This window comes from Saccostrea echinata, unplaced genomic scaffold (genome assembly GCF_033153115.1).
Source record: "Saccostrea echinata isolate AGI-Se365-2 ecotype Australia unplaced genomic scaffold, CSIRO_AGI_Sech_v1 ptg000017l, whole genome shotgun sequence".
Lineage (NCBI taxonomy): Eukaryota > Metazoa > Mollusca > Bivalvia > Ostreida > Ostreidae > Saccostrea > Saccostrea echinata.
Window position 1 is genome coordinate 2822419 of NW_026889766.1, and position 55082 is coordinate 2877500.

General features: G+C 34.4%; 3 protein-coding genes across 4 annotated transcripts in view; 2 read left to right on the forward strand and 1 right to left on the reverse strand.

Annotated features, from left to right (window-relative positions):
• Positions 1-642: 642 nt before the first annotated feature.
• On the forward strand, positions 643-30454 carry LOC133189134 (uncharacterized). Of its 2 annotated transcripts, XR_009721413.1 has the most exons (9): positions 643-741; positions 11899-15880; positions 17318-17461; positions 19304-19380; positions 23676-23853; positions 24081-24186; positions 24685-26565; positions 27577-28350; positions 28401-30454. XR_009721413.1 is itself a non-coding variant. In XM_061324547.1 (8 exons), exons 1-8 carry the CDS (start codon positions 691-693, stop codon positions 27782-27784), a joined length of 6627 nt encoding a protein of 2208 aa, XP_061180531.1. In that variant the 5' UTR covers positions 643-690; the 3' UTR covers positions 27785-30454. The 2 variants fall into 2 exon arrangements, 1 of the variants encoding a protein (XP_061180531.1); XM_061324547.1 differs by having other exon boundaries at positions 27577-30454.
• Positions 30455-49002: 18548 nt separating this feature from the next.
• LOC133189324 (RNA guanine-N7 methyltransferase activating subunit-like) lies at positions 49003-52080 on the reverse strand. Its single transcript, XM_061324715.1, has 3 exons — positions 52044-52080; positions 50194-50385; positions 49003-49348 (listed from the first exon to the last, which is right to left on the reverse strand). The coding sequence occupies exons 2-3, from the start codon at positions 50376-50378 to the stop codon at positions 49120-49122; spliced, it is 414 nt and encodes a 137-aa protein (XP_061180699.1). The 5' UTR covers positions 50379-50385; positions 52044-52080; the 3' UTR covers positions 49003-49119.
• A 389-nt stretch (positions 52081-52469) lies between these two features.
• The window catches only part of LOC133189325 (cyclin-H-like), a 13478-nt gene continuing 10865 nt past the window's right edge, over positions 52470-55082 (forward strand). Inside the window, exons 1-2 of the mRNA XM_061324716.1 lie at positions 52470-52574; positions 54980-55082. The exon at positions 54980-55082 is cut by the window's right edge and continues 23 nt beyond it. Coding sequence (XP_061180700.1) covers positions 54989-55082 — 94 coding nt within the window. The 5' untranslated portion in view covers positions 52470-52574; positions 54980-54988. The remainder of the gene's footprint in view (positions 52575-54979) is intronic.

Below are 55082 nucleotides of genomic sequence, written 5' to 3' on the forward strand. Positions count from 1 at the left end.
GCCAGTTGATTTTAAAAAGACTGGCCCAAAAGCATAATTAATAATGATAATATTTTGTTTATATTTTGATACTTTATAGTACTATATAACAAAACAAAAAAATGTCAGAACTTCAACACACAACCCTATCAATTAAGTTAACTATAGCCCTTAGTACATGAATGAGTTTCAACCGCGTTGGTGACAGAAACAAATTGAACTAATTCTCAGTCAAAAGAAACCAGTCTAAATAGATAAGTGAAAGTAAACTGACAGAATTTTTTTTTCCGTTCTGCTAGTCCAACGGACTATCGATACATTTAGATAAGCTAGCCCATTAGCAAGTCTTAAAATGACTAGCCCCCGGGCGTCGGGCTACTGTATTTTCAACCCCTGGGAATGAAGCCATTCAGTAACCCAATGCAATATTATAGACAATCAAGAGCCCTGGAATTATAATAATTTTCAACAGTCATTATTTGCAAGTAATAAAAAATGAAAAATGAAAAATAAACAAAATGGAAAGGGGTGTGTTTGTTTGGAATTAATGAAGGAAGAATCAAATGGAAAGGTTTGTGTTCATTTGGAATTGATATGATTTGTTTCACTCAGTGTTCATGTATGTTTGTAAGTAAATTATATTATATTTATATATTTTCTTTGTAGGTGTCACAATGACACGGTCCAGTTACCCGACGGCTGACCCAGGGAATGGACATTAATGAAAACACAAGACAAAGAAACAGTGTCACGGATAAACAGGTAATTACACTGGGAATATATTCTACAGACTTTGGTAAATTCTAGCCATGTAGACAAAGGGAGAGGGATTTTTCCTTCTCTTGTATAGCTCTAAGACTCCCATTCAATTACCAATATAGCCAATCTGAAGTGGCATTTTGCCAGTGATGTGTTTCTATTTAGGGGCAAAAAATCTTCAAACAAAGACAATAAAATTCCAATATTTGGTTTTGTCCAAAATTCTCGATTAGGAAAAGGCAATGTCATTTATGAAAGCTGGTGTTATGAAATAATTAGGCTTCTCTTTCTATAATATTCTATGTAACCCATTTTACTTGTGGAAGACTGGACAAAAAAATCAATAGCAATTGTGAGAGACTGACAAAACAAAAGAGAAGTATTGAATTTGGAGATTTCAAAGTGGAGATTGTGCTGGCCTATAAAATTATTTCTATTCATTGACTCCAGTGAAAAATTGATTTACTGTGCAATTTTTTTGCTCACTAAATCATCAATTATTTACAATTATCTGAGGGTCATAAGATTTTTGATGGCAGTTTGATATGAAGAATGGCGCTTAGCTCTTTGGTATTGTAGCATGCTAGGAGTTCTGTAATAAATGAAAATTAAAGGACAAAAACTGAAGCATGATGACACTGGTCTAGACTAAAAATATAATATGGAGAAGCCGGATAATCTGTGATATCAAAGTTTAAGACACAAAATCATGATAATATTAATAATGTTTACCTAAATTACATTCAATGTACAGTAATTTTCTTTATGAAATCCATTGGAAATCTACAACATTCAATTAAGCATGTTAAGAAATGAATTTAATTTTTGAAGATTCATGAGGACATGAACTTCTACGCTTCGATCACGATGGCATATTTCATAAATATGCCGGCAAGAAGCATTGTAGTTCATGTACCTCATGAATTTTCAAAAATTAAATTCATTTCTTATATTTACATTATTTTTCTGATGAGTCACCATAAATTACGCTATTCAACTATCATTTTTTTTTAAGCAAAACAGTTTGCACTATAGTTTTGACGTTGAGTGCGGTATTATGACGTAACAATGGAGATATTCATGCTCATCCATGGTAGTTGATGAGAAAATGAACAGTAATCTAATTTGCAAAGAATCTTAAGGAAAAATATTTGGAAATGTAAATATTACCCTATAAACAGACACGGAACCTTGTCACTGTGTGACAGAATTAAGGAACTTTATGCATTTTTAATACCCTAGGAACAACAAAATGTATATTGTTTTGGCTCAATTTAATTAAAAACAATTGCCCTATTATTATAAATTTATTACAATTGTATGTTTAAAATTAAATAATTTGTTATTTTTTTCCATCACAATATTCATTTGCGTTATTTAACTTTTCACGTCGCAATGGCTTTTATGTCTATTAAGCATCCAAGTTCTGATTTAGGCACTAAATTCATGATAAAGATTAACAAAATTAACAATTATGACGAGAGAAAATTACAGGATGTAAATATAACCATTGAATTCTTATTTTTCGATGTCGTTGGTGGAGTATTGTAACAGGACTTGTCCTTGCTGACAAATTATCATACTGCGCTAACACGCAGTATTCAATTTGTAGGCTCAGCCAGGTGCTGTATAGGACCAGTGACATCCAAAAATAAAAATTCAATGCATGAGTGTACATTTCTGTTAGTTCTGTATTTTAGAAGCATCTGCATGCCTTTAGGAACATATTTTTATATATAAAAAATTGTATGTAACTGTAGTCAGTGTAATAAATTGTATGTAACTGTAGTCAGTGTAATAAATCCATGCCTATGAATCTTAATTCCATTAACACCCCAATGGCCTATACCACTCTAATACCCCCACCCCCCTTAAAAAATGATGAGGACTGTTTGTTATACATAATTTTAATATTTATTTGGTATTTTACACATTGCTTTCAGTTGATGTTAAGTTGGTGATATATTAAGGAACTAGTGAGGGAACCTGATGTCAATGTCCTGTACATTGTAGGAAACTCAATCCTTTGTCCATTGGAAAAAAAAAGTTAAGTCAATGGTCATGATGGAATAATTCTGTATTTATTGATTGTTATAGAAGAGAATAATTATTCTCTCCAGTTGTCACCTAGTGAAAGCTCATTAAAGGGTCTTTATGAGAAGCCTATGAGTGTACCATATTACTATATTGACCCGCGGTGGTGCAGCCGAGTTGACATGTGACGTGACCTGATCATGGTCAAATGAAATCGTAATTGGAGACCTCTGAATCAGAAATGAGTCACTATTGGTTGTAGTTGGTGTGAGTTTCATACTTAACATGGATTGTTAAAGAGTGAACTTAGTTAATAGTATGTTTACAGCAAGCAGGGTCCATTCAAAATTTAGTGCACATATATCTGATGGTCAAATCAGTGAACTTGATCATGACTTAGAGTTCTCTATCGTGTCTATGCATGTTTACATAGGGCTGGCAGAAGCAATGCATAGGGTGATGTACATAATTATACAGAATGAATACTAACCTCACATATTTGATTAGTGATTTTTTTTTTTTATTTTCTTAATGATACAAGCAAAGCTTAGCTTTTTGGATGGTATTTACTATTCAATCAATGATGAAGATATAGGTATGATTAATGCATACTCCAGCCTCAAAGTGCTAAAGAATATTTACCTGTTAATTTGCAAATTATAAAGATAACATTTCTGAACAGATATGTCAGCATTCTTTGAGTAATATCAGCTATAGAAGAACCCATTATACTTGATGATTTATATAAAAGATATCTACAAACCCCCTGTTGTGATGGAGGAATGTTACAGAATAATTTTCTGATCACATTCTTCTGAATCACTGAAATTCTTTATTTCGATCCAAGTCAATTTTTTTTCTTTTCTTTTCTTTTCTTTTCTTTTTTTTTTTTTTTTTGATATTTGGGTGTTTGTGTGTGAGTGTGGGTGGGGGGTGGGGTGGGAATTGCCTCTTTCATTACCGTGTCATAATTATTACTCACTGTTTACTATTATGGAAATTTCATATTTATCCTCACCTTGATTTCAAAATACTGATTACGGATTGAAATAATGCTTCTGGGCTATGCTCTTAATTCTAATTTTTCATTTGTCATATTAATACTTAATCAATGGGATCCACTTAATGGCCTTGAAAACACTGATTTATATTCCGACTGTCAGATGATTTTTGTAATGATACATGCTGTCTACAGATAATAACAGTGTCTGAAACTCCCCGTAAAACTAGCTAGACATGCAGTGCTGACTACACAGATAATAACAATGTCTGAAACTCACCCTAAAACTAGCTAGACATGCAGTGCTGACTACACAGATAATAACAGTGTCTGAAACTCACCGTAAAACTAGCTAGACATGCAGTGCTGACTACACAGATAATAACAGTGTCTGAAACTCCCCGTAAAACTAGCTAGACATGCAGTGCTGACTACACAGATAATAACAGTGTCTGAAACTCCCCGTAAAACTAGCTAGACATGCAGTGCTGACTACACAGATAATAACAGTGTCTGAAACTCACCGTAAAACTAGCTAGACATGCAGAGCTGACTACACAGATAATAACAGTGTCTGAAACTCCCCGTAAAACTAGCTAGACATGCAGAGCTGACTGCTAGTGGAAGTTGTCAGTCCTGCCAAAAATCTACTAACCCGAGAAAATAATTGTCTTTTATAACTTTGTTTCTAGTGATATTGATACGAATTGGGCCAGATCACCGTAACTTCGATCCTGTTTCTATAGGATGTCAAATTCTACCCCTTTGCTTCTTACACTTTACAACCCCATACCATTGGTTGACTTGAGAGAGATTCATCAAATATATGAATTTTAATTTATGGGAAATTGGCACGGTTATTTCAAACACAGATAATAATGTAACATTCAAAAATTAGCCAAGGTATTGACCACAGTAGATTACAGATGAAAAGCTAAAATAGCAGAAAACTGCATGATGGGGTAAACACCTCTGTCTTTGGCATGAGTTACTGTTGTATTTACATAACTGCAACCTCTTCAAAATTTATCTTCCAAAATGCTCTCCAAATAACAAGCTTGTATTGATTTTCTCTTTCACGCCAGTAGTGTATCCACTAGGAGACTCTATAGCCATTTTTAAGACAGTTTATGAATATTCATGTTGTCTGTTATTTATACCTTCATAATTGCCACCAGGGAGTGTTGATGGAAGCTTTCTTGTACATGTAATTTACATGTAAATACTTTTGCACAAGGACAAAAGTTGGTCAATTAAAGGCTCTAAAGAGTGGTTTGTGCTAGCATTTTTGTCATTTTGCTATTTATTCATGTATTTTAATTATATCTTCTTCATATGTATATATGTAATTATGGTCTATATTGGGCAAACATCTGAACTTCAGTTTTTCAAATGCTGATATGTTGAATAATTTGGAATTTGTTTCAGCGAGTCTGCCGTCCCATTCATTTCAATTACAGTTGCACTTCAGTATCTCAAACACTGATATCTTGAATACCATGGATATGTCGGAACTGATCTGGAAGTCGCAACCACTTATTCTTAAGCATTTTACCCTTGATACATGTATCTTGAATGCTTGGATACCTTGAAGTTTTTCAATCGGACCAATCAAATTGGAGATAATGAGGATTGACTGTAAATGTTTAGATGACATGTTTTCTCTTTGGTTTTAGTGACTCCGGCCACCATGCATGCACACTTATTGTTTGAGAAACAGAGATTTTTCTGTATATTATTATTTAGGTGTTCATGAAAATTGATATGGTGTTAAAATGTTTAGTTGATCATAATAAATATTAAACATGTTAAATAGCTTCTAATTGGGAAAAAAAATAATTTAAAAAAATTAAAAAAAAAATAAAAGTTTACCATCATACTTAGTCATGACAATGGTCAAAAGAGTGAAATTTGAAGATCAAAGTCATCAAAACTTTATATAGATGTCAAAGATCAAAACATTAATTTTTTTCCCATACATTTTGTGTTACATGTATTAGGACTTTAATAAAACAGAATTTTTGCTTGCCAGGGCTGTTGGAAGAAAAAAAAAATAGTGTTAAAATTAGAATATACCGGTACATACTTTTTTTGACCAAACAGTTGTCTAGAGGAACAAATGTCGCATTATGTCATTATTCTCATAGATATCATTTTCAATTCAAATTCTTGATGTCATAAAGGCTGTGCTGTTGATGATGCCAACTCAAGCTACTCGGCATACATTTTTAGCTCACCTTTCATATGTAGCTGAAAGCTCAAGTGAGCTTTACTGATCACCTGTTGTCCGACTTTCATCCATCCGTTTATCTGTCTGTCTGTTAACATTTCACATTTTTGATGTCTTCTCAAGAACCACCTGACCAATTTTAACCAAAATTGGCACAAAGCATCCTTGGGTGAAGGGGTTTCAGATCTAAGGCCATCATTAAAAATATCTTTGTTTCCCCTAACCCGACCCAAAAATCTCAAGTTGGGTAGGTAGGTAGGCAAATATTTTTTTTTGACAGCAGCTTTGAAAATACATTCTTAATATTAAATGGAATGATACCCTTATAAATAAGTTAAGTACAAAAGAAAGCCATTTGTAAACAGCTAGAATACCATACAAATACCGTTTAGACTAACATTTAAGGTATATTAATTCACAACTATTATTTAATCGAACTTGTGAAATATCTCATACCAGAGTAAATTTGTTGAAATTGAATACATCTGTTTAAAAGATTATTGGGTATGCAAAGGGTATTTTTTCATACTTACTATCAGCTTCCCTTTTTCAAGGGCTTCGAACTGTGCAGTGGTTCTAAAGCATTTTGTTTTGGAGTCTCTGAGTAAGGAGCTATTTTCTAAGTTGCAGGTTCAAATCCCAATGCGGGACGTTGAGACCGATTCTTCGAAAGAGACCACAAAAACTTAGGTCCAGTGTCGCAGTAGATACTAGCACAAAAGAGATCCCTCACTGCTCAATGGCCTAAAATGCCGCATACAAGTCTAAATTTGGAGCCCTTCACCAAACAAATGTTTAAATAAATGTTGTTGTCCCAAAGGAATTTAAATCAAAGAAACAACCAACCTTGAATTCAAGGGCCTTATTAAAGAAAAATACACGGACGTCTCAGGAAGCTTGTTTCATAATTTCAAATCTATTTGGAAAAAGTATGTTGACCATATTTAATTGAGATAACCATATCTAAAAATGATAAAACGTCATACACAATGTCAAAGTCATGAAGTTTAACCCATGAATAAAAGGCATGAAGAAAGGACGTTTGAATTCTATTCATTAGGATGAAATATGCAGACATTTGCAACTCTTATGGTCCCATATACATGTATTAAACATAGAAATATTGATAAACTGTTTATAAGATCAAAACTCAAATTAAATAAAATGCAGTGAAATTGATTGGTTTGTTCACAAGAATGGTCCCTTGTCTGCTCATGAGGGGTATCATGAGGAGGGCCTACGGGCCTAAGCATGCTCTCTACGTACTTAATTTGAAGACAGATGGTAAATACAACCGAAACACGCTTAATAGGTCATTGTATATTGTATTTTATTTACAAAGTGTTTCAAGAGTATAGGATTCTTATATGCTAAAGGCATAAGGTTGATACATCGTCTTACTTTTAAAAATTGAACTAACCCGAGACATGTTGTGGGCGCCATTTTGTTTCCAACAAACGCTTGAAAATCACAGAACAAAACAGTCTTTCTGATAAAAACTTATTTTGATGGAATTCTATTTTATAAAAGTTGATAAACATAAAAAAAAATTATTAGAATAACCTTGTGAGAAAAACTTTCCAGTCGGCGTGTTTTAATTGGGTCGGTCGCGTTAGGGGAAACAAAGGTATTTTTTATTTTGGCCTAATTTGTTCAAATGAAAGACTAAACCCCAAACCAAGGGGAGATAATGAAGAAGTCTTTGCTAGACAATTTATTGTCTTCAGATGCAGTCTGGTACAGTTGCTCTACTTAACCAAGGTTATTACCAGGAACTCAATCAATAAAATGCAAGATGAGGGAGAAAATTATAGATTTTCTCTCTCATTTCCCCCCAGTTTTGGGGTCCTGTAGGACATTTTGTTACTACAATGCATGTTCAGTTACACTGCAGTTATGATTAATCATCAGAAATAATTGTTTGCTTAAGCAAAGGAATATCAATATTTAAAAATGAGCTTTGTTCAGAAATACATCATCAAGATCATAGCTTCCATGCATTATAGGCCTAGAAACAACCCTTTTCCCCCATTATCTTCCTTCAATGTATCACCAAAAAATTTATATAGTCAAAATTCTTAGATTGCTATAAAACTTCTGTTGCTTAACACAATCTGAGGCACAAAAACAATCAAAAGGATAAAAAAAAAATTGTTAGATGCAATTAAATCTGTTTGGCTGATCTGCTGATAGTAATACACAAAAACCAATGATTTTCATGCTTTGCCTATGTATTTGTACAATCAAGATTTGTTTTTATGAATGATTCAGCACAGCTGTGTGTGATATTATTGTCTAATGCACAAGGTACACCATGTACACAGCTTCTATATTGCGGTACCTATTCTGTAAAGGGGTGAGCAATTTAAGCATTTGGCAGAGGAATTGCCCGATCCCTGCAGTGCATTTTTGCTGATCTCCCATTCAATTAAGTCTGATTCTAGATAGTATCTAATGGTGGTATGCAGATGCATATGGTAATTTGGAAAGGGAATTTATCTCTGAAGCGCATCAAAATAACAGCCATTAAAAACTGCTTCCTGAAATTGAATTTTATTTTTTGCAGCTGGCATGGTTTGAAAAATATTTTTTGCATTCATTGATTCTTTTATTACTTAAGGAACATCACAGAAACAATACTGGCAAATTAATGTTTTTTTTTTGTTTTTTTTTTTTTAATTACAGAATTTTACTGATGATCATGTTGATAGGATGTGTAAAAAAAAAAAAGAATGGTCTTATATTAATGCAATAATTAAAACACATCTTTTCTGAAGTTCATTGCCATAAATTCAATTAAACCTGCATTGCATGTTTCTCCAGCAGAATTATTTTTGACTGTATGCGAAGAAACTTTGGAAATCCTGTATAACATGTATAGTACAGTACGTATTACATCAACATGATCATTGTTCAAGGACATCTAACTGCTGTTGTGATCTATCCCCCTCAAACAAATGTTTTTTTGCCGACGACAAAAAATTAGAACTGTTCAGACCTCACTTTTGGAAGTCTTTCGGAGGAGACTACAAGGGATTGGTTTGGTAATAGACCCACACAATGGACTGCTATTGATTGAAGCGTTTCAAGATGCTATGATAATATTACAGTTTATTGATTCCGAGCCTGAGGTACTGGGCTTACAGGACTATAGCTGTCTGTGTGCTACTTCTGTTTGTTCTGGCAGTGCCATGTACATGTTAAAAACAAAAAAAAAAAAAAAGAAATGAAAGTTGGTGAAATGTAATTTTTGTGTTTGTTGAAGTTGTCAATGACATTGGAATTTTACCACCTAACTAAATATTGTGTAACTGGATCATGGTGTTGAAGTTGACAAAACACACCCTCCAAAAATAATTGCTTTATCTGGAATTGTCAGATTTTCAGTTGAACTCATGAAGAGTTATAAAGTTACAGTAGCTTACTGAATTCCTTCACTGGATGCTGGGGAAATGTATTGTACGTGTTCAGTGGAAGTGAAATAAGTTGTGGAATTTTTTAGGAAGATCAGTGCTGCGTTTGTTGGGGTTTTTTGCTATACGTGTTACATAACAGCTGTCTGTTGGAATTATAATGTCTATGAGTCAGAAGGTTCTACATGTAAATGATTGTGTACCTATGAATTTTCATGTTTTAGTGTCAGCTTCTATATCATTCAGTTTAAACTTGGAGTACATAATTGTTAAAAATGTTCGTCTATTAATATCACAATATTATGCAGGCATGGCAAGAAATAGTAAAGGAGTTCATTCTAGCATACGTGTTACAGAATATATCAACTAATTATGAAACCATCTGATACTATCCAGTAAAGGTATATAAACCCTTCACTGTTAATCAAAAGTGATTAAGTCAGATCAATTTGAATTGTTTTAAAAAATGATGATGTGCTTTTTTAGCATACTCTCTTTCAAAGGATTGTATACAATTTAAGTGCCTGTCTATGCTTCTACTTTTACTTTGGTGAAACAAGCACTTTTTGCATTGGCATGCATACACTTACATAGTAGACTTGAGCATTGACTTTTCTCTGTAGAACATTTGTAACAGAATTCTGTTGAAGTCTAGATCAATATAGCCACACAACCCCATCGTCTGATGTCAACTGTTCTTCTAGAATGTTTTAATTGTCTATAACCAATCTATGAACTTGAACAAATAAGGAACTGCTCTACAATTAAAGACTTGTTAAAGGTCAATTCCAGTGTAGCATTTAAAAAAAAATCTTTGGTACACACAGTATAAATATTTATGCACTCATCAGTTATTTTGATGACATTTTAGCCTCATTTGCATCATTACTGTAGTTTGTGCCAATGTAAATGTACTACAGTAGTACGAACACAGATATAGCATATTTACAGATGTAATGAAGTTTTTCGGGATCTCCAGTAAAATTCTTAACAATTCTTGTAAAACGTTAAGGTTATGATTAACTCTGATATAACAAATTTATGGATAAACTGAACTGATTTTGTGTCCCATAGAGGTTAAATATAAGGATATTAAAATTTGAATTTAATATTTCCTTGAACATAATGCATAGTCATACCTAAGGAACACATATATTGCAAATTTGCAAATACGCTATATATATTTTTAGTGAATTTGTTATGTGGATATAACAAATTACAGATATAGTGAAGTAAATTCACAGATCCCCAGGACCTTGCTATAACCAAGGTTTCACTGTAAGAAAAAACTATTTTGAGATTCAGTATTAGTTCTCCATGTTCTCAGAACAGATTATTGTCTAGTACATATAGAACTTTCTCATGAATTCTTGACGTGTTCTAAATTTTTTTAACTTGTGAGTCTTGAATTGTTGTCATTGCTGTTTGACATTTGAATGACCTCATGATCTTCATGGATGAATGATTTGCTAACACTGTTGCTGTGGTTACTGTGTTGTCTTTGGTATTTTACGTTGTCATTGGTTACTTGGTTGATGACCTTTCCTCGTGTCCTTGAAACTCTGGTGCTATACATATTCTATGGATTTATTACCATTGAAATGAAGGTAAGACAAACAAATTGATATTCTTTTCTTTGCATGAGGTCATCAATTTTTTTATCATAATTTTTAGCTCAACCTGAGCCGAAGGCTCGAGCTTTTCTAATCAAAATTTGTCCGTTGTCTGTTGTTATCATTGGGTGAGTGATGTGGCCCATGGGCCGCTTGTGTTTTGTTCATCTTGTGTGAATCATAGCATAAACCAGTGTTAACAATTCACATGATTCAGGGAGAATTGAGATTAGATAGATATTCCAGTGCAGCCAGGTTCATTGTTTCTGTCGGTCCATCCTTATTTATGTCATGCTATACTTACATTATGGAGTACAGTAAATCCTATCTTGAACTTAATGGGACTGAGAAAAAACTTTGAGATATCTGAGGATTTGAGATATCAAGGTTAAAACACGAAGAGAAAGTTAAATTTGGACTTCCAACTCACTTCAGCATATCAATGGTATTTGAGATATCAATGCTCAAGATACTGAAGTTCAACTGTATTTGTAACGCACAGACAATACAATTTATTATATGTAGCTAATAGATACATTTAGCAGTTACATCTGAATTAGTTACATGTGCCAATCAAGATTACTTACTAAAATAAAATACTGAGGAGCTCTGATGTCAATTTTCTAGTCTGTGACTACTTTTATTTATGTCTTGCAAGCAAAACCAGGCAGTCATTGACTTTGTCAGTCATTAAACAAAGTTTGACATTTGAAATGAATAATTGGTTGGAGATAAAAAATATTTTGGAAAAAAAAAGAAACATGCATATGGTTATGTGTTTTATTGCTTACTTTAGTGACAATAATTTCATTTTTCCTAATCTTTAAATCTTGTACATGTATTAAAAAACCTTATTACATTTTGTTTCAGGGTCTAAATGGCAATCAGTTGTATTCCAAGGTGGACAGCATGGATCCATTGATTGGTCATGATTCCATCCAATCAGGAAAAACCTCAGCCACAGACAACCAATCATCACCAAATCATGTTGCTAATTTGAATATTCATCAGGAGGAAAGACCTATTCTCAATGGAGTAGTCAATCGTCTATCACCAGATGAAAATAAAGAAATGAGAATTACTGATGTGAAGTTAGAGACACTTAAAACTAAAACAACATGGCAGGAAATGTCTCCAAAGAGGGAAAGGAAAATCACAAGGCAGAACAGCTCGGGGAGCATTAAAAGCAGTAGTAGTGGAAGTGCCAGTGGCACATCAGGGAGCAGCGATTATTCTGGTTCACCACCATCTAGCCCTACAAAGTCTTGGAAATCCATCCGTGAAAGCAACCGAAATAATGCACTCTCGTGGAAAGATCTATCGAGTAACAAGTCTGGGAAAACTTCAGATGAGCATTTGCCATCTAAAGGAACCAGCACAAATGAGAACCAGATTGGGAAGTGTGTGTGTAGTCCTGAGCATAGAGGAACTGAGGGTCAGAGAACCAAATTATTGCAGAACCATACCACTCAAAACCAGGGTACAGACAATGCTTCCATTACGGCTGCTATAAATAACACTGTAACTGACAATGGTAAGACAGAGCATGGTCATGTGACCACATGTGTTCATACCACTGACAATGGACATGGAGGTAGTGACAAAAACCCAGCCTGTAACTGCAAAGCTAATGTAGGCAAAAAAGCCAATCAGAATGTGAATAACAAAAACCAAGGAAGTCCTGAACATACATGTAAGCCATCATCTCGGCTGGAGAGTGCCCCCTCTGAGGAACAGAATAATGAGTATTTCTATGATGAGGATTTTACTGTGCAGTTTGACACAAACTTAAGGGAGTCCTCCCCAGGACTAAATTGTACATGTATTGATCCCACAATTGTCAGTGATTTTCCAAACATTGCAACAGGAAGTTACTTGTCGTTTAACAATATGAAGGGATCTGGACTTTTTGATCAACAAGTCAATACAGAACTGTTTTGTCCAGATGAATCTGAACTCTCCTCTTGTAGAAATTCAGTGATGGATATGTCATCCAGTGAACGAGAAATGATGTGCTCAAGTGACATGCTGGAATTCAGTGACAACCCACTTTTCACACCTTCACCAACAAAAGAGTTAGAAAAACAGAATGTTTCTACAGATAGCTTAGATAAAAATTTTAGAACTACTGATAGGTGCTGTCAGGAAGGCAGTTTAGAATCCAGTGATGGGAACCTTTGTGTGAACTGTTGTCCAAAGAAAGAGGATTACTTCCTCTCCTTTGATGGATCTCAAGGTCGATCACAGACAAACTCAGAAAATGATGCATCCTTGCTTTCCATTGGATCAGGTCAAGGTCACTGGGGTCAGAGTTCATCTGGGGAGGAAATGGTCTCAGAGGAATGTACAGACAGTTTCCACTTCTGTTACATGAATGGGAATGGTAACGTTCAGCATGGACACAGGAGGATCAAGTTTCAGTCTTTAAAGGCAGTACAGGAGAGTAATGATGATGCAGACATTGATGAGAGTGAGGGAAAATTATCAGCCTCTCTACCCAGAATAACAAGAAGTCCCATCTCAGAGTTCAACCAGAAGTTAAATGGTGGACATAATGGAAAGAAAGCTTGTTGTCAAGGCAAGAGAGCTCAGCTGCACAAATCAAATGGATCTTCTCCTATAAAGTCATCAATGAGGCATACTATACCTAATAGAAAGGTGACATCTTGGAAGCAGGTCAAGTCTCTGAAGTCTTTAGGAAAGCTAGATATGAATATGGATGCTGATCGCAGCAGTAGTATGCCAGAGCTGTACGTTCAGGCATGGCAGTCTTTTTCATCCCAGGAATGTATGGACATTGCAAAAATTGCAGAAAGCTTTCATGGAAAAAGACATTCAGCATATCTTCTGGATCTGTATCAGAGGGTCAGAAATCAGTCTAATCCAGTCTCCCCAGAAACCATGGCCAATATAGAGCAGATTCTGTTTCATCCACTGATCAGCCAGAACCGTTGCCATGGTGAGGCCAATCTTAGTGCTCCCATTGGTCCATGTGGAGTTTGTGGGCGGGAGGGATCACACAGTAGTCACACTCTCACTAACAGTAACATCCACCACCTGGTCAACACTAGCCGCACTGGACAGCAGCTTGACCAGTACACCAGGAAAAGGATTATTGAATGGCTGGAAAAGGACAGGCTTGATGGACACTGTAAGGCTAAGGGCTGCCAGACTGAGAAACAAATGAAGACTACAGAGACCATCATTTCTCCCACAACTGTTACACTGTGGTGTGGTACCAAGAACTTTAGCTCTCAGTTTCCACCTCACACAAGAGACTGTGGGATACAGACTTCAAACAATATTTTGAAAGAGGGGCATATTTCTAATATGGAGCAACAAACATCACCTACATTAGAAATGGAATATAAAAAGCTGTATATGATGGAAGTCGCTCAACAGACATCTCCAAATTCTGAAAAGCATGACATTCTGTCCATGCTGCCAGAGACTTTTACTGACTTGGATGACATTATACCCAGAAGTAATCCCAGGAGTCACAAACATGTGCCAAGATCAAAGAGTGCTGACAGCAATGTTCCCAGAGATACCACCGAAGTTCCTGAAAGAGGATGCATTTCCTATTACACTTTCAAAACTTTGCCAGATTTAAATTTTACATTTTCTTGTTCTGATGTTGAATTGGAGGAAGAAATCTCACTGTTTGACCCTATACCTGTAGCCATGCCAATCCCTATTCTAACACCAACTTTTGCAAAATCTTTCTGTGGGGTACCTGCTAAGAAGGAAACTCAGTCAACTGGAACAACAAGTAAAAGGTCAAGGTCAGTTCCTGCTAAACTGGTAAATCAACATCTGCTGAAGAATGCTGGGGAATCTGGATCGAGTAGTAGTGGTGTCAGCACCTGCTCCACTTCATCTGGAATAGATCCAGGTTACTGTACTGAAGAGAGACCATTCAGTGTTGGCAGTCCTTCAAATGACATTGAGCGACTACTATTCTACCCTCCACACGTAGAGAGTGCTAAGAGAGAGAAAGTAGAAAGTGAAAGTCAGAAAGGGCAGGGACAAGTGGAAAACCAAAGCCGAAATAAACCAAGTCATCCGAAACTTAAGAGAGTGGCTGAAAACAGGGTCAATAAATATGCAAATGAGGTTCACCCTTTTTCCCTAGATGCAATAAATAAACCAAAACCACTTGAAACTGAAACTGAAAATAAAGCTGATGGAAAGATTTTATTGGAAAACAACCCAGCAGTAGAACATCTGTATTCTTTACAGGAAGAGAACACACCAGTTTCTTCCCCTGATGTCAGTAGATGTCACCACAATTGCTGTCATGGAGAAGACTGTTTCTTTGTCAATCACCCAAACCAGTTTTCAAGTGAATCCAACTCCTCAAATGGAAGTGGACAGGTGAAACCCAACCGAAAACCCCTGAAGTCATGTCTCCGAAAGCAGCACTTTTTGAGGTCAAGGTCATTGTCTGACCCCCATAACCTGGGTCAGACAACAGAGAGTCAGAAACAGAGGAGGAAATTGAATCGCCATTCCTACGCCTGTGAGGAGGTGTATCTTCTGACTGACGAGTCTGGGCAGTATTACCTATGTCAGAGTGATAATTCCTCCCAATCCAATGAGAGCACGGGACCTATCATGTTCTGTCTAGATGATGTTGTCCCAGGGGATGGGATGCAGACAGTCAAGTTGAGGAGGAAAAATCCAGCTGAGGCAGGAACCAAGCCAGCGTCTGAGACGAATGATGCATTGAGTGGGAAAAGAAAGAGTGTTAGTTTTGCTTCTGAAGTCTCTTTCCATGATATAAGTCCACATCCCTCACCCAAACATAGGGTGGAGGAGGCTGAAGTTAAAGAAGCGACAGATAAAACAGGTAATAATTATGTTATGTATTGTTTACACACAATTATAAGTTGATGGGGCAGAGTCACCTTTAATTACCATTTAGACAATTCAACCCACTTTCCACTTTTGACAGGTTTTTGAAAAAAAATAGCTTGCCATATGGAGCCCCCCCCCCCCCCCCCCCCAAAAAAAAATCATGTTTTCATACAAATAAAGAAAAAGTAGTTGATTAATGAAAGAGAAAGTTGGTTTCCAGCAAAACCTCATTACATTAGCAAAGTCATAATTTGCAAACATAAATCAATTTTGGACCCCAGGGCTTTGTTTTACAGAAGTAATGAACTAAAGTTTTTTGCTGTTCAACATTTTGCCTATCTTATACCTTAAAAAGGTTGTTCTTTCCAGATTTTTACATGTAAATGTTCATGTGATGTAAAGAAGAAATTTATATGATTGCAAAATATCTTTAGTCTAAATTGGAAGCCTTTTTGTGCGTATAAAACAGATTCCAGGTTTTTTCAGGAAGTTGTTCTACACTGCATAATTTATAAGCCCAGATCTTTTTTTCATTAATTCTTTCATGGCATGCAAAATGTGTTTAAAATAAAACATAACTCATTAATTTTCTTGTTTCACAATCCATTTGACATGAAACAGAATCCTTATCTGTTTTATTTTTTCACTGATGCATCAAATGGATGTGTAAATGCTTCTATTAATATCTTTACTTTGCTGCAGATATCCAGATAAGTGATCAAATTTCACTGATATGAATAATTGATGAAAACTTGGTAAATGTGATTGTCGTAGATTTAATGATGATAGGTTCTAAATGCTGAAAAACAAGCATTACTCTCGGAATCCAATTACATGTAATGAGGGAGGAAACTCAATTCTAAAGATATTAGCATCTTCATCTTTAAAAAAAATTTTAACATTTTAAATCTTTTTTAAACACGCTTTAAAATTTAAATCAATCTTGTTCTGTTCAAGACTAATTAAGAAACAAGTACAACTTGTATATTAAAACTTCATGTTGGCTCAGATGGAAGTAAAGAGAGCTAATCATGGTCATTTTAGCTCTTTAACTCTTTACAACTTACTGAACTGTGACGCAACATACACTTGATGTTCACGTCATAGAAATATGACGTTACCTTTTCCCCGCAAGCACTTTATAGCGAGGAATAAGTTTCTCTAAAGTTTAGCGTAAATAATTATGACGTAATATTTTAATAAGATTATAACTTTTCTTATTTTATGAGATTTTAGCGAGTATAAATTTAAAGGGAATTGACATTAAATTGAAGATTAAATTTACTTTTAAAGTGCGTGAAAAATGCGTGATTGCGGGGAAACGGTATATGCGTGATTTTGCGTTGGAAATAGGAAATGATATATGCGTTAAAATGCGTGACTGCGGGGAAGAGGGTTAAAAACACAATGTGTCATTCTCATTCTACAGGTCCACCAGTCTTAGCTCGAGCCAACTCAACTGAGAGTTGTGAGTCCTCAGACTCGGATGTTCCCCCTGAAAGTTTCCGGTTGTCCCCTTCCTCAGAACAGAATGTGTACTCGGACAGGTTTGATGAACTGGAGAGAAAAAGAGGTAGGGCTGATAACATTATAATATTGTTCTTGTGTATTAATGTATGAAATACGTTTAAAATAATAAAATAGTTAGAAACTTATGAACTTTAGTTTTAGATTGATAAAATAGTTAGAAACTTATGAAGGACTGAATCTGGAATTAGAAAATTTGCTTGAAATTGCCTTTTTAACATTCTTACCTATCATCATCTATGGTAAAAAAATTATCATGTGCTATTTTTCACACTGTGTATCAGAATATATAAATTAATGCTAAATTTAACAGTAATTTAAAAATTATTAATTTGTAGGAAATTAAGTTTAAAAAGTACTTGTAAGTAAGCATATGTCTCTGTATAAAGTATTTTGAATGTACTGGTAATTATTATAATAGGGAAGAAAGAAGAAACTAAAATTTTGTTATTGAAAGATGTGTTAAAAATCTTTGTAGAATAAGTTTCTAGTTGATGAAACAATTGTCGCCGACAGTCAATTGTCGATCGATTGGAGGCTCTTCGATGCTACTAATCGATTATGAAACAAAAGTCGCCGACATCGCAAACAAAAATATTATGAGTTAATTTGGGTTTAAACTTCAAATTTTATTACCAAAAAATCATTTGCATACATTTTAAAAGTTATCCTCAATGTTTAAAACGTAAAAACCTTCTTCACTTCACTTCAGCAGTTGTTGTTGACAATTATTACCGCCATCATTGAATGTAAGGCCAAAAATAAAATTAGCTTTGTTTGGCGTTGCCGGCCGAATCACATAAATTGGTGCCGTCTGAAGAATTTTTTCAACAGATACTGATCATAATTTTTATTTCTTTATTTTCATCCGGATTTAGGTGTTTGTACGTTTGCGTAATATATACAGAATGGGAAAGAATCATGTAAACACTTGATTGATCAAACAGTTTTCATTTATAAGCATCTATGTGATGTTGAATAAATGTGTATCATGAATCCAAGCATATGGCTGTCGAAAGCAGTAAAATGTTAACTCGGTATAACAGAAGTTGATGGCAGGACTCTCTGTGGTAATGTGGTTTTAAATGGGACTGTGGTTGTTGTTAAACTATCGGAAACCCATGATGCCCAGATACTAACAACATGTACCATTTCTGAAATTTTAATTAAAAAAAATATTTTCCCTACCTACCGACCCAAAGGTATAAAGACTAAGTCGGCAATGCCAAACCAACAATATTTTAATTGTGGCCTAAGGTCAGGCTAATAACAGGTAATGGCCAGTGTTATGGGGTTCTACTATAATCAGAAATACACAATCAGTACAGAAGTTCTATAAACTTAATTATTTTAAAAAGAATTTTATAAGTCCAAATTAAATCAGACAAAGTTATTCCAAGAAAACAAATAATAAAAGGTGTGACTAATATAAGTAATGTTCCCATTTGTATACATGTATTTATTTTTTTAATGAAGCATCATACAGAAATTTAACTCTTATTTTCAATTTTACTGAGAGAAAATAAAGAATTAGAATACTTTGTCATTAAACAAATTTACTGAAAAAATTATTTTGTTTATTTATATATATTACTGACTTTATTTACTTATTAAACTTTGAATAGAAGAAGAATATAAACATTGTTTTTGTGATTATGCTTTAACATGTTAAGGAATCTCTTATTAATTTTATTTGAAAGGGTAAAAAACCCGATTATAGCCGATTATCAATTGATTATGTGTTTCCGATTACAACCGATTATCGATTATGATTTTTCTCCGATTATTCAACACTATCCACTTTCCATTGTTAAAAGTAAAAATATTTAATGTATTTGATGTGTGAAAATTAAAATTGCTATTTAAAATACACTTGATGACATTGTAGGTATGTTGATAGAGGTGTGTCAGGTATCAGAGGTCATCTTGAATCATTTCAGCACGGCCAAAAACCCATTTGACAAGGTAATGTGCTTAACTGAAAATAACTCGGAAGATGTTAGTTATCCATGTTCAGTCAAGGGTGTACAGGGATTAACCCAGGGTTGTATTCCACATACCGTCTGTCCTGGGTTTTTTTTTTTTTTTTTTGCGTGTTGCAAATTTTGAGAAAAAAGGGTAGATTAGTTCTGTTTTTATTTTGCGATTTAAAATTTTTTTATTTAAAAAAATGGTAACGTTTTTATGGCACACAGTAACCAATATAATTTCTGTGTGTTTTATTTTTTGCGAATTAAAAATGATCACAAAAAAATCCGAAAAATAGATCATCACCAAAAAAAACGGATATACAGACCCTTAGGATGAAGGCCGAAGGGTGTATGGAAAACAGTCAGAGGTTAATCCCTGTACACCCTTGATTGGACATAGATAACGAATTTATTTCCAATGTACACTGTAAGCAAATAAATTTGTTGTAAACCCATATCTAATCAATGGTGTTTGCAACTATCAATAAGATTTACTACGTCTTCAATATGTGACGTCATGTTACATGTATTTGCTTTTCGTGATAGAGAAACTGTGCATTGTGTATCACATAATTTACCCCCAGCTCAAGCCGGGTGCACAGAAAACCAATCAAACCTTGTGTTACAAGCTAGCAGGAATTAATAATGTGTATATTGATATTTTATAGTAATAATCCTTTTCCATATCAGTGCACTGCATGATGTTGTCAAAGTAGGAATCACAGATACTGTATACAGGGGTTAATTTTGCCCCATCTTATTTTTGCCATTTCACACCTGCAAACAATTTTGCCCCATTTTGAATTTGCCCAGACACAGTTCTGTTTTAGAGATAATGATATTTTCTTTTATTCTTAAATTTGCTCAATTGCGACTAGGGCTAAAGGGGTGAAAATAAAACGGGGCAAACATTTCCCTGTACACAGTAGATACGAGGGTTGTTCGGAAAGTTCGTGGACTTATGTCATATCTTTTTAGCTCACCTGAGCTGAAAGCTCAAGTGAGCTTTTCTGATCACATTTTGTCCGGCGTCCGTCTGTCTGTCCGTCTGTCTGTCTGTCTGTCTGTAAACTTTTCACATTTTCAACTTCTTCTCAAGAACCACTGGGCCAATTTCAACCAAACTTGCCACAAAGTATCCTTGGGTAAAGGGGATTCAAGTTTGTTCAAATGAAGGGCCACGCCCTCTTTCAAGGGGAGATAATTAGGAATTACTGAAAAAATAATGGCATCATTTAGAAATCTTCTTCTCAAGAACCATAGGGCCAGGAAAGATGAAACTCATGTGGAAGCATCCTTAGGTAGTGTACATTCAAATTTGTTCAAATCATGACCCCCGGGGGTAGGGCAGGGCTGCAATGGAGGATCAAAGTTTTACATAGAAATATATAGGAAAAATCTTTAAAAATCTTCTTCTCAAGAACAGCAAAGCCATGATGAGTCATATTTATATGGAAGCATCCTCAGGTAGTGTAGATTCAAGTTTGTTCAAATCATGACCCCCGGGGGTAGGGCGGGGCCACAATGGAGGATCAAAGTTTTACATAGAAATATATAGGAAAATCTTTAAAAATCTTCTTCTCAAGAACAGCAAAGCCATGATGAGTCATATTTATATGGAAGCATCCTCAGGTAGTGTAGATTCAAATTTGTTCAAATCTTGACCCCCGGGGGTAGGGCAGGGCCACAATGGAGGATCAAAATTTTGCATAGAAATATATAGGAAAAATCTTTAAAAATCTTCTTCTCAAGAACAGCAAAGCCATGATGAGTCATATTTATATGGAAGCATCCTCAGGTAGTGTAGATTCAAGTTTGTTCAAACCATGACCCCCGGGGGTAGGGCGGGACCGCAATTGAGGATCAAAGTTTTACATAGAAATATATAGGAAAAATCTTTAAAAATCTTCTTCTCAAGAACAGCAAGCCATGATGAGTCATATTTATATGGAAGCATCCTCAGGTAGTGTAAATTCAAATTTGATCAAACCATGGCCCCCGGGGGTAGGGCGGGGCTGCAATGGAGGATCAAAGTTTTACATAGAAATATATAGGAAAAATCTTTAAAAATCTTCTTCTCAAGAACAGCAAAGTCATGATGAGTCATATTTATATGGAAGCATCCTCAGGTAGTGTAGATTCAAATTTGTTCAAACCATGACCCCCGGGGGTAGGGCGGGGCCACAATGGAGGATCAAAGTTTTACATAGAAATATAAAGGAAAATATCTTCTTCTGAAGAACTGCAAACCATGATTAGTCATTTTGATATGGAAGCATCCTCAGGTAGTGTAGATTCAATTTTGTTCAAATGATGACCCCCAGGGGTAGGGTGGGGCCCAGTGGGGGAAGGAAAGTTTTACATAAGAACATATAGAAAAAATATTTCTTCTGAAGAACAGAAAAGCTATGTTTAGTCATATTGATATGGAAGCATCCTCAGGTAGTGTAGATTCAAGTTTGTTCAAACCATGACCCCCGGGGGTAGGGCAGAGCCACAATGGAGGATCGAAGTTTTACATAGAAATATAAAGGAAAATATCTTCTGAAGAACAGAAAAGCTATGTTTAGTCATATTGATATGGAAGCATCCTCAGGTAGTGTAGATTCAATTTTGTTCAAATGATGACCCCCAGGGGTAGGATGGGGCCCAATGGGGGAAGGAAAGTTTTACATAAGAACATATAGAAAAAATATTTCTTCTCAAGAACAGAAAAGCTATGTTTAGTCATATTGATATGGAAGCATCCTCAGGTAGTGTAGATTCAAGTTTGTTCAAATGATGACCCCTGGGATAGGGAGGAGCCACAATGAGGGATCAAATTTTTACAAAGGAATATATGGGATTTTTTTTTTAAAAAATCTTCTCAAGTACAACAAAGCCATTTGTTATATTGACATGGAAGCATCATCAGGTAGTTTAAAATTCAAGCCCCCCCCTCCCCCAGTCTTTTCAATACTGAACTGATTGTGCTTTTGCCTAGCCAATGTGCTCAGGTGAGCGATGTGGCCCATGGGCCTCTTGTTTATTTAATGTCATAATTTATGTTATCCAAATTTGGTAGAAATATTTTAACAATAAATTTAAATGATTTGTTTTAAATTTTTCAAAAATATCCTGATTTATTTAAAACTTATCCAGAATTAAAAACTGCAAAAATCGGATCGCGGCGCAGGTCAAAATTTAGTAATTTACAAACAATGCACTAAATAATGTCTGTAGTCATCTTCTCTGTAAAATGGAGCAAAAACGAAAAAAATCCTAGACGTTTAAATTAATAACTGTTACATCGATTCGTATTCCAAATTATGGCTTAATATTTTGCTTCGGTAAAAAGAGATCAATTTGAGAAGATAGGTAGTCCTCATTGAAAACGACAAAATCGATGACGTTGTAGAACGTCACGGAGCAGCAGGTAACGATGTAGTTTTGTGTTATACTTGGGGATAATCATCAATAAACGCTAAAAATGTTGGAGGAATCAGAAACTATGCCACAAGCACGTAGTGCATGTGTGTGTAAATGGTAGAGGCGGTATTTGAGTGACTGAGACTCTGTATCGGACAAGGACAATCTGTGAAGAAACGGTTTAACTGTAAAAATCTGAACGAAAACTTTTAAAAGTTAGGACGTCATTGAAAGACGTAGGCGCTTCAAAGTTGCTCATCTTGTGAAAGCACAGTTAAGCGGTAAAAGAAATTAAACATTAACAAAGGAAATTATAAAACGAGAACAATTGTTAGAAAAATAAATGTCAAGTGATTGAAAAAGGTTTTTAATAGGTGGGTATTGGACTATACTGTGTGAATGTATACCGATAAATTTTTTAAGAAACTCTTGACGCTATGTTTTTGACGTTACATTGCTTTTAAGTGTGCGCCATGGTTACAAAACATGTTGGTTTTAAAATGAAATAAATTAATTTCTATCAAATCGAATGGAATGAAATTTCACAGATCAACAAAACAAATATTTTTACACATGATATTGTGCTTATTTTAAATTTCTTGGAAGTAGTATAACAAAGATTGACGTCGTCCACGAACTTTTCGAACAACCCTCGTATTTTTGTTTAACTTTCAAATTTCTGAAAATTATTTTTCAGTTTCATTTCATAAAAAAAAATAATTGAATTGCATGAGAAAGATGGCCATTGTCAGGGGTTTTTTTTCACAGTTTGCAGTATATTGATCATAACAATATGACAGAGCATGGAATTCATAAAGCACAACAAATCATTTACAAATAAAGTATTTTATAAAATTGTACACATAAATTTATTTTTTCTAGTTGCGATTGGGTAGTTCAGCAGACACACCAGAAATTGGTGACCTAATTTTAAACCGACTGTGTCCAGCTCTGAACCAGGTAGTTGGGGACGGACTCAAACCCTTCCTAAATGGCTTCCAGATGTTTGGTCGTGTCAACATCACAGTCTGGAAAGTGGCAGAAATCTCCGCTGAACAAGGTACCACTACTGTAAACTGTTTATGTCAGTGCATGGGATATTGTCAAGAAAAAACTAAATCACTTATTTGCATGGCCAATCATGCTCTTGAACTACCGGTATGATAATTTCAATTTGGAAAATTTTTAAATCATTTAATAATCCAGGTTTACCTTAATATAATTATAATCAGATCATCTCTGTATATTATTCAGTGTTTATTAAATGTACTATAATTTCCAATATAGGTCCATACACCAGAGCTATCCACGACCTCGTCCAGCAGTTGAAGAGTAACCCCGCCCTGACCAGCTGTTCTGCCAAATTTGAAGCTTTTCTGTTTGGTCTTCTCAAGTAAGCTTTTTTAAATATTAAGTTTTATTTATTTAAAGATTAAAAAAAGAAATTTTAATGGCAGACTTAGTCTTATTCAACGTATGAGAGTGAATAACCACGTATAGAAGAATGATCTCAATATGATATGGTCACTGTAATTCCTTGTATATCTCAAACATGTAATTATATCTGTTAAATATTTACTGAACATTTACATAAATTGGCATATTTAAAATTTAGTGCAATCACTGGGTATGGAGTTGTTTGCATAATCATGAATTAGTGCTACACATGTCCATGTTGTGTATTGGATTAAGGAATGAATTCTTAGTATTCATGAATTAGCACATCATTGTCTGTGCCAAAGCTGCTAAAATATGAAGCCCACTAAAATAAGTACACATACAATATATTTTATCAGGAATAAAATATACTTAATTATTTTCATAGCTTGATGAAGTATGAGTCAAGCAGGTTCACTGTACATAAAATAAAACTGATACTGTATTATTTCAGCCTGCGGTTACTGGACTATTGGATGGGTTACCTACGCTATAGCGATAGCTTGACAGACAAGTTCTACAACTCTGATGGAGTCATCGTCCTGAGTCGAACCTGTCACGAGCGAGCTTATGATGAGATGCTCATCTCCTTACAACCTCTATCAGTTCTTCCATTTCAACTCGGACTCGAGTATGTTTTGGAGAACTCTAAATATCTCACTCACTCACCTACCTTGAGCCCAAGTAGGAATAAGTCCCCATTGATAAGCCCTTCCCTAGAGAAGGAAATTGTGGTTCCACCCCCCAAACCAGCCAGGAGTATGAATTTGAATGGAACTGGTCTGATCTCAACTAAAGCTTGGGAGTGGATCAAAGGGAGTGTGTGTGATGATGGGCCAGAGCAAAAGTTGGAATCCAGGATGGATGAGAAGAAAGAAGAGGTTTCAGTCAATTTGTCTGATACTTTTGGTGATAAACCTAGTAAATATGTTGAAGACGTGCAAGTTGAAAAAATCCAAAAACCTAGGGAAAGTAAAGTTACTGCAAGTAAGGAAAGAAGGCCATTAAGCAGTGCTAACCAGGTAGACCTGAAAGGAATGTCTGACTCATTTTCTGGTATTGCCCAAAAATTATTAGGAATGAATACTTCCAGAGACAGATATTCTGAAAATAGTGTTAATAAAAATTCAGCTGTGCCCAACACTGAAAAGAAAATGCCTAAAGAAACAGTTACATCAAAGGAGAATGTAGAGACGGTGTCATCAAAGGCCAAGTCAGGCATCCTTAAATTCTTTGACAAGCTGTTGCTTCCTAAGGACACTGGGTCAGTACCTAAAAGTCAGATACCGAAACGTCACAGCTGGAATGTTCCAAATGAGGGAGGTCAGAGGTCACCTGGATCAGAGGAAAGTAAGAGTCTCTCACCTGTTTCTGGAAACAAGGAATTGAAGAATAGTCTGGAATATCAGAAACAGAAGTTTGCTAATGCTCGAAAAAATCAGAAATCCAAAACAGAGAATGTTGTAGCGAGAAGTATTCAGAGTGAGGCTAAGATGGACAATGGGGGAAAAGATACAAGGCAAATTGAAGAAAAGTGTGCTGGGAAAAATCTTTCACAGAAAGTTGATAATAAATCATCCAGTAAACAGGCAAGAAATCCACCCTCAGATTTAAGTCTGAAACTTAGAAATGTCCCAGAGACTCCTGAAAAAGTACCACTAAAGGCTGCGGATTCTCCCTCGAGAAAATTTGGGTCACCTCAGAGGAGGCTCACAGACAAAGGAAAAGTCAGCAAGATCCCAACACTGCAAAAGAAGTCTGAGAACAAAAAGCCACAGAGGAATAGCCTTGTGTTAGACTCATCAGGTTATAGCTCATCAAGTGTGCTCAGCTCACCTACTCGAGTCAAGCATTCACACTCAGCAGGTCAAATCCCAGTCCCAGTACAGTCACCAAAGAAAACTAAAACAAACTCATCAAAGAATTCAGAAGTGTCTACAAACAAGAGTGGGTCCCTTAAAACAGTACCCAAAGCACCAGTGGATAAGCATGAAGGAATCATTTCCTCTACCGAGTTTCCAAGTAAGGATCCATCTGAATCTGTGGAGTCAAATTCATCAAGTGAATGTGCATCTCTAGAGGTAGGGCCAACACTTGTAGCACCTTGTCAAGAAAAGAAAAAGCACAGGTCTTCTGTTGAGAAATATACTGCTGAGAAAAGCCAAAATAAAAGCACACCTCCAGTTCCTGAGGCCCAGACAGTGGAGCTTGATATTAACTCTAACTCAGCACTTCCTGTTCTGCCAGATCAAGCTGTGGGTGGAGGGGGACAGTGTGCGAGTGAAGGGACGACACAGCCAGGTCCGAGCAAGGACTTCATGAAGCCTGACTTTAGGTTTGTTAAATCAGATTGATATAAAATCATATCCTGCATTTGTTATATCTGTGCACAGGCACAGTAAAATATGCTTATGGTGAACACGCTTTTAATGAATTGTCATTATTGATCCTTACAACTCCGTAATTTTCATTCCCCATGGCTTAAATATATAATTGTAAACTAATATGTTGACGGTGCGACCATTAGGGCGAGCGCAGATACCTTTCAGTTTTAATTTATATCTGGCTCCTCAAACCGCACGTGACATTTGATACTAACATCTAGACTCTGACGTCATATGACGTCGTATGTATGTTGCATTACCAAAACAAAGTCTGAACAGTGCTAATTTTAATCAAAAATGTTTAATCTACTATCTCTCTACTATATATCCATTAAATCAAGGTAATTTTATTTTTTGTTGAATTTTTGTTGCTACCGCGAGAACGTAGTTTGAGGCGAGATGCAATTCGCTAAGCATTATGGGACCACAGGTAACTGTGGAAAAAATTCATTTGGATCAATGTGCATAGTCTGAATTTTGTCTTTGTCCAGGCAATGCTTTAAAAGCTCGCAGTGATGAGCGGCAAATCACCACTCGCTGCACTCGCTATAATAAAATATGTTTATAACGAATCAAAATCATCTGTCCCTGAGATTTCATAACAAGCTCATATTACTGTATTCAGGCTTATATTTGTCTGTCCATCTGGTTCCTGTAATTCAGTTACACACAGATTTATCTAAATGTGTCTGTATCCATTTTGTTTCTTATTGATCATGAAAATTATGTGTCATGAAAGACATACTTGCACATAATTTTCTAAAGCAATTTGAATAAATTTCACATTTGATAAGTAGTAGACCATATTGTCAATAGTTTGTAATATAAATGTGTTCAATAAAGGGAATAAATGTCCAGTTTATGGAAAAGTTTCTTTATATTGTCTTTGCCAAAAATGAAATAATATTTTTTTTTTTAAAATTTAGTTAAGTGTGTTGCATGTGTTTCAATCTGTGTTTCAGGTACATAGAGACAGTCACTGACTTTGAGTCGAGTGAGGTATCTCAGCTGTCGTACAGGAAGGGTGACCACTTTGAGGTGCTCGCCGAGATTGACTCGAGTTGGTTTTACTGTGTGAACGGGCCACAGGAAGGACTAGTTCATGTTGATGCTGTCAAACCTCTGAGTGACAAAGACGAGTTTCATCTGCTTCATAACAAGTTCTCATAATAGTCGTGATCAACTCTATGTTTATTATTTTGTTATGATTTATAATATTTAGTAAATGTCTTGGATTTAAGTGTTCATTCATTAAGTATAATAATTAAATAAGTGGAAGTAAAATTATATAAATGTTTATCTCTATGGTCTATTTTACAAAGAGATGTTAGAAACACAACATGCTTATTCAAGTTAGGAAATCTTTTTTTGGTTTCTGATGTTTCGAAAGGTGAAAGCATGGTTTTAAAACTGAAATCCAGATTTTTATTCTGGACTACCATTAACTTGATAAATTTACAGAATCAGCTGATACATGGGTTTTGATTGCTTGATATATATAATACATGTACTTTGTTTTCTTCCCTTATTTGATAGATAAAATTTCATTTACATTTGTATTTAAAAAAATTTTAATGTACAAAGACAAGGGACTCGAAGAGTGCAATACACATATAATTATACTTTACTATATGACAGTGCATTAGTAAATACACAGTATGTTAAACTTTCATTATAGGTTAACAAATTGTGTTTGTAAGATGTGATTTTATTGGCTTCACGTTATAATTTACAAGGTTGTGTTTGTAAGATGTAATTTTATTGGCTTCACGTTATAATTTACAAGGTTGTGTTTGTAAGATGTGAATTTATTGACTACCCATCATACTAAGTAAGTTACCATGGTTATGTTGTAAGATGTGATTTTATTGGCTTTGTTATGTGCTTAAATCCTAGTACACTTGTTTTATTTCTTTCATTTAATTACTTTGCCATGTACTTGTTGTGATAAAAGTTATTGCAAATATCATGTGATAATGAAAGTTAAAGATTTTGTTTTTGGTCTTGCTAAAATCAAACTATTTTAACACAATACCCTTTTTCACTTGTTTTTTTTTTCTTTTTTTTTTGCACAATTTTTAATAATTATTTTTTTTGGACATCCTATATTGATGTGTATTAACAAAGGAGATTTTTGTTCAAGTTCTTTTGTACTGCACTGTATTGTGGGGGATATGATCTTTCAACTGTCTGGATGAAACTTTTTTTTCTTTCGATCACCCTCCATGCTATAATGAATGTCCTCGAATTGTTATACATGTACAGTAATGCATCATTATACTGATTTTTCTTGAAACCGAACATGATTTTATGTGCATAAAGATATCTATAATGAAAGTAAAATATTTGAGATTTTTTCAGCTCCATATTTATTTTAAATTCTCTAAGATTTTGATTTCATTGAGGACAAGTTTAAATCATGGAGGGAGTTTTGTGAGCCCATCTTGAATGACAATGTTGATACTTTTGTATTTGATTAGACATTGATTTAATATGAAACACTCGTGTTATTTATTATACGTATAAGAATTTCAGTGTCACTTGTTGAGTACTAACTGATGTATGAAAAACTTAAATGTTTTAGTATCTCAAAATTGATAAATGAAATAATCGTTTTTGGTATAAAGTTATGTTATTAGTTTAATTGGGATGATTAGGTGTGTATAGATAAACTCAGTAAGGGAAAGACAGCTACACTAAAGCAAATTTAAGATAGACAAAAAAGAGATATCTCTCTTTGCAAATTAGTTTTCATAATATGTATAGTACTTATTGTTTTCTTCTTTGTCATTCCCCCTATAGCGTCATCATTGTCGATTGAGAGGCTTACAAAAGTAAAAAGTGAACAGAAAGGTCATGGACTCCTCAACGTCTTTTATTGTTGCTCCATCAATTGTTCTTCAGTTTTACAGGATTGATTTTTCATTTCAGTTTTACAGGATTGATTTTTCATTTCGCAATCAAATAATCCTGCATTATTCAGAACAAAAGTATTAACTGAAAATGACAACAGAAAAATTATCTTTGTTGTATTTTTTTTTTTAATTTTGCTTTTTTTTAGATTGTTAACTAGTTAATGCTTTATAGCATAATGTTAATATTCAAATAACATTTAAATTGACTGTGTTTGTAAACATTTGCTTTTTAGAGTTATACATGTGCAATATAAGAAGAAAATACATTTTAAACTTATTGCTAGTCATTTTTTTTTATGTCCATCTACAGTATTTGAGTAATCATGCAATTCAAAGTTATTTATATACAGGTTGTTTTTAGTCACGCTCTTTTTATATTTAATATTGTGATTTTCTGATGATGTAGAATCATTCTAGAAAATTTAATATTAAATTCTATTTTAACTGCATTTTGCACTTTCATATGAATTTGGTGATTGAATGACTGTTACTAAAGTAGATTTTATCAGAATAATGACTGTATAAGGTCAAAATTAGCTGACAGATTTATTTATTTCCAAAAGAGGATTTTCTAGATTTTATCAAATTGGAATTTCTTTGCTCATACAAAGTCCCTTGATTTGATGTTACTTCATTCTACAAAAATTTCTCGAAAATATGTAGTACATTGATTATATGTGTTCAAATACATGTATCATGTTTTTTTGCAATTTATGATTGATATACACATTTCTTTTTAAAGCTGAGTTTGAATCTTGTGAAGTTTCTTCTATTTTTCTTTTTCTTTTGAGTTTGCTTGTAATGGAAGATTAATTTGAAGATAATATGATATACAGTAAATGACAAGATTAGATGTATAGTATAGATGATATACACACAAACTTGGTAATTCATTCTCTGTGGAATAATAAACATTTAAAGTGCATTCACATGCTTTGATATTCATTTAGATGAAAGATCTAAGGCATTTAAATTGGCGGAGGTGGACCTATTCTCACTCTTACAAACACAATTTGTTAGGACGGTGTGTTCCCCGAACGGCTACTCGAGTCAACTAGGTGACTTATTGCCATTGGTCTTTGTCCTCAATTGTTATGTTTCATCTCCTTAGTAAAATTGAATATTTATAACTTCTGCTCAAATATTTCTTGACTAACTGTATTCAGTTTTCATATGAAAACATGCAGGGATAATATACCCGGTAAATATAAACTGCGAGTTCTTAATCATTGTACCTGGGACTCCACGGACGGGACAAAGACTGCGGAAATAGATAAAAAATCTTCTATACTGCAGTACATTTTAAAGCAAATCTGAATGCATGGAAAGGAGCTTGAAACTTTTTCCGAAATTGTGTTTTCCATGACCCCTAGGGCAAGAAACACAAAGGTCATACAGTTAAAATGTGCTCAATCATAGAATCTCTGCTCTTACACGTCTTGAAGATAAACTGAGTGTATTGTATAGCAGAGCACGATGCCCTCTACCATGTTTCTCATGACCTCAATGACAGAAGTTCTTCTGGGGAAGGGTCAAAATAGTCATATTGTAAGAATGTACTTAATCTTAGAAAATCTACTCGTGCACATCCTAACGTTTAACTGAGTGTACAAATGTACGATTAGAAAGAACATAAAAAAACTTTATACCAAAACTTTTCCTGACCCCCAAAGACGGGGTTCTTCCCCCACGGCAGAGTCAAAATGGTCATATATTGTAAATGCACTTTATGCTAGAAAATCTTCTTTACTTCTACATATTTTGAAGATAAACAGTGCATGGTTAAAGAGAGAGCATGAAGTCCTTTACCAAAATCCCATATTTCATTACCCACATAGCGGGGGCCAAAAGTTAATACATTGTATAGTGAAAATGAGCTCAATCTTAGAAAATCTTCTCTATATCTTTGTACCTTTTGAAGATGAACCAAGTGCATGGTCTAGAAGAACAAGGAACCCTCTATCATGAAAATTATGTTCCCATAACCTCCAGGGCTGGATCCGCGGGGTTCTTCCTCAGAGCAGGGTCAGAATAGTCATACAGAAAAAAAGGACAATCTCAGAAAATCTACTTTACTCTGGCGGACGTTTTGTGTGTCATTCCATACAGTTACATATTTTTAGAGTCAAGTACCATATTAGTCGTCCCACTCCGGATTCAACCCAAGCTAATGAAACTTGCAAATTGATTGAAAATTGCAAAAGGTTTTTTTAGGTAAAGGACTGAAGTTTGCTTACTGTTTTAAACTTATATAATGCTTAAAAAATTTTGCTTTTATAACATTTTAAATGGAAAGCATTATAGTACTGTTATATAAATGTGAGAATAGCAGTTGATAGAAGCTGACAAAGACGATTTGGATAATACCAATGCTGATGAAAACTCAGCTGATGAACAACAAATACCAAAGACAGTACCAAGAAGATCTAAAAGAGTAAAGAAAGCAGCATCATGGATCACTAGTGGAGACTATATAGTAAATCAACAAACTGCAAAACAACAACAAGACTTGAAGGCGAGAGCAGATTATTTGCAGACATGATCTTCCAGCAATGTATTTCATTCCAACAACAGTAAAGAACTGGTAGAAAAGGCTCTGATAGATATTAATACAGGTAAGAATTAGTTAGATAAGTAGGTTAAGTCAGTCAGTCAGTTCGGTAAGTGTATATATTTTTCAGTGATATTCTATGTTTTGTATATGATTTCATTTTATTTTACAGTCGTCATTTCATGAAGAGGGTGATTTATTCCATATATTAATTATTATATTTCAGGATTTAATTAATTCAGTTATTTTGTCATACTTTACAGGATTTCCTTTATTGAAATAAATCGACATGGAACTGTTTACATACTCTGTGTTTATCGAGTTATTTATAGATGTATGACATCACAGTGGTCATTTAAATCCCTGTCCCTTTCTATTTATATCTTGTGTAGTGTCAGGGCCAAGATGGATTTCATTGGTTTTAAGTTTTCCACCTCTTTTATGTTTTCGTTAATTACTTTTGATTGAGATCTTGGTCTGAGCAGATATATTGGCTTCTTCTTATTTATTTATCTATGTTGACTTATTTATGACAATGTCCAAGACAGGACAGAATTTTTGCTAATTTCATTAAATTACCTCTATAAAATTGTTTTCTGCTAAATTCCAAGATAACAATATTCTAATATAAAGTATGAAAGTTCAGTTTGTGTGATTATTTTTTTGACTTTGTAAATATTCAGAGTGTTGATTTAATATATCAGTTTGTTATATTTTTAAATTTTGTTCCTATATAAATCAATTCTGAAAAAAGTCTAACATTTCTAATGTTTTACTGAGCGGGCATAAAAAAAATCGATGTTTGACCGCGGAGTGAGATATTGGACCTGTCGATGAGATGTTGGACCGCTTACGTCACATAATGGGCGGTAAAGCTAAATCTCATTTTCATTCGTTGGTGTTCGACATATATATATATGTATGTCAAAAAATAATAATGATAAAATAAAAAAAAAATAAAAGGTATAACAAAACATTTATTGACTGCGTTCTCGGGCAAAATGCGTTATGTCGACCCCTCGAACTAAACTGTTTGCCATCGGCCTAAGGGCCTCAGGCAAACAGTTTGGTTCTTGGGTCCGACAAAACGCATGTTGCCCTCGAACCCAGTCAATAAATGTATACTGGAAGAGTTTGGTATAATTTGATCTCATTAATTGTACAGATTATTGATTAAGAAAGATAACTCTTAATGTTTCATCTATGAGCACAATTCAAGGGAAATAACTCTTGATTTGACCGTGCTATCTGGCAAGTAATCTACATGTATGTATTGTTATAAAATATTTATGATTTTTTACATATATTTCAGAGCTGTGATAATACTGATAATACTGAGATCGAATATATTTATCCACAACAACAGCATTGCGTTTGTCTTTATTTTCCTATAAACGAACCCCATTTCATATAAAAATAGTTCCTGGGGTCATACTGGGAGAATACCGCGGATGCCCCCCCCCCACCAACATATGTATATATATATATATATATATATATATATATATATATATATATATATATATATATATATATATATATATATATATATATATATATATATATACTGTTCCGTCAGCAGTCATTCCTAGGCACCACAAACAATGGTAATTAAAGGTTTCGTTAAAGATCAAAGTGGAATTAAAAAAAAATAGTAATTAGTTTCTGCCAATGGGGTGAATTGGTTTGCCAAACAGTCTATTTATATGAAACTGAATCCACAACATTGGAAAGTCCGAAGGAAGATTTTTAATAGACTTTACATTGACCTATTTATCAGATTTCATTTATCAGATTGTCATTTGTCATTGGTCATTTGCAAAATTATTTTGTTAAAAAACATTCTGATTGTACACACAAGTACTCTGAAGTTGACATTAAAAAGATGCTTGAGTTTGTGATTGACAATATCTATGTGGTTTTCGGAGACCAGGTCTTCCAACAATCTATTGGAATTCCCATGGGTACCAATTGCGCCCCGTTATTAGCAGACCTTTTTTTGTATTCATATGAAGCAGAATTTGTCCAAAATCTTGTACGTGAAAAGAAGAAAACACTTGCTGTGGCCTTCAACTCGACATTTAGATATATCGACGATGTATTGTCAATTAACAATGGCTATTTTCATTCTTATGTCGATACGATATATCCTGGTGAGCTTGAGATAAAAGATACCACAGAGTCTGACACATCTGTTTCATATTTGGATATTTTACTTGAAAAAGACGTTAATGGGAATCTAACAACCAAGCTTTATGATAAACGTGATGACTTTAACTTTTCAATCGTCAACTTCCCTTACTTATGCAGCAATATACCTTCATTACCGGCATACGGGGTATATATCTCTCAGTTGATTCGATACGCAAGAGCATGCTCTACGTATGAACAATTTCTAAAACGAGGTAAATTATTGACAAACAAGTTGATGAAACAAGAAAATCAGCTGTCTCGTTTAAAGTCATCATTTCGTAAGTTCTATGGTCGATACAATGACCTTGTCAGCAAATACAATTTATCATTGAGTCAAATGCTGACTGACGTTTTTCATACTAATTGTTAGGCCATTATTTACACACTGAATTGTCGACGGATTTTTCCGTTATTTCCCGACCATGACAAGGAGCACACGGCGGGTGTGACCGGTCGGCAGGGGATGCTCACTCCTCCATGGCACCTGATCCCACCTCTGGTGTTTAGAGGTCCGTGTTTGCTCTGCTCCTATTTTGTATTGTTTAATGGACCTTTGAGCTTGAATACTGTTCGTTATCTCCATATATTTCATTTCACAAAAATTATCTAATGACTAAGATGTGTCTTAAGCTTAAGATCGCACAGTGATAGCAGTGATGCATGTAGCTGTCAGTATCGAAATGTGCAGCCTTTTGAAAAATGTAAACCATTAGAATAAAAAAAAGACGTTGTTTGTCGAAGGGTAAATATTTTAAGACGTGCCTCTATTTTTTTTTTTACTTCTTATGCTGAAAAATATGATGTAGTGCGCATGCATGGCATTATTTCGTTCGCATGAGATATTTATAGGTGTTTGATTGAATATCTGTCCAATTTGCGCGTTACAGCGGACATAGCCTGCGAGGTCCGCATTCGCACAAAGACCGACATTCAGAAAATAACCTTTTTATTATCCCCTCGCAACGGAGTTGGAGGGGATATAGTAATTAGCTTGTTTGGAGGGGATGGGTTAGTTTGCCCTTTGTGCGAAACGGAAGTGACGTAATTTGCGTCGGGATCAATGTCAATGCTGCCTTGATTTATAGATCAGCTCTTTGCAAGGGGATGCTTTGCAAAGCGGTGCCCCTGTTACATATTTTAATAGTTACCATACATTTTTAAGATTAATATTTAAATGGAATCTCCACTAGAAAATTCTGGTCTAAACATCCTTACAACATATGTGATTGTCAGTCCAGCAGATATTCGTTCACGGTTGGCCAATAGGAACCAGGAGTTGGGTGGATGGGAGGCAATAGTTTTGCCAAAATATATATACAGTGTAAAATACTATAGAAAACAAAGCTAAATTATGGATATTCCCCTCTATATTAACGTTAACGTCTGATGACGTTTTAAAACTGAAAATGTTTCGTTCTGCCCCCTCTCCTCAAACTGAAAATGCTTTCTACTGGTCTGATTTTCGTTTACACTTAACATTTGTTACTACGGTACCTTTCTTAGTAATCATAACATTGAGAGATATTTTTGAAATTAGAAAAAGATGAAACAATTAATAGAAAACATAAATGGAAAATATTTGTCAAAGGATCAGCTAACATATATTTTTAACCCCCCCCCCCCTTTTCAAGGGAAAAAATAAGAAGAAAAAGGCCTATGGGCTAGAACGCTCACCTGAGTCAATATGGCCCTGTTGCTCTTCGTCAGCAGATTTCTTCTCCTATATATTCATATGTAAAGCTTTGATCGCCCCTGTTCCAGGCATACCCTACCCCCTAAGTTCCATCTTTTGAATGAAATTGAATCTAAACTTTTTGAGGATGCTTCTATATTCATAAAACTAATCATGGTTTTGCCGTTCTTGAAAACGGAATTTCAAAGATGTCTGCAACCCTTCCCTAAAAAAAAAAAGGGGGGGGGGGTGTCATGATTTGAACATTCTTGAATCTACACTACCTGAGGATGCTTCCATATCAATTTGACTAATCATGGCTTTGTTGTTCTTGAGGAGATTTTTAAAGATTTTTCCTATATACATATATGTTCTTTTGTAAAACTTTGGTCCCCCATTATGGCCCCACCCTACTACTGGAGGATGCTTTGAACAAACTTGAATCTACAATACTTGGGTATGCTTCAATATTAATATGAATAATCATGGTTTTCCTGTTCTTGAAAAGATTTTTTTCTATGTAATTCTATGTAAAACTTTGATCCCCGACTGTGGCCCCACCGTAAATCCGGGGGTCATGATTTGAACAAATTTGAATCTACACTACCTGAGGATAATTCCATATCAATATGACTAATCCTGGCTTTCTTTTTCATGAGAAGAAGATTTTTAAAGATTTCTTTTCTATATATTCCTATGTAAAACTTTGATCCCCCATTGTGGCCCCACCCTATCCCCGGGGATCATGATTTGAACAAACTTGAATCTACACTACCTGAGGATAATTCCATATCAATATGACTAATCCTGGCTTTGTTTTTCTTGAGAAGAACGCAGGACTGTTAAGGCGTACAACGAATAAAACTACGGAATATAAATTAATGTGCATAAATACATACTTTTTTAAACTTAATTTATTTTTGTAAAGCTACTATATTCCCTTACCAAAAATATTGCCTTCCTGCAAACATTTGCTGCAAGTCTGCAGCAAACATTGCTGCAAACTTGCTGCAGACATCGCTGCAAGCTTGCTGCAATGAAGCTAAGTAAACCATGGCAGCCTATACAAAGCCTTTGGGTTTGCAGCAAGTTTGCGGCAAGTATGCAGCAAGCTTGCAGCAAACATTTTACCATGCAAATCAGGTTTGCTGCAAGTCTGCAGCAAACACTGGATTTTCCAAATATGGAAACCTTGCTGCAAGCTTGCGGCAATCATTGCTGCAAGCTTGCGGCAAACATTGCTGCAAGCTTGCGGCAAACATTGCTGCAAGCTTGCAGCAAACATTGCTGCTAACTTGCGGCAAGGAATATAATTATTGTATTTGGCACATTCCTGCGTACAAGCAGCAAGTTCGCAACAAGCCTTTGTCCTGACCTAAATCTGTTGAAGTTAACTATAGAGAAAATCCACCACATGTGTCTGAAATGATGCAAGCTAGTTTCTGAAGTGTTGATAGTCTCTATTTATGTTCCTTGACAATTTTCACATTCTATTCTTAATAAAAAATATAATTTTTTTGACAATCACAGAAAATTAAAAACTTCGCACATTCCTTTAACAATAAAATTTTACGGTTAATACTAATTTATTTGAAAACATATAAACATTTATAATAGTTGATTTGGAACCTTTATTACATTTAAAGAAGCATACAATTGTGATATTAAAATAAAGATTAAAATTCATAAATAGATTAAGATTTGACCTAGCAAGTACATGTTACTTGAACATGTTACTTGAACTTGCTTTAAAGAGATAATTGTTTCATATCAAAATCAAACAAAATCAGATCTTACCAATTAGATGTTTTGTATGCCAATATACACCTACATTCAGAATTTTGCTTTTGTAATCATTCAACATGTTCAAAATGGGAAGTATTCCTAACAAAATACTGAAACATCTACACTTCAATTCAAACATTTCAAAATGGCGAATTCTGTGTTGACCCCAGTACAATCTGCATTTCATTGGCTAATTTGACTTGTTTACTGTTCTTGCCAACTTCCTGCAAACATTCAATTTGTTAAATGTTTCCTGCGAACTTGCAGCGAACAACAGATTGACGTGTATGTTTCTTGCAATGTTCCTGCAAACATGTTGAGTTCCTGCGAATTTGCTGCAAGCTTACAGCAATTGCTGCAATGTTTGCCGCAAGATCGCAGCTAGCGGCAATCATCTGCGAACAAGAAAAGTTTCTTCCTGCGAACAATTTTGTTTGCTGCAAACTTGCAGCAGACTTGCTGCAGGTCTGCAGCAAACATAACAGTTTGGTAAGGGTTATCACATGACTTTAATTTTAATTGAACTAACATTGTATACTCCGCTCTGTACGGAATCTGGTTTGGTCACATTATTTGACAGTCACGTGATAAATGCATGTAATGTGTACTGTATGTAGGTCATAAACAAATTTCAATATCCATTGCCAAAGTCTCTGAAGCTAGAGTACTTCTTGCAACTCTTCTAATTCTTTTGGATTGCCATGTTAACGGTGAAAATTTTCCATTTTTTTTTCAGCAAGTGCAATAAAGTTCCTCCCCGCGTCCCTCCATCTGGTAAGCTTCCAAGAGAGGAGTCGCTAAAGATGACAAGTCTGAATGCGTTTTCTGGTCAAATTTTGGGAAACTTCGGCAGTACTGTTTCTGACTTAATGTTTTTGATAATCCTATTGGCATGTGAACGTTGGCTTTCTTTAGCGACGACGCAAGGTTCGAAGCATCAAAAATCACTACAGGTCTACTTTGCCTGGCAATCCATAAAATTTGCCCTATTTTAAATTAAAGGATTTCTTTTTCCATTGGAGTGAGCTGTAATTCCATGTCAGTGAGACGATTCTTGTCTATGGGAATGAATTGTAGGTTGTTTTGATACATTTTCTGACTAAGCTGAATGGTTTATTTGTGTTTTGACAGTTCTATTCCAACATATGGAAAAGAGCCATTTTCTTCATGATCTTCTTTTCCCACATAGAATGTTGATCTCGATTGATTACAGTGTTTTCAAATTCACTTGATTCTCCCCAAAGAAAGTCATCAACATGGCATGCTAACACTCCTTCCCAGGTAGCACAAAACATTTTCAAAACATTTTATTGTTGTTATAAAAAGGTTTTTTCAAAACATTTCAGAGAAAACATTTTTAAAATGTTTTAAAAACATTTTTCTTTTCCATTGTAACATTTTAAAAACATTTTTAAAATGTTTTCAAAAAGGTTAAAGTAAAATCTTTAAGGAACATTTCTAGAAAATGTTTTTGAAACGTTTTAAAAATGATTCCAAAGGTATGTCTTGTTTGCATATATTAAACAGTGTCATATTACGTTATAAAAATGTTTTTAAAACATGAAATAAAACATTCCTCTTCTAATATATATGAAATATAGTAGTGTTACGTTTCTAAAATATTTCGAAGGAACGTTGTCAGAACGTTTTTAAAACATTCTTAATATTGCAAATAGTTTAATATTTAAATGTTCCATTGTTGGTCATGAAAATGTTTTTAAAACATTGAACAAAACGTTTTTTCCTCCGACAACTAAAACATTTTATTTATAATTCATGCAACATTCTATAGAAACATTTTCAAAATGTTTTTAAAACATTTATATCATTGTTGATATTAATGCATTTGTTTATTTTCAAAGTATGTTGTAAAAATGTTTTTAGAACATTTACTATAACGTTTATCCTTTTAAAGACTAAAACATTTTATTTAGCACTGATGCAATATTTTTTAATAATATTTTCAAAATGTTTTGAAAATATTCATGACTAACCCAATTTTACTGAAAAAAATATATAGAATATCCAAAGAGGACTGAGATTAAATGAAGAATTGTTTTAAAAAATGTTCCGAAAAGAAAACATTATCCCTGTATTTTTCTTTTAAAAAAAAAAAAAAAATCTTATTGAGTTGACAGACATGTAATCAATACAAAGTATACTGAATAAACTAAAGATACTTTAGTTTAAAAAAGAAAACAAAATAATAAGCAAACTGATTACAATAATTAACGCAGCCTGATTTTTGACGATCTCGTCTGTTTGCATCATATTTCTTAAAATCCAAGGCATCAGATTAGGAGTGGCCTCACTGGTCAGTTTCAGTGTCATGATAACCTTGTTATGCAATTCTCCTGCTGGGCAGCGCGTTAGAGTGTTTAGTGGTTTGCAGCTTATCTAGGCCAAAATTTGAATTCTGGTAAACAGGCTGTGCGCGTTTTCTTGTTGCTGATTTTCAAACAAGATTTTTGCATCATATAAGCCAGAAGAATTAGCGCTGGATTATTAAAACCTGCTTTGTGAGTATAATTTCATAAGAAATTTCAAAAGATTTTTTTTTTAAAGTGACTTTTCTGTTACCAGTACATCATTGTATTTTTGTATGCACATGTGCAACAATAACAAAGCTATTATGTATTTGAATTGAAAACTTTAGGCAACAATAAATATTCCTCCTTGTCTTATGTTGATCATAACTCAAAATATCTTTTTATTGAAACATGAAATCATATTACAGTTAGATGACAGTTCCATCAACAGACTTGAATTTCATTCAAATTGCCACATTTGAAAGAACCGCCCCTGGATGAGAAAGGGAATTTTTTTTGTACGTAAATATCATTGCTCTTCAATAGTATTTGTGTGTTTTAGTTATGAACATGCAACAACTCTAATTCTTTTCATTAATGCAAATGGGAAAATTTCATGTGATTTTATGATTAAAAAAAATGTTATTGTATATTTTCATTATTTAAAGATCTGATGTAGACGGATGACTTAAACACTATTATCTCTATGTTTACAGGTTCTGCTTTACAGAAAAGAGCTTCTTGTTTAATTCTTTCCGAGGACAGAGTTCTTGAACTTTATCAATGTGTGGGATTCCATTTATGAAATAGATCCGCCGCTCTGTAGAACCTACATATGTACATGTAGATACATGCTTTTGCGGGATCGTAAATGATAATAGTGATCCAGACCTGTTTATTCATTTTAGTATGAAGGATTTATGTGATTCTGTTGTTTTAAATTCAGTGAATGGATTTTTTCTTTAAAAATACCTGTTGGGTTAAAACAGAATACAGTAACTCGGAACTTGTACCGGAAATGGAACTAAAATATGTTTTTCATATTAAATAAGGATTTGTATTAAAATTTGTAAAAAGTGAATTCATTCAGTTGTGATTAATTCTTTGAGAGTTATAATTAAGATGAAATGTATGAAAAGTGTGTTTAAAATCATACAAAATGATGTTGATATCATTTAATGAAAACGTTAGGTGACATTTCAGGAAAGAGATGTCATTGCAACATTTGGGTAAAATGTTTTAGAAACGTTTTAAAAACCATACAAAATCACGTGAATAAAACATTTTCAAAAATGTTTTAGTAACATTTAAGGAAAATGTTCTGATAACATTTGCTGAAACATTGTGCTAAAATGTTTTAAAAACGTTTAAAAAACCATACAAAATCACGTGATTAAAACATTTTTTAAAAATGTTTTTGTAACATTTTAATAAAATGTTCTGATAACATTTGCTGAAACATTGTGCTAAAATGTTTTAAAAACGTTTAAAAAACCATACAAAATCACGTGATTAAAACATTTTAAAAAATGTTTTTGTAACATTTTGAAAATGTTTTTAAAACATTTTAAAAATGTTTTTGTGCTAGCTGGGTTCTACTCTCCTCTCTTTGTTCTAGCTTCCAGAAAAAGATGGCTGGATCGACTCTCAAAATTTCAACACCACTCATACTCAAAACATCTTTGATCCTTTTATACCAGTTGAGATATGCATCGGAAAGGCCATATACACATTTCCATAGCTGCCATATCATACCAGGGCAATTGGCTTCTGGTGGTTGTCTCACATATATCTCTCTTTCAATTTCTGACCCTTGTAAAAATCAGTTTTGATGTCCATAGTATGCACATTCCAATTCCTCTGTGATATTATAGCTAGTACTAGTCGGAGTGAATCTAAAACACAGGTTGGTGAATCCTTAGGTACATCATCCTTGTCTGCCTCTTCAAAACCTCTTGCCACTAGTATTGCTTTCTGTGTTGTCCCTTCTGCTGTATCCTTCAAACTTCAAATCCATCTTGTTGAGATGCACTTCTGTCCATTGTTCTTTCTTTCAATGTACACATTATTAGTTCCCCATGAGGCTCTTGTGTAATATCATTGTTCTCCTCTGCACACTGAATGTCTGTTTCTGATGTTTCCAGTTTCCAGTTCCTGATCAACAGAAATTTCTGCATCCTTTTGAGACTCAGGTTCCATGAATTGTAAAATAAACCAGTTTCTGTTCGTTCCTGTTGCTTTGCCTGCACGTCCAAGTACCTTTGCTACACATTTTCACCACTCTCTGCATTTTTATACTTTACGATTTGACCCCTTGTAATTTTTGTCTATTTCGTCTGCATCATTGCAAGCAGAGTCTTCACTATCTAATTGTTCTTCTTCTTCCTTTTTCTTCTGTGATTGGCTTTTCTGGACATCATTAGAAACTGACTCGCTTTCACATCTGTCTGTAGAGACTTTTGTCAGTCTACATTGGTGCACTCTCACACGTATTCCTCCGTGTCTGACAAAAACTACTGCGCCGTCTTGTCCAATTACCACGCCTGGTCCCTTCCATTCCCTGCTGTTTGGTCTCTTATAAAATACTTTGTCTCCAGTCTTGAAAGTGTTTCCACTTGGACGAATCTGTTTTCTTAAGGCTCTTCGAATCCTCTCTGAACATTCACTCTTTGTAAATTCAGTTCTGGCTGAGTGTAAAGCTTCAATGTATTTTCCTACCAATGCACTCATGGTTGTCCCCTCAAGGGCTGGTACCTGGTTGTCCGTCAAAACACTAGGAAGACGTGGATTACATCCAAACACTAACTGGTGAGAACTGAATCCGTGTACATTGCTTAAAGCATTCTTTGCCATAAGCGCCCAGCTAAGAGCTGTATCCCAATCACAGCGGTTGTCTACTTTTACTTTCTGTAGAATTTCTGTACGTGTCTGATTGTTCTCTCAATCAAGCCATTACTCCACGGACTGTAAGCTGCTGTTGTCTTTATCTCTATGTTGAAATTTTCAGCCATGTCCCGCATTTCCTCATTGTTAAAATCACCACCATTGTCACTGTAAAAGCATTTGGGGGGTTCATACACAGCTATCCAAAGCTTCATAAAACTCTGAACAAATTCAGAGGACTTCTTTGACCTCATAATGCTTCCGGCACTGAATCTAGTAAATTCATCGATAATTTGTAAATTCCATGTCCCATGCTCATGTAGCTCAACAGCCACCATCTCATTGAATTCAGTTGCTAAAGGATGTCCCACCACTGGCCTTGGTGAAGGTCTCTTGTTGATCAAACAAACTTCACTCAAGTCACATACAGTACGCACTAAGTTCAATGTTACCTTGTTGTTTCTGCATTTCTCAGCAACTGTGCTAAGCGTTCACCACTGGCATGGCAAAACTGCTTGTGAAGTTTGGTTGGTATCTTTTCCTTTTCTGCAGGGTTCAACTCTTGTGCAACTTCCAACACTTCCTCAGATCTCATCACAGTGTTCCCTTTTTTAAAACTTCTATCCAAAATCTTCACACAATAGAGCCCACTTGGTGTGAATTCTAGCTCAACTGCTTGATTAAACATGGATATTTTATCATTTTTCAAGTCCAAAATAGCTCCTGCTCTTTTGAGTGATGTTTGCTCAACAAAAGTGGAATATATGTATCAGCTTTCACAATCTTTGTCAATTTTACAATGAATGGTGCCGATAACTGCAGGTATAGAAGCACTTCGGAAAGAATATACAATTTCTCCATCCCCAAATTTGAATGCTTGATGGCTTGGTGAAGTCGAGACCTTCTTGCCTAATTCTTCACAGAATCCATTAAACCACTTCTCATCTCATACTGTCCGAATACATGCTGTATCTATTATAGCAGTTCCACTTGACTCCAGGACAAAAATTTCATTTGCCGAGGGTTGTTCTTTGGTAAGGAGTGTCAGGTTACAATCTTCCACTGTTTCCGAATTGTGTTCTGTTATTTTCATAGGATTCTTTTCAGGACAGTCCTTAGTCCAACGGAACACTCTTTGACATATCGCACATTTTGTTCGCTTGCCAAACTTATTTAAATGATTTGTACCTCGCTGTTTTCCTTTTGCCTCTGCACTGTAGCTACCTTTTCTCTGTTGGGTATAAAAAAATAGGCTCCAGTTTTACAGTAATACTTGCTGTGCTTACATTACTGTCTGTTCCAACACATTCCCCAAAGATCCTCTGAAGGGCTGATTTCATGGTTTTAATTTTATTTCAGATCACTAGCAGCTGTTAATGCAAGCTGTTTTCCTGTGGTGAAAACCCTGCATTGTCTAAAAGTTTGAACGCTGGTCTGCCTCTGGAAGTGCCATTTCATACTTCTTGGCCTTATTGTACCGTTCACGGTAGCTCAATCGGTAGAGCGCTCGCTCCATGATCGGGAGGTGTGAGTTCGAATCTCGGCCGCGACTGACCTAAGTCGATAAAAAAAGGGTAGCAACTGTTCCTTCGCCATGCGCTCGGCACTTTGAAGTGAAAGTTGCGGGTCCTTCGGATGAGACCTTAAAAACCGAGGCCCCGTGTCACGGCAGGCATTGGCACGATAAAGATCCCTCACTGCTCAATGGCCGTAGGTGCCGAGTAAAGGTCAAAATTTGAAACCCTTCACTGGTACATGGTGACGTCACTATGTGAGTGAAAAATTCTCGAATGAGACGTAAAACAGCATACAATCAATCAATCTTGGCATTGTTGTAAAGTTTATCAATTTCAATGATGTAGTCTAACATTGATTTATTTTCCGATTTCTTAAAGTAGTCAAAGTTTTTGTACGATTCATAGGCTTTGTCCTTGTCATCACGTAAAAATACCTTGTCTAGATGCTCCATCAACTTTTTCATACCGTCTTTGTTGCTAGATCTTCTGCTGGAAGTTCCATCGCCGTTTCTCTTACATTCCCGGTCAGTGAGAGTGAAACTGCAAGCGCTTGTTTCTCCGGTTTCAGTTCTGTTACTAACTGCCATACTTCTATTTCATTCTTCCGTGTCTCGTATGTCATGTTTTTCTGATCAAATGTAACAGGTTTTGGGTTATTGAAGAATAACAGCCTGTTGAGGGTTCTTTTGACAAGACTTTATTGCCAGATAAATGAGAAAATCAAATGAGGAAATCAAATGAGGAAACCCTGCAATATTAACAATATAACAAGTGTAAATATAAGCATAAAAATAATACAAATTGTCAAGGGAGATAATTCATCACATATAGAATATACATATATTTCTACGCAAGTAAAGAACAATCAATTCCCATCATAAAATTTTACAATAATTATCATCATAATGTATTTAAACATTATATATTATTGAATAATCATAAAATTATTATATGCATACCATTCTATGGGAATAGGTGTGTAACTGCAAGCAATAATGCTGCATAATTATATACAATGCCATACAGTCTCAGAGTGATCTGTAGATTAATTAACACAATATTACACACCAAATCATAAAAATATATTACCTTAAAAATATTTAACAATGAGATCTTTCTATTTACATCATACTTTAAAATATCATTCTCACTGATATCATTTACTCAGGGAAAGTGCTTGGGAAATAGATCAAATATGCAAAATTACAGATTGGACATTTAATTGAACTATAAGAATTATATTAATATTAGTAATAAATTGTTAACTTACCAGAAGGAGAAGAAAAGTCAGTCTCTATGAAAATGTCAGTCAATATGTCAGATCACTTCATATACACCTCTTAACTGACCAACCTCTGGACAAAGAATGTCCAGAAAACCAAGAACACTCTGGAGGGAAAAACATGAACCAATCCCCAAGTAAAATACAAACTAAAACACCAACGAAATTAAAAGAAACATCCAACATTAGGCCTGGATATAATTAATGACCTAAAGCCATTTCTATCTATATACACTTAGTGACAGACCATGGGTAAATGCACACTAAAGGCTTTAAACTGAATAATTATATTATTCAATATGTGCATTTCAAATCAAAATAAATATAATAAATGACACTTACAATACATGTACATAATATATACATGTATGCAAAGAAAAATAATAAAATATGCATCTGCCACACAAACATGGGTGGATTCTTGAAATTATTAGCCATTAATATTTTTTTTTTTTAGTTTTCTGACCGCTCTGCTACCATGTAAACTTACTTTAAATGTTCCTCTCTGGAACAATTAAGTTGCGGGTCCCCGCCATTTTTGACTCGAACTCTCTAATGTCCCCCGGTAGAAAAGTCAGGGGAAGAGTGGGACTAATTGAAGCGATGGAATATAACAATGGCCCCACCCTACCCCCAGGGGTCATGATTTGAACAAACTTAAATCTTCACTACCTGAGGATGACTTCATATCAAAATGACTAACTGTGGCTTTGTTGTTTTGAAAAGAAGATTTTTAAAGAATTTTCCTATACATTCCTATGTAAAACTTTGATCCCCCATTGTGGCCCCACCCTACCTCCGGGGGTCATGATTTGAACAAATCTGAATCTACAACTATGTAATGAAGGTTGCACATAAGTTTCAACTTTTCTGGCGAAATGATTCTTGAGAAGAAGATTTTTAAAAGATGACACCAAAATTTCACCAATTTTAATTATCTTCCCTTGGAAGAGGGCGTGGCCTTTCATTTGAACAAACTTAAACCCCCTTTACCCAAGGATGCTTTGTGGCAAGTTTGGTTGAAATTGGTCCAGTGGTTCTGGAGAAGAAGTCGAAAAGTTTACAGAAGGATGGACGGACAGACAGACAGCTAGACAGACATAGACGGACTACGGATATATATATATATACATATATATATATATATATATATATATATAAGCACAAAGAAATTCACTTTTTTTATAAGGATACCCATTTCCGCCCCAGCCCGGGGTTGAACTCTCGACCTACGGAATCTGTCTCCTAGCAGTACAGTAACAGCGCGCCAGACCGCTCGACTGTCTAGGCAAGTCTAAAAACTTGCTTTCGATGCCGATGGAATTCTCGCGGCGCTGTCCTACACTACACGGTCATTGAGAATGGAAGTGAGATACAGTTATTTGGACATTAGTTTTATTAGAGGATCGTTACCAATACACGTTGTAATGAAATTAATTTTTATTTATAAAGCACATTTTACAACAACTCTTTAACTAACATAACTGCCCTAAGTGAAGAAATATTAATATACAAAGCACAAAGAAATTCACTTTTTTTATAAGAATACCCACTTCCGCCCCAGCTCGGGGTTGAACTCTCGACCTACGGAATCTGTCTCCTAGCAGTACAGGAACAGCGCGCCAGACCGCTCGGCTATCTAGGCAAGTCTAAAGACTTGCTTTCGATGCCGATGGAATTCTCGCGGCGCTGTCCTACAGATTCCGTAGGTTGAGAGTTCAACCCCGGGCTGGGGCGGAAGTGGGTATCCTTATAAAAAAAGTGAATTTCTTTGTGCTTTGTATATTCATATTTCTTCACTTAGGGCAGATTATGTTAGTTAAAGAGTTGTTGTAAAATGTGCTTTATATATATATATATATATATATATATGTATGTATGTATGTATGTATGTATCTATGACAGAAAACAGTGTATTGAATAATTAACTGATATTTTTTAAAACAAAAAGTAAAGTTAAAAAAAAGTTATCAACTACCTACCCTATTTTTTTTTTTGGCATGTTACCGCAGACACACATATTTATTTTTTATTTGACCTTAGCTGTCCATTATAATCTTGCCAGTTTTCCTACCAGTTCATTTAGAAAAGAAAATATTTCAAATGTTTGATGAATTTTCAGTACATGGCCATAAATTGTTGTGTATGTTTATTTATATATTTGTATGTAAAGATTAATGACAAAAAAACAGTAATAATCTTAAACATGGTTGTAAATGTGACTGTAAATTTGTATTTTATTAATTTTTTATCTCTTCTTAATGGAAAAAACTTTATTATGTTATAACATTGACATATATTTCAACATTTCAAAATGTACTGTATAATATCTTCTGTACATGGAACCAATACACAGATATATAAAGCACATTTGAGCACTGTCCTTGGGACTGATGAGTGGATCCAGGGTCCATGGATTTCACAATTTACTAAGAAGAGTATTACCACTTATCATCAAGCAAACCTCACTCTTCATAACCACCTAACTTATTTGCCAAGTATATAGGGGGAGAAAAGAATATTCTTAAAGAATTTATGCATTTACACACTACGGAGCCCAGTCCAATCTCCATATCCCCTGAATAAAGAAGAAGATTTTTAACGATAGCACTAATTTTGATGGTATTTAGCTCCATCCCTCAGGCCCCAGGAGAGCATAGACCATAAAATTCAAAAATTTATACTCCTTTAGCAAATGATGCTGTATGCCAAAACAGCTATGCATTATATGCATATGTTTTTGCCCTCATAAAAAAACATTTTGAAAATTTCTTGAAATGTGCCGAATTTTATATTACATTGTATGAAAAATCTGAATTAACAAAAAATTTTATAGTTTCGAAGTAGATCATAGTAGTAATTTTTGTTTCGATGACATCTCAAACTATTTGGATTTTGTAATATTTCTCAGAATGAGGTCAAAGTGGACAAAATTTGTAGACAAAAACCTGCTCCATATCGATATTCACATAACATGTATATCAAAAACATTGAGTTGGAGCAGATCTGCACTCAGTGACTTTTACTCAAAATATCGATGCAACATACTACATGCTACAAGAATTATGTAGGCACGAAGCATTTTAGTTCACATCCTCATGAATTCATACTCAAATACTGAATTCATTTAATATTAAGTAAACTTATTCAAATATAAATGTATGTCTATATGGTAAACAGTTAACAGCTGACTAAAATTCATTGCTGTAAGTTATGTACATACATGTACTTTTTGTGTTTTATTCATGTAGTCATGTACATGTGTACATATAAAGATCTGAATCAGTAAAAATCTCTGTCACTTTACTAAACCTACACATAAATGAGTACGATAATTTGCAGTATGTTCACACCTCCTTCTGTTGGATAGGACTATTTCATTTGTGTCATATTAATTATCATCTTTGTTCTCTGTCCCTATATCCTCCATAACCTCTGTTGTCATGGTAACGACCTTGATTATAGCCACCATAACCAGATCTGTCACGGTCATAATTGTCTCTGTATCCACGGTTATCTCCCCTGTAACCATGGTGATCTCTATAACCCTGGTGATGACCTCTTCTGTTGTTGTAGTTGTCATGGTGATAACCCCCACGTCTTTCTCCACGGTCTTGGTATCCACCTCTGTAATTATTATTTCATAGTGCTAAATTGAGCAGAATATTCTTCATCTGGTTAAGCAATGCTAAAAATTATCAAAATCTCTTATCAGAAGGAAGCAATATAGCATTGTTTTTCAAATTTGATGTGGATGTGTGGGGCTGGGGCATCAGCCAGGGAAATTTAAAAAAGAAAAAAAACACAATTTCACAAAAGTGGGTGAGTGATTAATTTCCCCTTCTATCCTTTTATTTATTATTATTTTTATTTATTTTTTATTTATTTTTATTGCTTTTTATGACAGCAATTTTTTAATTAAATTATTATTAATTATTCATATCAACTTTTAAGAAAATAAGTTGCTCAACTCTCAACATGCTCAAGTTGCTAATACAACTATCTTATCCTTGTAAAAAGATGTTTTGAATATAAATAATCAGGTATTGAAATATTTCAAATTGCATTTAATGTACCTTTGCCTACTAATAGTTTTTTTGGGAGAAAGATTTTGGTCCAAAACTCTATGTCTGACTTATAGGCAAGTCCTACAAATAATGGTCTTTTTTCTGGATGGCGAAATTAAGTGGGTCGTTTTAACAACTCCGACGATTATCGTATGAAATTGATTTCTTGAAAATAAAAGATTAAATACATTATTCATTTCCATGAACACAGGTAAAAACATTTGAGATACTGATATGAATTGATTTGTTGAGAATTAAAAATTAATTCCAAAATGTTGCAGCGACTTATAGGTGGGTCAATTGCAAAGTCTTCCAAAATAAGTTAAAAAATTACAACTGACTTATAAGCGGATCGACTTATAGGCGAGTATATACATTAAGTTGTTTTTGATAAAATGTGTTTACCTATTTCTGAAGTTTCCTCTGGATTTTTGGAACCAGTTTTTGACACAGGGAGGGGGAGGGGAGGGGTTATTAACTGTAGCCATATACTCCTCATCCTCTTCTGTGTATCTAGATTTAAACATCTGGTCATACAAGTCCAGTAACTCCTCTGTTGTGTTCTGTTCTGTTGTTGATTCTGATGCCATTCTTATACTGAAAGATACAGACCCTTGTTTATCCATTTCTGTCATTAAATTTGGATGTGTAAATTGTAAAATTTTATTGTCAATAGAAAGTTTATTCTGCGATTAAATTGCCAACACCATGCCCCGGGATCATGAAGCATCTTAAGCTAAGTCAAAATCTTTATGTTGTACTAAAATGTTGTAAAAGTCAAACAGGCCAAAATTAATCTATTTTACAATGCTGCTTTACAAAAGTGTAGTTATTTGCAAAATTAGAGATTAATTCAATATTAAATGATAAACATTTTACAGGCAATTGAAAATTTAAGTTTAAGTCTGTTTCATGATCCTGAGGCCAGATTCTCAAAGTTCTAAAAGTTTTGGGGCTATATAAATCAATTGACTTGTGACCACACACTTACTTTTTGAATCAAATTGATAAGATGGTCAATTTGGTCAACAAAGTAAGGCCAAAAAAAATAATAGTCTTGTTTCCTGCTACCCGACCTACCCTATTTTTTTGCACCAGACCCTAAAGTTTTTTTTAAGTTTTGGAAGAAAAAAAATCGAGAATTTCCGGAATTTCATCGTTCTGTCACCGTAATCAGTTTTTGTGTTAGCACAAAACAAGCATTTCGTGAAATTCTTGTTTTAAATATGGACTTTCAAAAAATACCACTTGAGTTGTGCATAAAAAGACATGAAATTCAATTTTAAAAGACAATATTGACCTGTGACATGTTTAATTTTATCTTGTATTAGTTCATATCCAAAAAATGCTGTCAGAAAAAAAATAAAATAAAAATATAAAATAAAATAATTTTCCTACCTACCGACCCTATTTTTTTCAGGCTGGTAGCAGGAAACAAGACTATTATTTTTTTTGGCCTAATTGATTGGTTATAATTCAACACAATGTGAAGTAAACATACTTCACCATGCCTCAAAACACACAAGGTATGTACAGTTTACCAAACAATGGAAGTATATCTTTTGCTTAACAAAAGCAGAAATGTATAAACTATCTTTTATTGGGAATGCTTTTTAATAGTCTATAGTATCTGGAGTACATTGTAGAACCCAACTGTGTTTTTTTTTTAACGGTAGAGAGAGTGCCAGGTTTTACTGGCATCATTGTTCCTGTAGGGCGGTTTTAAACCCCTCTACAGTTTTGCATGCACAACCGTATCTGGTAGATGGTTCCAATGTATGCATGTGTTGACAAAGAATGAGTGTTGGTATTGCGGTGTTCTGCAGCTAGGTATAACTAGACCTTTGCTGTTGTTACACACGTTTGTGAACTATATATATTTGTTGTATGGTGGTCCCTGAAATGTCTTGGTTTAATTTGGCATTTAGGTTTGACACTTGTTATGAATGAATTAGGAGGTAGTGACGGCACCAACCCCTCAACCACTTTATACATGAGGATGAGTCTCAGGGTCGTTCTTTTCTCCAGGGTCTCAATATCGAGGCTCATTCTCCATAGAACAAATATGCATTGTAACACACAATCGACTTTTTGTCTAATTCTTATAAGAAAACATATCTGTGAAATTTAAATAGTTTTATCAAGCTACTTTGAATAGCTTAATGAAGCTATATAGCTATTTCAAGCTATATAGCTAAATCAATAGATTGTGTAGGACCTGTGTACCAAGTTTACAACTTTAAAAAATTATAAACAGTTTTTTGATTCCGTAAAGGCTCGTCGTAAGGAACATATATATGCCCGTATAAGGCTAACTACAATTAATCACTTTGCTTCAAATACATTTGATAAAATAAACCCGAAAGTAAACTCACGTTGTAGAAATAAACTCTACTTTCACTTTTCGTTTTCAATAGTAACTCAAACGCTAAAATGTCGTATAACATCAGGATCAGCCTTGAGCCACTGTAAAACTTTTATATTTTGATTCAATGTGAATTTTATACTTTGTTTAGGAAGTTTAAATCTACTTAAAATAAGACTTAATAGTACTCTTAAGTTAACACAATTTTTAAAATCGTTGTTATTCGAGTCATTTTACGTACAAGTAATATCAGTTGAACGCATGCGACATCGCGACAGCAAAATTCGAAGAAGATTTAGAAGTAGTCGAAGTAGAGGGCAGGCTTAGCAGCTTACAGCGTTGTCAGCTAGAGGACGGTTCAATGTGTATTATGATTAAATCATTGTGTCATCTAACTAGTATGTAAATCACAAAAGAACAGGTGGGTATCAAGATCAAGTAGCCAACTCTCTTTGAGTTGTCCACTAAATCCTGTAGTCTTTATCCTTACATCTGTCCAGTGTGGATGTGGTATGGAAGTTTTTAATTGGAAGTGAGAAGCTGATGCATCAATATGTGTAATCAAATCTCTGTTGTCCTCTTCTTCTTAAACTGAGCTGAGCTGGGGTTTTCAAAGAGCGTGTTAAGTTCGGGCAGGGTGAGGGGGGTTAAAAACCTCAGTATTTACTTTAGATAAAAGTTTAAAAAGCAACTATAAATCAATTAGATTTAAAAAAGGTCATGTGGACTGCAGGCAGCCTGTCTAGCATGACCTTAAATTAGTCTTTAAATGGTGTTATTCCAAAATGATAGTAATCTGGTAATGGTTCCAGGGGAATAATTACAGTAGCTGTTAGCCAGGAATCTTTCTGCCCTTTTTCTGCACCATTTCAATGGATATTGATAAATGTGCTGTTTGTTGTCTCAGATAAATACTCCAGGGTTGGTCTCACAAAAGCTCTATATGCTATGTTATTACTTCTTAGCTGTTGGTTTGCAGTCTTTCATGTTCCATATCAGATAAATCCTAGGGATTGTGTATTTTCCTAATTTTAGAAATGATATAGTATTTCTCCAGGGGGAAGGGGACAATAAATTTCTCTATATGAACATAACTTAAAATGCTTTTGAAAATCTTTGAAAATTAGACGTACAAATAGGCTTTGAAAACTGCGTTTTTATTTAGGCCAAACAAAAAAATATGTTTGTTTACTGTTACATGCTGAAAAAAAATTGGGTCGGTAGGTAGGGATTTTTTTTTATTTTATTGATTTTTTTTAATTACAAATTCACATGAATTGGTTGAAATAGTAGTAAGTTTTACCATTGTGTGATGCTTTACTTTTGTTTGGGCTTGCCATATGGGCAATAGACAATATCTTTCTTGCCAACTGACTTACAGCTACCACACAATGGTAAAACTGTTTTGTATTCCTTCTTTAATTCCATGTGGCACTGACTAATAAATTTAGTGTTTACTCCAGACAAATTTTAATGCATGGGGGAATTTTGCTGAATATTGATGGCGTGCAGCATGTCTCGGTTGAGTTACTTGTACATTGTGTCATGTATCTGAATCTATATTTAAGTGAAAAATACAAATGCATTACCATTATTCATTTACAAATTTTTTTAATTTAAAAAATTTAAATGATAAATATATTTTGAATAAATTGTCAATTTAACTTTAAAAAAAATAAACAATTAATTAAATTCTTTTTTATAAGAATAGATCTAATCATCATTTTTTTTTATTGGTATTTTTATTCTCCTCTAATTAGCTACTGTCTTTTTATGTGCTGTGTTATTCTTGCTCTCTACAAACTGAATAGGCCCTAGTGAAACCCCCCCCTTTTTTTTTTTAAATTTACTTCCATTTTTTTTTTCGGTTGTCCCTACTTTTACAGTCATCTTTAAACAAAAAAGGGTGAACACTATGTAGCACCAATGACAACATAGTTACATTGGTGTCTGATTTTTTTTTTTTTCAACGTAAGCTGTTGAATGTAGGTTATTGTGTATTAAAGCATGTGCGCTTGACCGAAGTACTAGCCCATAGTTCATAGAGTAAATAAACAATGATAATGCTTATAGGACATGTTTATTTTAAGCATAAATTTATGCTAAAAATGGTATAAGAATTATGTGTGTAACTAATGAATCCTTTTTGATGTCGGAACATAAATACTATTTATAGAATGACCTGGAAATGTTGGAAAAACCCACATGTGCAATAACAAGTGTATTACTTTCATGGTGTATACTATCTTACAGCAATTAATAAATTTTTCATGGTTAGAAACATTTTTTAATTAAATAAAAACTTAATGTTTAATAACATACCAGTAAATTGCAATAAACATAAATTGACAGCTATATTGCATCATACCCCGTACCGTGATTCGCATCGAGTTCACGTACCACAAGTATGCAACATGTTTGTAGGATTCTAGTGATTTGAATTGTTTTATTAATAGATTAATAACTGATACATTCAAAGTAAATCATCTTCTTAAATAATTGTATACCATTAATAATTCATGCATAGCGGGAAGCATAGTGGCAATGTTTGATGCATGGCGGGAGATCTTGAATGCATGGCGGTATCCGCCATGCAAAAACGGCCTGGGGAAAATTTATAATAATTTAATCGAAAGTACTAGGAATAGTCTATTTCTAGTGCTTTCGATTTCAAACCGTTTGACCGTTTAAGATGCATGTAAAAGTTAAACTGACTGGTGAGTGACTTCTGGATTTTTACGACCAAAAAAAAATTTGGGTCGGCGATTAAATATAGGGTCGGTCGGGTAACCGTAAACAAACATATTTTTTTGTTACGCCTTATAGGTGCTGAAGATGTTTGCTACTAGTAGCCAGTTTAAACACTGGATGTTCAGTAATGAGGCGGAGCTTCAGTCCCTCAGACAGGAGGCCAACGAGAGATTTGTGG

Coding starts and splice junctions, on each gene's coding strand:
- LOC133189324 (XM_061324715.1), bottom strand. CDS start 50,378: ATGGCATCAGAATCAACAACAGAACAGAACACAACAGAGGAGTTACTG. Junction 49,349..50,193: donor AGAGGAAACTTCAGAAATAG/GTAAACACATTT, acceptor TAATAATTACAG/AGGTGGATACCAAGACCGTG.
- LOC133189134 (XM_061324547.1), top strand. CDS start 691: ATGGACATTAATGAAAACACAAGACAAAGAAACAGTGTCACGGATAAA. Junction 15,881..17,317: donor AGAAGCGACAGATAAAACAG/GTAATAATTATG, acceptor CTCATTCTACAG/GTCCACCAGTCTTAGCTCGA. Junction 19,381..23,675: donor CCAAAAACCCATTTGACAAG/GTAATGTGCTTA, acceptor TATTTTTTCTAG/TTGCGATTGGGTAGTTCAGC.